Here is a 70,590-nt window from a genome sequence, read left to right on the forward strand (position 1 = left end):
AACAAAATGTTTTCCCTCTCTGTTGTGGAGGCCAGAAGTCTGAGATAAAGGTGTTGAGAGGGACTCATTCCCTCTGGGGCCTCTAGGGGACAACGTGACCTTCACTTTTTCCAGCATCTGGTGGTTGCACCATTCCAATCTCTCTCTCTGTAGTGACACGGCCTCCTCCTCTTTCGTCAATCCTCTTCCTTATCTCATTAGGATACACATGATTGCGTCTAGGGCCCACCTGGATAATCCAGAGAATGGACCTCCTCTCAAAATCCTTCCTCACATCTCTTGCCACTAAGATGATAGCCATTCTTTGTGCCATATGAGGCCACACTCATGGGTTCTGGGGACTAGGTCGTGGCCATGTTTGAGGCCCATACCCACCCCAGGGCAGAGCCAGGGTTGAGATCCTATTAAATGATGCCAACAACCCTTGTGCTCTGTGTCCTCTGGGTCCCGACAGGGTGTCTTCCTGAAGTCCTGGGTCTGTTTCTCTAAAGGACCCCTCTGCCTTCCATCCTCTATCAGCCCTGGCTGCTGCTGTCTCCTGGCTGATGTCACTTGCCACCTCCAAGTCCCCTGTCTCTTTACATTTAATTTAAGTCTCTCCAAACAAATGATGCTTATTGTAAAACAAAGAGAGAGGGAAAGGCAAAAATGGTCAGAGGCGGAACATGGGACGTGAAGAATTTAAAAGCAGCTCACACTCCGCCTTAATGGCGACACAGTTAACAAGAATGTTGGTCATCATCGCCTGCAGCTTAAGGATGATTTTCCAGATCTGATGAGCAAATCCATAGTCCAAAGAAAGAATGCTTGATGGATCTTCATGGAGACTGACTACCAGTATTATGGACGTGCATTCCCTGGGTGGTCTGGCAGGATAAGAAACTTCTAACGTGGGATCACCCCCTGGGGGGCTGGGAGCTGGCTCCTCTGCCTGTGTCTGCAATTTCAGACCAACAGATTTTTTCCCAGTGTAGCCAACGTGCTGTGCATAATCCATCCTGCCTCCTAAGAGGTCCCCAGGATTGCCCTTGGGCAGACTGTGTAGGGTAGTAACTCTCATGGGCCCCTTGCCACTGGGATTCTGGGTTGGTAGGTGGCCCTGGGACCCCACCCTTGGGGCCAGCAGGGCTGTGGCTGCTGGACATGTGTTTGGCATTTAACTGGTATGTTGGGACAAATACTTGTCTCAGCTTATTCTCAGCTTCCGCCGTTTCTCACTATTTGTGTGGCACATATCTGTCAGTTGTTTCCCTTGTAGAATACTGTTCACTGATCCTAGTTCACAATTTCCAAGAAAGGAGGTCTTGGTCAAATATGTTGTTGGAGTCTTGCCATGTCTTTCCAATATCTCTTCTTCTGGATCCTGGAATCGTCTGTGGAAGGTTATCCTGCCGTGTTGTGTGTTGTGTGTTGTGTGTTGTGTGTGTGTGTGTGTGTGTGTGTGAGACAGCTAATCCCAGTGGCACTGGGACACTGCCCTGCTCAGTCCTGAGTTCCTGTGCAGACCCACCTGTATCCACATGCCAGCCCCCTGAGTTGTTGCCTGGCTGGAGCCTTGTCCAGCAAAGGAAGGAGAGTCCAGCATTGACACAGAAGACCCTGAAGGCTCTGGGAGGTGGGGCCCAGCATGGCTTCCAGAATGTGAGCACAACACTAGAGTCCTGAGACGGCCAAGCTCACATACTCACCGTCTAGCTCTGCAGACGGGGTGGCAATGCTAACCACCCCAAACCAACACTCTTGGCACCTGTTTATCACTGCTTTGTATCTTTTTTTTTTAATCACAGAAGTAAGAAAAAAAAAAAAACCTTTATGGATAAACCAAACTTTCTTTTTGATATTCTTTACCTTCCTGCTATTTGCCGTATGTCCTCCTCATCCTTTCACAAACTACTTCCGTGTGTGTCTGCATGTCCCTCGGTGGGTTTTTATTGACATAACTAGGATCACACTGCACATCTCGTTCTGCAGTTTGCTCTTTTCCCTTGCTTGGTGTGTTTGATATCTAGCCATACTGGTGCACATCAGCTAGTTGGCCTTTTAATTGCCTGACCTCACGTCACCATAAGCATGCAGCATCCCTTTGCTGATGATTTCCCACTGATGGAGATTTCCTCTCTCGCAGGTCAGGTTCCTGGAGAAACAGAGTGAGCCAGGCTTGGCTGCAGGAGGCACACGGGTAGCAGCACTCCAGGAGCCGCGCCTGCCAGGGAGAGGAGTGTTGGACTGGACAGAGAGAGAAGTTGAATGTGATACAGGTCTCATGGGGAACTCAGCCAACTTCGACGGACTCTGGAGTGGGGATGGCCCTTTAAGAGTTACCCCAAATTGGGGATATCTGGGTGGCTCAGATGGTTGAGGGTCCAACTCTTGATCTAAGCTCGGGTTTTGATTTCAGGGCATTGAGTTCGAACTCCATGCTGGGTGTGGAACCTACTTAAAAAAAAATAAGTGTTGTCCCAAATTAAAGCCAGGGGCCAGGCCTTCATACCCCACACAATCAGTCATTGGATGAAGGTTGTCCCTGAGGAGGGAACATAATCTGGGTGAGTTATTCCTTGTAGGCAGCCAAGAACAAATCCTGGGAAGAAGTGACTTGTTGGCTGACGGTCCTGAAGGGGGGTCTGGTCAGCACCCAGCACCCAGCACCAGACCATCTGCAGTGACTTACGGTTACAGTGTGCAGCAATTATCTCTGAGCCTGCCTCTTTGCCCATGTGCACAGCTGTCACTAGAGTGGGTATAAAGAAAAGGAATTTCTGGATCTCTCCACTCTCAAGGATATAGCTGAACTGTCCTCCAAGGTGACAAACCACTGGCTATCCCTCCTGACTCCTGTGACAGTGCTCACCTCCCCCCCACCATGGCCTGAGTGCTCTCGAGTCACAGGGCTTCACTCTGGCAAGCCTAATGAGTATAGGATGGAATCTCATGATCATTTCCAAATGGAAATGTTTTGCTGTGATAATAAATGAGGCCAAACACAAAAACTTGCAGGTGGTTAATTCTCTCTTTGACATTGTACTTTGGCTCCGAGTAGAAGATGCACTACCCTGTCCTCATGCCTCTTTTCTGCTCCTCTGGACTTTTTCAGTTTGCCCAGGAAGAGGGGCCCTCCTCTGAGATTTCTTACAGTTCACAAGTTGCCAATGTGTCAGGAAGTCCTGGAGATTTTGCTGACCTTTGGGTCAAAGGCATGTGTGTGTGTGTGTGTGTGTGTGTGTGTGTGTGTGTGCATGACTGTACAAGGTGTACACATGTGTGGTATGTTATGTGTGGTGTGTATGTATGTGTGCATAGGGTATCCATTCGTGGGCACAGGGCAGGTGTGGGTGAGGCGGCTACCACTCCTGCTTTGACCCTTCTTGAATTCAAACCCTATGGTACGCCTGGGTGCCTCAGTCAGTTAAATGTCTGCCTTCAGCTCAGGTCATGATCTCAGGGTCCTGGGATCAAGCCCCACATTGGGGAGTCTACTTGTCCCTTTCTCTCTGCCTCTCCCCCTGCTCGTGCTCTCTGTATCTCTTACAAATAAATAAATAAAATCTTTAAAAACAAAACAAAACAAAACCCTGAGGGACACCTGGGTGTCTCAGTCACTGGTTAAGCATCTACCTTTGGCTCAGGTCATGGTCCCAGGGTCTTGGGATCATGTCCCACATCAGTCTCCTTGGTGGGTGGGGAGCCTGCTTCTCCTTCTGTCTCTCACCCGCTCATGCTCTCTCTTCTCTCTCTCAAATAAATAAATCAACAAAATCCTTCAAAAAAAAAAAAAAAACCTGAGTAATTTGGAGCATAACCAGAGACTGGCACTCAGGAGTGACCCGAGACTACACGGTCTGCAAAATCTTTCTTTCCAAGCTCAGCGGACAGGCAGATCTTCCGCTGGTTCTCAGTTGTTGCTCCAGTTACTTCTGGAGAAAAATCTGATGCTGCCTGAACCAGGTCCAGGAAGAAAGAGAAAGGGAACTAACCACAGTTTGTTACATTATTCTCCTATTGTTCATTTTAGATAGTTTCCTGTTTTTCACTGTGAAAAGCAATGTTCCACAAACATCAAGATTTCCCCATATTTAATATTTTTTAAGGTGTAAACTCAGAGCCGGGATTGCTATGTCAAAGAGTATCAGCATTGTGAGGCTCTTTAACAAAACTTTCTTGTTCTGATCTGAATTCTGCTGATTCAAAGTAACAGCCACCTTTCACTGGGATCTCAGAGAGTGCTAGTCGTGAGGCTAGACTCACTCCTGCTCCCTTTCCCCCTCTCTGCACCCCTGCCTTCTAGGATCCTACATTCTTCTGTCTGGTCCATTCTTTCTTCATGGTGCAACTTTGTGTCTTTTCCAGTGGAAACCAACCAGGCTTTCCCAGCTCCTTCCATTTTTTTAGCTCTACCCATTACATGCATTAGCACAGAGCAACCCAAACCAGCCTCAAGGACACTTTCTCCCCAAGAAAGTGGAGAAAGGAAGAAGACAGTGAACACTTAGGTGATTTGGGGTCCATTTTGGCACTGCAGTTGGCTCAGACAGACCTGCATGAGGAGGCCTAGAGACCCCAGGTTGGGGATTCAGGAACACAGCCATTTCTTGGGTTCCTTCTGGAGATGACCCCTTCAGTGCTTCTCAGGCTTCTCAGTCCTTCCCAGATGGGTATGTGTGTGCCTGCTATTTGCTAGGCTGGTCCTGGCTTCTGCATCTCATTGATGCGAGGTGCTTTCCGGGCAGGGAGTGAGATGGACTGTGAGTATGTGTCCAACAGACCAGGCAGAAGGCAGGGCATCACCAGTCATATGAGGAGACATAGAACATGATCCAAATCATATCTGAGAGTGAGGATCAGTGTCAAAATCAGAGAGGAATAAACATCCCCCGTGGGTCTGTGGTACATAGTTGCTAGAAGCTGGTGTACAAAGTCTAGAGTTTGCAAAGCAGGAAAGAGGAGGACCAGGGGAGGCACGATGGAGGCACCAGGGTGGTCTGCCCAGATTCTGGAGACCAAGGCTGCAACTGGGCCCGAGGTTGACAGGCCCCAAGTAGAGGCTGGCAAGGCTGGTTCCCCAAGGGGATCTGGGAAGGAAAGAATTTCTGGAAGTTTTATTCAGTCTGATCCAATGTAACCCACTTGTGTGTGGTGCTACTGTCTGTCTGTCTTGTGTAGTTTCCGGTCTCCACACGTTAACGCAAGTCTGGGAAAATTCAGACCCCTTCATGTCAAGCTACTCTAAACTTTCTTTCTTCTTCTTCTTCTTCTACTTCTTCTTCTTCTTCTTCTTCTTCTTCTTCTTCTTCTTCTTCTTCTTCTTTATTTCACTCAGCATAATCTCTTCCAGTCCCGTCCATGTTGATACAAAAGTTGGGTATTCATCCTTTCTGATGGAGGCATCATACTCCATAGTGTATACGAACCGTATCTTCTTTATCCATTTGTCTGTTGAAGGGCATCTTGGCTCTTTCCACAGTTTGACAACTGTGACCATTGCTGCTATGAACACTGGGATGGTAACTTTTAAGTTATCTGTAAATGTGTATTTTTTCTGTTTTTGTTTTTTTTTTTCTTAAAACAACTTAATTAATGTATGACTGACACCCATGGAACTGACCATATTTGAAGTGTACAGTCCGGTGAGTTTTGACATGTGTATTCTCCTATGGAACTATCACCCAGCTCAAGATCATGTATATTGCCCTCATCCTCAAATTTTTCTCATGCCTCATTGTTATGCAACCCCCCCTTACATCTCCATCTCCAAGCAGACACTGATCTGCCTTCTCTCACCACTGTGGATTCGTTCTCATTGTCCAAACCTTAAATGGAATTATAACATGTGTACTGTTTTTTTTTTTCCCTTCCTGTCTTTCTTCATTCAGCATCATGAGTTTGAGACACATCTATGTTGTTGAGGGCACCGTTAGTTTATTTATTTAATTGCTGAGTGGTATTCCACGGTATGGATCTATTGCCATCTGTTATCCACTCCTGGGCTGACTGACCTGCAGCTTGCTTCCACATGTAACTGTTACAAATGCAGCTGCTGTGCGTGTTTAAGTATAGGATATATGGTTTTATTTTCACCAGGGCAGGAATGCATGTTTAGCATTTTAAGAAATAACCGGTTTTTCAAAATTTAAGTTTATACAAGCAGTGTATGAGATTTCCAATTCCTCCACATCAATGCCAACAATTGGTATGTACGGTCCGACTTTAATTTTAGCTATTTTAATGGCTATGGAGTGACTTCCCATTATGATTTGAGTTAACATTTCCTTGATGACTAATAGTGTTGAGCATCTTTTAATATATTTATTGGCCATTTGTATATATTCCAAGATGAAGTATCTGTTTAGATCTTTTGCACATTTGTTGGGGCTGATGGGGATGTCTTGGAGTGGAATTGCTGGGTCATGCAGTAATCCTCTGTTTAACTTTTTGAGGAACCGCCAAACCATTTTCCCCTTGCAGCTGCACCATTTTGCGTTGCTGCCAGCACGTCTGAATGTTTGATTCCTCCACATCCTTGTCAACACTCATTATCCTCTGGCTTTTTGATATTAGCCATCCTAGAGAGTGTGAAGTAGCTTTGATTTGCATTTCCCTACTGACTCGCAATGCCAACAATTTTTTCATGTGCCTATTGGCTATTTGCATATCCTCCCTAGTGAACTGTCTATTCAGGTTCTTTGTCCCATTTTAAAATTAGGTCACTTTCCCCTTTATTACTAAGTTATAAGCATTCTGGTACAAGTCCCTTATCAGATACGTGATTTGCAAAAATCCCCTTCTATTCCATGGGTTATCTTCTCACTTTCTTGCTGGTGTCCTTTGAAGTCCACATTAAAAAAAATTTGGGGGGCGCCTGGGTGGCTCAGTGGGTTAAAGCCTCTGCCTTTGGCTTGGGTCATGATCCCAGAGTCCTGGGATCGAGCCCCACATCGGGCTTTCTGCTCAGCGGAGAGCCTGCCTCCTCCTCTCTCTCTGCCTGCCTCTCTACCTCCTTGTGATTTCTGTCTGTCAAATAAATAAATAAATAAATAAATCTTTAAAAAAATTTGGGGGTGTCTGGGTGGCAGTTAAGTGTCCAGTTCTTGGTTTCAGCTCAGGTCATGATCTCAGAATCATGAGATTGGGCCCCATGTCAAGCTCTGCACTAGGCATGGAACCTGCTTAAGATGATCCCTCAGCCCCTTCCTGCCTCCCTGCTCACACACGTGTACGATCTCTTAATTTTTTTTTAAATTTTGATGATCACCAGTTTATCTAGTTTTTCTTTTGTTGCTGTTGCTTTTGATGTCATACCTAAGACTCTTTTGCCAAATCCAAGGTCATGATGACTTATCTTTATATTTTCTTTTTTTAAAGACCTTTTTTTTTTTTAATTTGACAGAGAGAGAGAGAGAGAGAGAGAGAGAGATAACAAGTAGGCAGAGAGGCAGGCAGAGAGAGAGGGGGAAGCAGGCTTCCCGCTGAGTAGAGAGCCCCATGTGGGGCTCAATCCCAAGACCCTGGGATCATGACCCGAGCCGAAGGCAGAGGCTTAAACCACTGAGCCACCCAGGCTCCCCATCTTTATATTTTCTTTATATTTAAGAGTTATATTCTTTATATTTAAGAGTTTTATAGTTTTAGGTCCTATGTTTAGGTCTTTGATCCATTCTGAGTTGATCTTTGTATATGATGTGAGGTAGGGGTACAGTTTCATTCTTTTGCTTGTGAAAATCCAGTAGTCCCAGCACTTTCTCATTTGATCTTTAGTAGTAGACCCAAGGAACAAGATACAGAGATAGATGTATAGATAGATAGATAGATAGATAATAAATGATTTATTTTTAGGAAATTGGCTGGCTCATACAACTTGTGGGATCACAAGTTTGGAATTTATAGTGCCAGCCCCAGCAGACTGGAAACTCAGGCGTGATTTCTGTGTTTCAGTCTTGAGGAAGAATTTATTTCTCCTCAGAAAACCTCAGTCTTTCCTCTTAAGGCCTTCAACTTATTGGATGAGGCCCATTCACATTATAGAGGATAATCTGCTTCACCTTGAATCAACTGATAGTAAATGTTAGTCACATTCACAAGTACCTTCACAGCAACATCTAAACTACTGTTTGACCAAACAATGTGGCACCAAGCTTTCTTGACATAAAAATTAACCATCACAGGTGGTATTGTTCCCATTTTATAGGTGGAGAAACTGAGTCCTGGAGAGGTCAGAATTCTTCCCCAAATGCACAGTAAGTAGCCAGGTGAAAACTTGAACTGAAAACTAGCTCCAAAAAGATATTCAGTCCTTACACTCACATGAGGTGTTCTGATTGTTCCAAGAACAGTCTAAGCTCAGAGAACCCTTGAGTATTCTGCAAATGGGGTTCAGAAAAAATAGTTTCATTGGCCACAAATTCATGCTGCAAATGACTTGAATTTCTCTAAAGCATATATTCCTCATCCCATTGTCCCTGGATTTTTAGCCCCAATAGTGCCCTACGTCTCACCAAACATGAAGTTGGATATAGACTTTCTCAGCCCATGTTCTCCATATTTCCAGAATGGCTGGGGCTCACTCGTCCATCAGCTCTACCATGGCCTCCAAGAATTGTGCTTGGGATAGCACAGCCTCTCCTCTTCGGTGATTCTGTGAGAGTTTGAGAGTTTGCGTCATCATCTTCTATCCTCAGCTTTTAATAATGGACTGTGCTGTCCTCTTTCCCAGGACTCAGCAATTCAGGGGTTTGGCCCAGAGCATGGGCTTTGCTGACTAGTGGGGATGGCCCATCTCTGCTGGCATTGTGCATGTGTGTGTGTACATGAATACACATGTGTTTGCACACAGATATGTGTGTACAATTGTGTGTTCACATTTGTGTGCAGTTAGGATCAAACTGTGCTTTTGAGTCTATGCTCCATGCTTAAGAACATGCTCAGCTCTGCAGACTGCATGGCCGAGAAACAAACACAGAGCTGGTCCACACAAGTCCAGTCTCAAGGCCACCAGGACAGGGCCACGCACTATATTGGTTTTCTGTGGCTCCTGTCACAAATGACCACAAACTGGATGGCTTAAAACAAACAAAATGTTTTCCCTCTCTGTTGTGGAGGCCAGAAGTCTGAGATAAAGGTGTTGAGAGGGACTCATTCCCTCTGGGGCCTCTAGGGGACAACGTGACCTTCACTTTTTCCAGCATCTGGTGGTTGCACCATTCCAATCTCTCTCTCTGTAGTGACACGGCCTCCTCCTCTTTCGTCAATCCTCTTCCTTATCTCATTAGGATACACATGATTGCGTCTAGGGCCCACCTGGATAATCCAGAGAATGGACCTCCTCTCAAAATCCTTCCTCACATCTCTTGCCACTAAGATGATAGCCATTCTTTGTGCCATATGAGGCCACACTCATGGGTTCTGGGGACTAGGTCGTGGCCATGTTTGAGGCCCATACCCACCCCAGGGCAGAGCCAGGGTTGAGATCCTATTAAATGATGCCAACAACCCTTGTGCTCTGTGTCCTCTGGGTCCCGACAGGGTGTCTTCCTGAAGTCCTGGGTCTGTTTCTCTAAAGGACCCCTCTGCCTTCCATCCTCTATCAGCCCTGGCTGCTGCTGTCTCCTGGCTGATGTCACTTGCCACCTCCAAGTCCCCTGTCTCTTTACATTTAATTTAAGTCTCTCCAAACAAATGATGCTTATTGTAAAACAAAGAGAGAGGGAAAGGCAAAAATGGTCAGAGGCGGAACATGGGACGTGAAGAATTTAAAAGCAGCTCACACTCCGCCTTAATGGCGACACAGTTAACAAGAATGTTGGTCATCATCGCCTGCAGCTTAAGGATGATTTTCCAGATCTGATGAGCAAATCCATAGTCCAAAGAAAGAATGCTTGATGGATCTTCATGGAGACTGACTACCAGTATTATGGACGTGCATTCCCTGGGTGGTCTGGCAGGATAAGAAACTTCTAACGTGGGATCACCCCCTGGGGGGCTGGGAGCTGGCTCCTCTGCCTGTGTCTGCAATTTCAGACCAACAGATTTTTTCCCAGTGTAGCCAACGTGCTGTGCATAATCCATCCTGCCTCCTAAGAGGTCCCCAGGATTGCCCTTGGGCAGACTGTGTAGGGTAGTAACTCTCATGGGCCCCTTGCCACTGGGATTCTGGGTTGGTAGGTGGCCCTGGGACCCCACCCTTGGGGCCAGCAGGGCTGTGGCTGCTGGACATGTGTTTGGCATTTAACTGGTATGTTGGGACAAATACTTGTCTCAGCTTATTCTCAGCTTCCGCCGTTTCTCACTATTTGTGTGGCACATATCTGTCAGTTGTTTCCCTTGTAGAATACTGTTCACTGATCCTAGTTCACAATTTCCAAGAAAGGAGGTCTTGGTCAAATATGTTGTTGGAGTCTTGCCATGTCTTTCCAATATCTCTTCTTCTGGATCCTGGAATCGTCTGTGGAAGGTTATCCTGCCGTGTTGTGTGTTGTGTGTTGTGTGTTGTGTGTGTGTGTGTGTGTGTGTGTGAGACAGCTAATCCCAGTGGCACTGGGACACTGCCCTGCTCAGTCCTGAGTTCCTGTGCAGACCCACCTGTATCCACATGCCAGCCCCCTGAGTTGTTGCCTGGCTGGAGCCTTGTCCAGCAAAGGAAGGAGAGTCCAGCATTGACACAGAAGACCCTGAAGGCTCTGGGAGGTGGGGCCCAGCATGGCTTCCAGAATGTGAGCACAACACTAGAGTCCTGAGACGGCCAAGCTCACATACTCACCGTCTAGCTCTGCAGACGGGGTGGCAATGCTAACCACCCCAAACCAACACTCTTGGCACCTGTTTATCACTGCTTTGTATCTTTTTTTTTTAATCACAGAAGTAAGAAAAAAAAAAAAACCTTTATGGATAAACCAAACTTTCTTTTTGATATTCTTTACCTTCCTGCTATTTGCCGTATGTCCTCCTCATCCTTTCACAAACTACTTCCGTGTGTGTCTGCATGTCCCTCGGTGGGTTTTTATTGACATAACTAGGATCACACTGCACATCTCGTTCTGCAGTTTGCTCTTTTCCCTTGCTTGGTGTGTTTGATATCTAGCCATACTGGTGCACATCAGCTAGTTGGCCTTTTAATTGCCTGACCTCACGTCACCATAAGCATGCAGCATCCCTTTGCTGATGATTTCCCACTGATGGAGATTTCCTCTCTCGCAGGTCAGGTTCCTGGAGAAACAGAGTGAGCCAGGCTTGGCTGCAGGAGGCACACGGGTAGCAGCACTCCAGGAGCCGCGCCTGCCAGGGAGAGGAGTGTTGGACTGGACAGAGAGAGAAGTTGAATGTGATACAGGTCTCATGGGGAACTCAGCCAACTTCGACGGACTCTGGAGTGGGGATGGCCCTTTAAGAGTTACCCCAAATTGGGGATATCTGGGTGGCTCAGATGGTTGAGGGTCCAACTCTTGATCTAAGCTCGGGTTTTGATTTCAGGGCATTGAGTTCGAACTCCATGCTGGGTGTGGAACCTACTTAAAAAAAAATAAGTGTTGTCCCAAATTAAAGCCAGGGGCCAGGCCTTCATACCCCACACAATCAGTCATTGGATGAAGGTTGTCCCTGAGGAGGGAACATAATCTGGGTGAGTTATTCCTTGTAGGCAGCCAAGAACAAATCCTGGGAAGAAGTGACTTGTTGGCTGACGGTCCTGAAGGGGGGTCTGGTCAGCACCCAGCACCCAGCACCAGACCATCTGCAGTGACTTACGGTTACAGTGTGCAGCAATTATCTCTGAGCCTGCCTCTTTGCCCATGTGCACAGCTGTCACTAGAGTGGGTATAAAGAAAAGGAATTTCTGGATCTCTCCACTCTCAAGGATATAGCTGAACTGTCCTCCAAGGTGACAAACCACTGGCTATCCCTCCTGACTCCTGTGACAGTGCTCACCTCCCCCCCACCATGGCCTGAGTGCTCTCGAGTCACAGGGCTTCACTCTGGCAAGCCTAATGAGTATAGGATGGAATCTCATGATCATTTCCAAATGGAAATGTTTTGCTGTGATAATAAATGAGGCCAAACACAAAAACTTGCAGGTGGTTAATTCTCTCTTTGACATTGTACTTTGGCTCCGAGTAGAAGATGCACTACCCTGTCCTCATGCCTCTTTTCTGCTCCTCTGGACTTTTTCAGTTTGCCCAGGAAGAGGGGCCCTCCTCTGAGATTTCTTACAGTTCACAAGTTGCCAATGTGTCAGGAAGTCCTGGAGATTTTGCTGACCTTTGGGTCAAAGGCATGTGTGTGTGTGTGTGTGTGTGTGTGTGTGTGTGTGTGCATGACTGTACAAGGTGTACACATGTGTGGTATGTTATGTGTGGTGTGTATGTATGTGTGCATAGGGTATCCATTCGTGGGCACAGGGCAGGTGTGGGTGAGGCGGCTACCACTCCTGCTTTGACCCTTCTTGAATTCAAACCCTATGGTACGCCTGGGTGCCTCAGTCAGTTAAATGTCTGCCTTCAGCTCAGGTCATGATCTCAGGGTCCTGGGATCAAGCCCCACATTGGGGAGTCTACTTGTCCCTTTCTCTCTGCCTCTCCCCCTGCTCGTGCTCTCTGTATCTCTTACAAATAAATAAATAAAATCTTTAAAAACAAAACAAAACAAAACCCTGAGGGACACCTGGGTGTCTCAGTCACTGGTTAAGCATCTACCTTTGGCTCAGGTCATGGTCCCAGGGTCTTGGGATCATGTCCCACATCAGTCTCCTTGGTGGGTGGGGAGCCTGCTTCTCCTTCTGTCTCTCACCCGCTCATGCTCTCTCTTCTCTCTCTCAAATAAATAAATCAACAAAATCCTTCAAAAAAAAAAAAAAAACCTGAGTAATTTGGAGCATAACCAGAGACTGGCACTCAGGAGTGACCCGAGACTACACGGTCTGCAAAATCTTTCTTTCCAAGCTCAGCGGACAGGCAGATCTTCCGCTGGTTCTCAGTTGTTGCTCCAGTTACTTCTGGAGAAAAATCTGATGCTGCCTGAACCAGGTCCAGGAAGAAAGAGAAAGGGAACTAACCACAGTTTGTTACATTATTCTCCTATTGTTCATTTTAGATAGTTTCCTGTTTTTCACTGTGAAAAGCAATGTTCCACAAACATCAAGATTTCCCCATATTTAATATTTTTTAAGGTGTAAACTCAGAGCCGGGATTGCTATGTCAAAGAGTATCAGCATTGTGAGGCTCTTTAACAAAACTTTCTTGTTCTGATCTGAATTCTGCTGATTCAAAGTAACAGCCACCTTTCACTGGGATCTCAGAGAGTGCTAGTCGTGAGGCTAGACTCACTCCTGCTCCCTTTCCCCCTCTCTGCACCCCTGCCTTCTAGGATCCTACATTCTTCTGTCTGGTCCATTCTTTCTTCATGGTGCAACTTTGTGTCTTTTCCAGTGGAAACCAACCAGGCTTTCCCAGCTCCTTCCATTTTTTTAGCTCTACCCATTACATGCATTAGCACAGAGCAACCCAAACCAGCCTCAAGGACACTTTCTCCCCAAGAAAGTGGAGAAAGGAAGAAGACAGTGAACACTTAGGTGATTTGGGGTCCATTTTGGCACTGCAGTTGGCTCAGACAGACCTGCATGAGGAGGCCTAGAGACCCCAGGTTGGGGATTCAGGAACACAGCCATTTCTTGGGTTCCTTCTGGAGATGACCCCTTCAGTGCTTCTCAGGCTTCTCAGTCCTTCCCAGATGGGTATGTGTGTGCCTGCTATTTGCTAGGCTGGTCCTGGCTTCTGCATCTCATTGATGCGAGGTGCTTTCCGGGCAGGGAGTGAGATGGACTGTGAGTATGTGTCCAACAGACCAGGCAGAAGGCAGGGCATCACCAGTCATATGAGGAGACATAGAACATGATCCAAATCATATCTGAGAGTGAGGATCAGTGTCAAAATCAGAGAGGAATAAACATCCCCCGTGGGTCTGTGGTACATAGTTGCTAGAAGCTGGTGTACAAAGTCTAGAGTTTGCAAAGCAGGAAAGAGGAGGACCAGGGGAGGCACGATGGAGGCACCAGGGTGGTCTGCCCAGATTCTGGAGACCAAGGCTGCAACTGGGCCCGAGGTTGACAGGCCCCAAGTAGAGGCTGGCAAGGCTGGTTCCCCAAGGGGATCTGGGAAGGAAAGAATTTCTGGAAGTTTTATTCAGTCTGATCCAATGTAACCCACTTGTGTGTGGTGCTACTGTCTGTCTGTCTTGTGTAGTTTCCGGTCTCCACACGTTAACGCAAGTCTGGGAAAATTCAGACCCCTTCATGTCAAGCTACTCTAAACTTTCTTTCTTCTTCTTCTTCTTCTACTTCTTCTTCTTCTTCTTCTTCTTCTTCTTCTTCTTCTTCTTCTTCTTCTTTTTTTTAGATTTTATTTATTTTATTTATTTATTTTACAGAGAAAGACACAGCGAGAGAGGGAACACAAGTGGGGGTACTGGGAGAGGGAGAAGCGGGCTTCCCAGCGAGCAGGGACCCCGATGCGGAGCTCGATCCAGGACCCTGGAATCATGACCTGATCCGAAGGCAGACACTTAATGACTGAGCCACCCAGGCACCCCATGCTCCAAACTTTCTCAGCAACCTCAGCTCCCCCAGGAGCTGCCATACGGATATAACAGGCTTTGGTCACATGCTGGAGAAGCCTCTGGGCCTCCTCAGCATGCACGTGGGAGAAGGGGGCAAGGCCGGCCCTTTCACTCAGACCCCATGGCAAAGCTCAGACTCCTTGGCTCATAGGGATCACGTCGATGTTGAGGCCTGCAGTAGCCTCCAGGGTGTCCCTGGGACTTGGGAAACCAAGATGCTGACTGCACAATGCATTGTGCCAGCTACACTGATGTGTGAGGCCAAATGCAGAATAAAAATATGAGACCCTTGATCAAAAGTGACTATGGATTTCAAGATGGCGACAGCAGATCATGAAACCAAGAAGGCCCCATGCTACCACCCAGGACACACCGTGCGCTGGTGTGCCTTCTAGAGTGTGAACAGTGTGGGTTCCCTGTGGAGAAGAGGCCAGCAGGGGCCTATGCTCATGTGGCTCAGTGCCATCATAGCTACAGGCTGGAGTCCACTGAGGGCAGCACCCACAGGGGCGGGCTCGCGCCAGACTCCTCACTACACCGTGGGGAGGAACTGATGTCCGGGACAGAGGGCACAGGTCAGATGAGCTAGATGGAATCACAGCCTTTGAACATGGGCGAGGAAGAGTTTCTGAGTTCAGAGAGATGTGACCTCCCACACCTGCCTGTATTGGCCCTACCAATTCAGGTGGGCTTGGAAAGAGCAAGCTGCAAGGAAGGATTGACCCAGGCATTCCTGCTTTCTCCCAATTTTGATAGAATTTTGGAAGAGGTAGAAGCCACAGTGTTTCTCTTACCAGTAGGAAGGTCTGTGTTGTGTGAATGGAGGTCTCAGTTCTTGGATTCGCCAAGAAAGATTTACGTGAGGATCCGCACTCCAGTAAGCACAGCCAGAAGGAAAGGAGCATGCACGAAAGAGTTAATTAAGGGCGGTACACTCTCAAAGTGGGACAGTGGGCAGGCCCAGAGGTGGTGACTGCCCTGGCTGCAGGGGTCCTTCCTTTTTATGTGAGCTGGGTCTTGCGTCATGGACAGACAGGGTGGTCTCTTATAGAGGCTGCTTCTAATCATTTGCGAAACTTCTCCCACAGGATGGGAGTGGCTGTTTTTGACCCTACGAAGTTTGTACCCAAACTATCATGGCGGCCTTCCCCCATGGTGGGAGAGAGCAAAACTGCAATGCAAATGCATAATAATGAGTCTAGGGGTTACCCTATAGCAGAGATGGAAGAGAAGAGCGCGTATTTTGCACCTGTGGCTCTCGGTCTGTTAGCCCCGGGGTCCTGGGAGCCACAATGTCAGGATGTTGAGGGGTCTTGGAGGCCACAAAGTCAGGATGTTGTGTGTGCAGGCATCTAACGCATAAACTATCACTGTCCTTGCCTCCAGCTCGGGTCTAACTAGCTGCCTGCTCTGTCACTTCGTGACCACGCCAGCCGAACGTTAATCAAAGGCAAAAGGGTGTACTTCTGTACCTTCTCCCCGAATGGATGCCTGGATGACTATGGAAGCCTACACAAGTGAGGCAAGAGAGGCAGTGACCAAGGAGGGCCCAGCCCACAGGAAGGCAGCACTTGCCCAAAAGAACACAGGCTTTGTCTTTGATTCTTCCTGCTCATGAGACCATGACCTTTACCTTGAAGAAGGTCATCAGGAGAGAGGCCAGTGCAACAGAGAGAACTTGGGGTTAGCATCACAACCAGGGTTCAAATCCTGACTCCAGCAATTCCTGACTGTGGCTCTGAGCAAAGTGCGAAGCCTCCAAAAGCCTCCATCTCTGCTTCATTTGCAAAAGTCAGGATAAAAAGGTCTTTTATTCTGTGGTTGTTGTTTGAGCTACCAAGTGCAAGTTCCCAGCATGGCCCGCTGCACAGGGAATCCCCCAGGCCTCATCCCTGGCTCTTCTCATGATCTATCCACACCACCCCTCAACTCAGTGTGTCTGCCTGTGGCTTTCTGCTTGGCAGAACAGGGGAAAGCCCGTCAGCCCTACCAACTGGTCACTTTGCTGGGCTTCAGCTTCTTCATGGTAGTGATAATATCACACACCACCCCCCCACGATATGACAAAAATGAACAGACTTTAGGAAATGTTACGCGTGTAGCAGTAAAAGCAGACATTAGGCAGAGGGCTAAATAGCCATGTAACAGAATGTCCAGAGGATGGCGCTGTTGCATTTCATTCTCTGGCTGGGGGTGAAAACCCTTTGGGGAATCCAGTGGGAAGAATAACCCGTGAAAGGGAAGCCAGAAAGCATTTCTTGGGGGCGCTCCTTGGAAGTTCTCTTCCCAGCACATCCGTCCAAATCAGTCTGCCTTGAGTCACAGCCCATGACAGTCTTCTGAGAGAGACCCAGGCCAGAGGCTCTCAGGCCTTGTCCCCAGCAGACATTGAGCCATAGCCGGCTTAGGACAAGAGGTGAGCAGGTCCCCATGCCCAGCCCATAACAGCCACAAGACAGAAGCATTGTAGTGCTCCTCAGAGTAGGAATATCAGAGCCAAGGCATAGGGAGAGGGGCCAGAGGGGGTTCCACTAGAGTTGGGTCTTGACAGACGGTGACTTGGGCTGTGCAACTGGGAGTGGGATGACCAGGGCAGTTGCCTCCGAGACTGAGGGTGTGGCCCTGAGGGAGTGTGGCTGGAGCTGGGCGTTGAGCAGGGATATAGTAGGAGCTGGTGCTGGAAGAGTGGGGCAGGTCGCAGGCCACTGGGCAGGGGAGGACTCATGGCCCAGACCTCCCTCCCCTGGCATGGGGGAGATCGGGAAAACATGGGGCTAACTGTTGCCCACTTGCAAATGTCTACTCTCTCACAGAACCACATACATGCCCTTATATGGGCATTTCCACTCTCCCAGCCTACAGAGACACTGTCCCCATGAGTCCGCCCACTGCTATGGCAACACTTTCTCCCTGCCCCCCAGGGAAAGAAGGGCCTATGGGAAGGGGTGGGCAGGGGACAGCATGGAGAGACCATCCTGCCCAGGTCTCACATTCAGGAAAGTCCACAGTTTAGACATTTGATTTTATTTCGAAATGAAACTTTGATGCAGGCACAGAAGTACACCACCAGGACTAAAAGACATTCCTCGTCTGTCTTTATGATTCAGCAACATTGTCGTACCAGGAATTAGTATTTTCTACAATTCCAGTAATTAATTGTATTTAAATTAATTAATTTGTATTAATTGTGTTAAAGCTCTTCATTGGTTCCACGTAAACATTTAACACAAACTTTTTTTTTTAAAAATACACTGGGAGCTTCAACCAGTGGGAAAGGCCTGGGTCTCTTCAGGCCTCTTACAGGCTTTGCTCTGGCCAGTGGCCAGAAAGGCCATGGACTGGAATCTTCACCACTTCCAGACTCTTCCTCACTCCACCCCATTCCATGCGTGACCTCTAGAGTCAGAGGAGAGAATGGAACTCAAAGGAAACGGAAACTGTCTTTTCTCGGGATCACTGGGTGCTGAGTCCAGTCCTGGGGCCCAAGCCAGGACACACAGCTCAAGAAAGCCACAGGTGCAGGCAGAGCTGGCCATGGCTAATAAGGACCTGAGTTCCCCAGTGGCTAGGAGCCCTCACCTAGGAAGGCTGGATGTCATCACTTGAGCACCTGTCACCAAGAAATAAAAATAGGGACATCGCAAATACCAAAGCAAGGACACATTTATTCCAGCAAATTCAAATCCAGGTTCGGTCTCCCACAGAGTCCTGGTGGGAGGGAAGCCCACAGTTGTGTTATGCTGGTGAGCCAGCTATGCTGAGTAAATTAACAGCAGCCACCCGAGCTGTAGGCTGCCCTGTCCCTCAGGGTAGATCATACCTGCTCCTTCCAAACCATCTCAAAGTTCGAAGCCACGGGCAGCTGGTGGTCGCATGTGAGATGCTGGTGGGAAAGGGCCCATGTCCCTCCAACCCCAGTGCATACTGCAACCCAAGGGCCCTGGCACGCATTCTCTCCATCCTGCAGTTGGTTTGGGGAGTGTTCCTCAGTGGCTTGAGGGTCATCTTAAAAATCATTGCGCCATTGAAACAGCATAGGCACCGAGCAGTTGGAATGGGCCCTGGGTGCTCCAAACAGCCCAGTCATACTGGTGGTACTGGCCAGGGCTGAATCCAGCTTGCCTCACGCTCCCTGCCTCCCAGAATCTAATTATTCTTTCGCTGCAAGGTGACCCGATAAACTTGGATGGGGTATTTGAGAAGCCCCAGGGCTTTAGTGGTGGACAGACCTATGCAGACCTACGGGTTGAAATCACAGCGTTGACCAGTGTTACTTCAACTGCCTGCATTTCGGTTCCTGCATGTGTAAGTTGGGACTCATAACACCCATCTCACTGGGTTCTGGGAATCCATAAAATGATGGGTGTCGAGCACATGCTGTCCCTGTCCCCTTCACCCCCTGGGGTTATTGGAATGTGCCCTACCCTTCTCGCCTCCTTTAATCCCCGTAAATCTCTGTACCTCAACTGTCTATACTCCCCTGCCTCATTTGTGCTATTTTCTGCTGACTCCGGATTATTTTTCTCTTGTCCTCTTTCCATTGTCACCTCTTGCCCCCCAACAATCCTTCTAGGCTTTCCTCTTCTCCCCAATCCCCACCCTTTATCCCTGGCCATTGCCTTCCCCTGCGGTTAGACCCAGTGGTGTATGCTTGGTGTGGGCCGGCATTTACCTTCAGGACATGGCAGCTCCCTTTCCTCCCTCAGGCTGCCATGCAGGCAGACTTAGTCCCCATGATACCCAGAGGGACTCAGGAGCCCTCCACCCTGTTTCCCCCCTGCCCCTCAGGCCAGCACTACCTGCACCCACACTCTGCCACGCTCATTCCTTCGTAATGGTACTTGAGGGTGGGGACTCCCATGTCATCCTTGTAGAGGATGGAGATGGGGCTCAGTTTGGTGGGCACACAGCAGGCCTTGCCCACCTTCATGGGGAACTTGAGATGCACCAGGGTCTGCACAATGGCATGCTTTGTCGGTGTGACGTCATCGGCTAGGGGGAAGAAGCAGCCACCTTTACATTCGTAAGCATCATACTCCTTGGGTGCGATGATCCAGCTGTCCCAGCCAATGTCCTCGAAGTTCACCCGCAGGGAGGTCTTCTGACAGTGGTTGTTGGCACCGGCACTCCTCTTCCGTCGGGCTAAAGAGGACGCTGCAGCCGTGTGACCTTCCCCGTCCTCCTCATCCCTGTGGTCACCTGCCTCTGCCAGACCATTCTTGGACAACTTCTTGAACATACTGTCCTGTTCATGGCCAATCATCTCCCGGAGCTCCAGCCTGGTCTCCTTGGTCCCATTGCTGCGGTCATTGGAGAAGACAACGAAGAAGGGCAGGTTTTTGGAGCCTGGGGGGACACTGATATCCAGCTTGTCACAGCCCTTCCTGTGACTCTCCACAGTCACTTCCAGTTTATTTTTGCTCTTGGTGGAGTCTGCTCTGACCCACCGCTTCACAGCACTGGAGACCTCAAAGGTCTCCCAGCCCTCATCCAAAATGTCCTGGGACACAAGGAATGTCTTGGTGTCTGCAGAAGCTTCCCAAGCATCTGCTCCATCCAGAACATCATAAATGGCCATGTTGCCTCTCAGCTCATGAGAAGTGTCTGCATGACTTTGACAGGAGACATAGAGTCGGAGCTCGGCTCTGGTGATCTGCTCATGCCTAGGAATGGAGATATTGAAGAGCAAGATGTGCTTCTGGAAGGGGAAGTCTTCTGTGGCTGTGATAGAGACAGCATCTGAAAGGCAAGTACACAGGGATGGTCATCTTCCATGACACCAAAACTGAGACTCATGACTTGGGTCAGAGGGCATCCAGGATGACACTGACTGACTCTTGTCAAGTCTTCATTTGGTTTCACTCAAGCTCTTAATGTAGAAGAGAATTTCAAAAGGTACATGTGGGACCCTCCAAAGCAAAACAGAGACAAGAGAAACCTTGCATTGGAGTGGTCAGATCCAACTTTTTAGTAAGCATCTACTCTGGCCAGCATTGCACTGGGCACTTTGCATTCTATAATGCTCTATACTTTGCATTCTATACTCTTCACAGTGGCCCTGGGAGGATCTAATTAGTATTCCACTTTCACAGTTGTGGAGACTGGATTTAGGCTGTTTAACTGCCAAGTGCACACATCCTGTAAAGCTCTTCACATAGAAAATAAAAAAGTCAAATAAACGACATAGCAAAGCATATTGTCAGCCTCAGAGTGCAAATCCCGAGTGTGCGATGTTAAAGCAGATACCCTGAGAGGGGATGGTGAATTTCCAACATTAAGACAATGTGAAAAATCTCAGCAACTTAATGGCATAGAAACAGAATTGTTATTCTGAGCAAAGTAAAAGTGGATTTTTTAAACGTTTGACAAGAATAAAGAAAGAAAACAAATCAGCCTTGATTGCTTTGTCATGTTAGGTAAAAATGAGGTTTAGCTTTGAGCTATACAATTGTCTCAGTTTCCAACTTCTCCTGGCTGGCACACAGTCGTCAGGACATCTTTATTGTGCCATGGCTCGGTCACCAATATGAAGTCATGAGGGGAGTCCGTGTGGTGCTATGAAATCCAGCAGTGTCTGACAGACTGCCTTGCTAATCTGGACTCAACCCCTTCCTAGGCTTATGACCTTGAAGAAGTCCTGAGTCTCTCTGTGCCTCAGTCTCCTCATCTGTAGAAAGGGGCTCATCCTAATGGTCTTTCAGGGTTGGTGTGAGGCTTCCACAAGATGGCACACAGTCACTTTCCCTGGCTCATAGCAGATGCTTAGTCAATATTTCTGTGTCCTTCCCAGGCCCTCCTCCCCAACATGCATGTCCACCTCAAAGCACATGGCCCCTCACCCAGTCTTGATGTGCCCAACATTCTGGCTCCTGCAGAACATTTGTGAATAGTGAATGGTGTGTATGAGCATTAATGGCCTACTGTGCTCTTACTGTGCCATGCTTTGAAATCACTATGGGACCATATCACACATCTAGAAAACAAACAGCCTCTCTACCTGAGCTTCCTTTGGACCATCCATGGAGGAAAGCATAATTGGCCTTCACAGGAGAGCTGGCCATAGGCACAGCTGGGACTGAGTCAGAAAACTCGTTTTGGGTACATGGAAAATGCTGGACATGGGAGGGGCTGATCATCGAGATGGTGCCAAACGCTGGACTCTGAGACTATGGGATTTGGTGATTAGGTCCAGCCAATGAAACTCAGCCTTTTCCTAAAGCACAGGCAACAGACATGCCCCAGGGGCATGGTGAGATGCTGGCAGCCGCTGAGTGATCTGCGGGTTGTAGCATCCTTCAGACATGGCATGTGCTCTGCAGGCTGGGTGACCTGCCGTGGCACCAAGCCAGGCCTTTTAGGGGTTTGCAGGTGTCAAACCTGGGAGGAGAGAGGCCCCATGTGCATGGGTGTTCAGAGAGACAGCAGCAGCAGGAAAAGCCCAAGATTTGTAGGCACATGGGGCCTGTGTCGGAATCCAGCTGCCGGACCACTACGTGACCTGGTCAAGTTCCCCCAGCATCTGCAAGCCTTGGCTTCCATGCTCACAAAATCATTTCACTTACATTGGGTGAGTTAGTGGGGGCAGGGTGAAACAAGGGTTTGTTACCTTTCAGCCCTTTCAAATCAGGTAAATCATTTTCTATTTAGAAAATAAGTTGTCCTCTCAAAAAAATTCATTGGACTTGTAGATACCTTTTGGTGGAAGAGAAACAGACATTCTTTCAAAGTTAAAAAATAGGGGCGCCTGGGTGGCTCAGTGGGTTAAGCCGCTGCTCAGGTCATGATCTTGGGGTCCTGAGATGGAGTCCTGCATCGGGCTCACTGCTCGGCAGGGAGCCTGCTTCCCTCTCTCTCTCTCTCTGCCTGCTTCTCTGCCTACTTGTGATCTCTCTCTGTCAAATAAATAAATAAAATCTTAAAAAAAAAAAAAACAAAGTTAAAAAATACACCCATTGGTTGAAGGCTAAATAGGTTGTCTGTTTCAAAGCAGGGAAGGGGAAGAAGAGAAGGAATGGATGGAAGAAAGGGAGCTGGCATTCCCGTAGGCACCGAATGTGTAAAATTGGCCCTGGGCCCAGAGAAGAACCTTCTACAGCAGAGCTGTCCAGTAGAACTTGCTGCCAGGGTGGGAATGTGCTATACTCTGCCTTATCCTATAAGGTACCCATTAACCACACATGACTAAGGAGCGACAGATCCCAAACCAGTGAACTAAGTTATTAATTTTATCTCATTTTAGTTCATTTAAATTTAAAACTTAAAGAGCCTCCTATGTCCAGTGGCTACCGGACCGGGCAGTGCAGCCCTGATCCCTGCGTGCCCCCCAACCAGGGGGAGGGCCCCGGCGGAGCCGACTCTACCTTCCACGCTGAAGCTGCGCACGATGTTGGACGCGGGGGTGGTGGACTTGTCGGTGGTGTATCTGTTGTACAGGTCGATCATGTACTGGGGTGGTTCCGCTCGGGTTCTGTCCTGGGAAGGGATGCCGCTGAGGTTGAGGCTGCGCAGGAAGTCCACCTTCATGTTCTCCAGAAACATCCTCAGGTCGAAGGCGCCCCCCTCCCGCTCCCCTCCAGGCCCCGGGAGCAAGCGGTGGGCATCACCCCCGGCTGACGCCCTTCCCCGGCTCTCCAGGGGTTTCCCGGGCGCACAGCCCGCCAGCAGGGAGAGCACAGGCAGGGCCACCCAGAGCGCCCCGCAGCACATCTTGGGACGGCGCTGTCGCCCTTAACGGGAGACTGCGGGCGGTGGCCGCGGGTGTGTTAGCGGGCGCAGGGAGAGGCCCGGAAGGAGTGGGCCGGCATTTTCCTGCCCACGGCTCAGCACCGAGCCCCGGGGCCAGTTCACAGGCTCTCACCCGCAGTTCCCCAGAGTGGCCTCCACTTGCTCTTATCTGGCCCTCGATGCCGTGCTCCCACCTCTTATCTAAGGGAGCTCTCTGTTAATGAAGGCTCTATAAACATCTGACAAACACGCAGGGCTTGTGGGAAGGACATGGCCTGCTGCAGAGAGCCCGAATTTCTCCGTGGGGTTATCACCCCCTAATTAGGATCCTCTCTCATTTCCTTGCCAGCTCTGGTCCGAAGAATCTTGAGACAGGGTGACACATGCTCCATCTCCTGGGCCACACAGAGAATCCAGGAAACAGACAGGACCAGAAAGTCCTCCAAATATAGAACCGACCCAGAACTCTCAGAAGACCTTGGCAAACGGTGGGTAGGGTCGATGCCGGGTAGGGTCTCTCTGGGTGAACAGGAGGCCTGCTCCCTGGGGAGCACACTGTTTTGCCTGTGTGTGTGGTTGGAGAGCAACCTGCATGCTTTCTCATCTGTGGAGGGAGTCCTGAACCTAGGGATCATGGAGGTATGCAGCACCAGGTGAGGGAGGCTTTGGAGTCCCCAAGAGGAGGGTTCAAATCCTGGCTCCCTTACTGACTGCCCACAAGTGTCACTTGACCTCCCTGAGCCTCGGGTTTAGAAAAGACATGTGAGAAATCAAAGATGATCGCATACAAAACTTCACAGCAGTGTCTGCAAGCTCGGGTCAGCTGGGTGGGCACATTCTGGCTGCCGCTTCCCTGCACCTCCCCAGCCTGCTCTCCAGAGGACACCATACCCATCCTGAGACTTGCTGCCCAGCCCTCAGAAGAGCTCTGTCCCTGGCTTGGGGCTGGGGGCGGTCCTCGCTTGTGTCAGCTGGGTGATTGCTTGGGCCACACTTGTCAGCCAGGAGAAGCAAGCAGTCTGGGGAAAGGAAGCAAAGGGAACAGGGAAACCCTGAGGACAGCATGTGCCCAGGGACTGTCCCGCTGGCCCCAGGAGGCCAACAAGCTGCAGCCCAGTAGGGGTCTGTGAGGTCCTGGGGTCTGCGTTATGGTAAAACCATCATGCCCATGAGTAGACTGTCCATTCCCATTATGTGTGGGTTTGACTGAGCTAAAAAAAAAAAAAAAAAAAAAAAAAAATAGGAGTAGTTGCACATCTCAGGGATCTACTCAGAGGGGGATTTGAACATGAAGTCTTTCTGTGCTGGCAGGCCTCCTGGGGAGAGGGGACACTGAGCTGAGCAGCTTCAGGAAGATGGAGGAGGGGCGACGCCGGCCAGCGGGCGGAGGTCAAGGATCCCAGTGTGTGCCCAGCATTATTCTTTCCACCCTTAGTGGGGGCAGGGTGAAACCAGGGGCCCCAGACTTGCTGGGCCTGGACAGAACTTGCTGTCCCCATCCTTTGGGAACACTGTCAAGGGAGGGTGGACGGGAAAGGGTGCAGCTTGAGAAGTGCTGCTTGGAGTGGCGGCAGGAAGCACACTGGGCCTTGAGCCAGCTCAGTGCAAGAATTCGCTAGGGCAGGGGAAGGAGGAAGGGGTGCAGAGCCTGGAAATGGAGCTGAAGTGTGCAGCAAGGAGGGTCTGGGAGGAGCTGGAGAGCCAGGCAGGCATACCCTATGGTGCTCCAGTTCCTGGGGGCAGCCCAGAAACAGGCCACATTCAAGAGGCAGAGCCAAGGGACACATGGGAGTGGCCTGAATGTGGTCAGGGGAGCATAAGGGGCTGCTACCTGATGTTTTCTTAAAAACATGGTAGATCTTATTTTCTGGTTGTAACAGTAGTATATAGTGCAGATGATTTGGGAAATGCAAAACATTGTGAAGAAGGAAATAAAAACAACCTACAGTCTCACTCACCAGTGATGCCCATAGTTAATATTTTGAAATCCAGGATATGAGCTCCACAATCCCCAATTTACAACCCTTTGGGCCAGGAGTGTTTTGAGATTCAGAAATGTTCAGATCTTGGAAATTTGGTATGGCATAAAAACTGTAATATTCCCAATGGGGGTGGGGTCAATACCTTATAATCAAGTACATTAGCGTTTCTGCAGTGAAACAAATAAAAACACACATACCCATTCAGATCAGGTTTTGCCACAAAAGGAGTCAAAAGGAACTTCAGGTTTTCTGATAGTTTTGGGTTTGGGATCTCAAATAAAGGACTGTGGACCTGTTTACATGTGGGGTCACCACATCTGGCCATGGAGGCTGCTCAGGAGCCCTGCTTGTAATGTGGGTGATGCCCCCAGAGCCGTGTACTTCTGGAATTATCTGCCCAGTGAGCTCAGGGTATCGCTACGTCCATGGGTCCTTCCTTTACTGTTTTCAACTAATGGCATCAGGCCTCTTGATCCGTATCACCAGGAAGTCTGATCCATTTCTTAAACTGTCCAAGTGCCCTACAGGTTTGTTTAGTCCAAAGAGGTAGAGGTGGGATGGTAACAGTCCAGCTTCTTAGTGCTAGAAGTGACGAGGGAGAAAGGGGTTCTAGCAGGTCCCACCTGCTGTCATTTTCAATGACACCTAGTTTTGCTGCTGGAGATGGGTCCCACATACCTAACAGGGGCTTGAGCACAGGTGCTGGGATGCCCTGACTGGTTCAGGTTTCTTCCCAGGTCTCCATAATGTCCCCACTTTGGGCACTGAGATAACTGATGTCTTACGCACACTCCCAGGCTTACCCTTCTTCAAATGCAGATATCTGGACCAAGAGAAGAAGCCATCTATGGCCATATTGTGATCCCATTCTGCCCTCTCTCACAAACCTCTAGGTTCTTGTAGGGAGCCTGCGCTGCTAGCTCAGACTCCCAGTCTCCTCAAGGTGGTGTGATTTCAGAGACCCTATTAGGAGGGGGAGTGGGAACAGAGTTCTAGGTTTGCAGGATGAAAGGATTCTGCAGAGGGACGGCAGTGGTGGTTACAGAACAATGTCAGTGTACCCAATGCCACTGAGCTGCTGATGGTAAATTTTATGATATGTATATTTTACCACAATTTAAAAAAGAATTTTTAAAAAGTATATCACTTAGAGCTCTTTTTGTGATAGACTGCAGAAAGGCAGAATCCAAACAGTTGTAAGCAAAGAGGATTACAGCTAACTAATGAAAGTTGCGAAGTCCAGGGACGGTTTGGCTGTAGCCCAGCCTTGTCCAGAGTACAGACCAAGTTGTAGTGGTGTTTTCTTCGCGCCCAGAGCGGCCTTCCACTGTGTGGTCTTCACCTTCTGCCTCCCTGTTTTAGCGAGATGGCTGCAGCAGGTCCACACTGCATCCAGTGCGCCCTGGGGTGGGGGTAGAGTGAGGGCAAAAGTCTCTTGTCTAGGAAGTCCCCGTTAGTCTCAGTGTGGCTTCTCGGTCCTGTTTGGGTCATCTGTCCGTGCCCTAGCCAATCACAGTGAACAAGGGGAAAGTAATGCGCTGATTGGCTTAGATGGGGGTGATGCTGCTGAGAGCGAGGAATGAGAATCGGATTGGGATAATCCCTGAGACATCTAGATCTGGTCCCCGGAGGAAGCCACTACTAAAAGATGGTAAGATGGTGTCAGTATCTTTGCATGCCATGAAAAATTTTCATATACTTCACTTTTAGTGACTGAATAATATCCAACAGTGTGGACCTATCCTAATGTATCCAACATTCTCCAGCCGTAGGACAATTGGGGTATTTATTAAAGATAATGTTGCAAGGCACATTGTTATAGGCTAGATTTTATATTACTTTCTGGAGACAGTTCATCGTAAGAGGGATTTCCAAGTCAAAGTGTATGCAAACGACTTCAAAGCTCTTGGTAAACATCGCAAGTTGCTTTCCAGAAATGTTCTTTTACTATTCACTTTCATTAACAGAGCCTAAGGACCCGTCTTACCACCCCTCAGAGGTAGCTCTTTCTAGTCTTTAGTAATTTGATGAAAAAATGTGTTAACTTGCCTTGCTAGCTAACAGGACCCTATTTTCTCTATGTTTTGATAAGCCACTCCACAGGGTCTGGACTTAACTTTCTAGAAGGTACAGTGGTAGCTGCCCCATACCCACACCTGGTCCAGGGCTGTGCTCAGGAATCTTGTTTGGTTCCATGTTGTGTGTCCAGGGAGAGGACTGGAGTGATCCACAGAGGCCTGCGTGCTCCTAAGGAACACTGAGTGCCATGAGTACAGAACCTGGCACATGGTAAACATTCAGCAAGTACTTGTTCTAGCTCTTGTCTGTACAATGTCCGATCTTTCTGTCCCTGTTTTGGTTACCCGTGGAGCGGCTCTGCCCTTCCCTTCCTCAAAGCCCCTGCCTTAGCTGTGCTTTCAGTTTAGAATGCCTCATACTCTTCCTCACTGCCCTCCACTTGGGCCAGTACCCCCTGCCTTTTAGTGCCTGCTCAGGACTGCCCTCCACTGCTTAGCCTCTGTGTTCTGAGTGACAGCACTCAGACATCTGCATTCATCTGACAACCACTGTGACAGACCCTAGGACCACGTTCTGCTGTTGGCTTGAGGTGGCACATCCTTCCGGCAATTTGACATGGTCAGAGAGTGGGCCCTGTGTTCATGGTGGATCGGACACCTCCTCTGGGCAGGCCTCCATGCTTGTCTCTGCACATGTCCTTGAACACTTCTGGGTACTCCTGGCCCTGTGTAGGTCAGGCTGGCTCTGCCCTGGTGGGTGCTGACACAGCCTTGTCCCCCTGTCTGTACTTGATGCCCAGATAGTTTGGCATTACTATGCTTTGGTGGTATTTAACCAAAGCCTGTGTAGTACCATCCCTCCCAGGACTTGTGAATTACAGAAATAGAGTCAGCACATGCAATTGCTATGGGAGAAGTACAATTTAATGAATAAGAGAGGCATATCTGACTCAGCTATTTATTTCAAGGACCGTTGAAGTTCATGTCTCTAACAAACAGACTTCAGCCTTCATTTATGGAGGTGGGACAAGATCTGCCTGTATTTCTGTGACACAGCTGCCTCCAAGGGGTCAGGAACCCCTCTGTCCCAGGAAGTATGCCATGAAGACACCTATCTCTGTGAGCTTCTCATACTCTACATTTACCCACACATCGCCCAGCGAATGAAAACTGGACCCACCCTGAGGCTGTGAGGAGAGAGAATGAGTCCGGTTGAGCAGAGCCTATGCCTCTTCCCAGCTCTGGGCCTAGCCTCTGTGAGACCCTGCTGGCATCTGGCACATGGTAAGTACTCAACCAATGTGAACAGCCTGTCCCAGGACTGTGCTCAGCTGGTCATTGCATTTTTTGGAAGAGTAGTTCTTGAAGTGTGGTTCCTGGACCTCCAACAGCAGCACCTGAAAACTGGTTAGAAATGCAAAATCTTGCCTTGGGTCTGCAACTCTAGAGGTAGGACCCAGCAATCTAGTCAAGCCTCCATCTGATTTTGATGCACATTCAAATCTACACATTGGGTTTGATAAAAGAGGAAATTGGTACGAGCCTTCCAAGAGATAAAGCATGTCAATATTGCCTACTATGGGATTGGGCACACAGTAGCAGCTAAATAATTGAACAAACAGTTGCATTCCTCTGCTCATCCCTACTCATACAGACAGGACTGCTGGCACAGACTGAGGGATTTAGGGTGGGATTAGAATGGAGAGGGAAGAAAAATATTGCAAGGCTGGAACGAGCATCATTCTCTTCGAGAGTAGAAAAGAGGAGGGAATAAAAATCTCAGGCGCATCAGTTTATCAGTGAAGGGTTTTATGTTTCCAGCTTTTGGTAGAAGGAAATAACCTTGAAGAGACAGGGCTGGCAAGCTGGTCCTGCCCTGCTGGTCTTTCCCCCAGAGTCCCGTCCCGCCCCTAAATGCATTTTGCACAATGCACTATGCCCCAGCCAATCCAGCTCTTCCATCCTGGTGGAATCAACTCCATTCTTCTCCCTTGGGATCCCCCTCCTCAGACCTTCCCACCCCTACCCTAGACTTCTGCAGACTCTTCCAGCCTGGCCCTGCATATGTCCTGGCCACAGAAGCATTAGCGATAGGCCACAGAACATGTGGCATTTTATAAGTGACTGACTGAGACATACAGAGGCACCTGTTGGTGCTAAACCAAGGCTAAACACTTGGTGGCACCTGGACTCAGTTTCCCCATTTGTTAGGAAAAAAGGTTACATCAGAAGTTTTCCAAAGTCTCCCCCCACCACCCCGGCTGCCTTAAAGTTTCTACCTTTCAGTTGTACTGTCTCTACTTGCCACATGAATTAATCTATGAGGCCCCACTCTTTCAGAGGATATAAGCCTTCAGGAACAGGGCTCAGTGGCAGGCCACCACACTGCTCCCTCCAAGCTGACACCGATGAAGATATGTGACCTCAGGGATCCATGCATATTTAGGTTGTGTGCTGGAGCCTTTTACTTTTGTGACAATGTGATGCTGACATTTGGCTTTTAAGAGGGAGAAAAAATTGTTTCATACAAACATTTCTTTTTAAACCTTGCTTTACTGTAAGGTCTCTCAGTGCCATTGGGAAAACCCTAATCAGCTTGTGGGGGGGGATCACTCTCTGGGAAGCTGGGGAGCAGCACCAGCCACAGAGGCCTTAAATCAGGCAGCCTTGGGTGTGAAAGCCGACATTGTCCATGGTCTAGTTAAGACGTAGTTGGTGGCCGTATTATTTATCTGTCCTGGACCTGTTTTTCTGTTCCACCAATTAGGAAGTTAAGTTGCTGTGAACCTGCAAGACGCTGTATCTGAACCGTGTCATCTTTATAAAGGTTAGCAGCCACCAAAGACACCAGTTCCTTCCAGCACACTCCAAAGTCATCACCGCTGGGGAACATCCATCCTGGCACAAGCGTGGATCCCCTGCATGGCTGGACACAGGGGCAATCCTCCCAGCCTGCCCCCCAGCCTTGCAAACTGGACATTAAGGTTCGCAGAAGCTGTAGGGCTTTGGAGTGACCCAGATCTCCCAGGAACTGTGAAGGCCAGAAAGCACAAGACAGAACTCTTACAGGACACCCCAACTCGGTCATGAAATAGAAGGGGAGGAGTATATGAGAAAAAACTGAGGGGCACAAGGAATAAGCAAGAATCTATATTGAGAAGAAGGGCCTTGGGAGCCTTATTAAGTTGCAATATTTTTACTCATTTTGCTATTAATGTATATCCTGTTCTGTTCCGAAAAGGATTAGATCTGGCGAGCCAGACGCTCCATGTGCAGATCAGCTTGAGACAGCCCAGCACCCAGGGCACGGGTCCTGTGGGCCCAGCGCAGTCCCTGCAGGAATCAGGCAGCGTGTGTGCTAAGGACCACTTGATCTCTGCCTGCGGGGCTGGGGGGTGGTGGTTGCTGCGTGTCCAGGGCTGCTGTCCCCCCATGACCAGTTGGAATGCTTCAGAGGAGACCCTAGGCAGACTCTGCTGGGCTCTGCTGGGGGCCCGCAACCCCTCCCTCCCCCACCTACCTGTTCTGGGCTCTCCTTCCAGGGTCTGTTGCTCTGCCCTCAGCTGCAGCCACCACAGCCTTCTTCAGAGGCCACATGGGCTTCTAGAGCTACCACGAAGAGGGCCAGAGAACTGGAAGCTTCCATCTCCCCACTGTGCGCCGCCTGGAGAAGAGGTCTGAATGTTCAGCTCCCTTGCTTCAAGGCTGGGCGAACCCTGAGTTATAATTAAGCTCCAGAGCTTCCCACAAGAGCCAGGATCTGGGATGCTTGGTTTCTTGGCCTCCTGACCAGCTTCCCCCCATCCTTGCCTGTTTCTCTTGGGAGCATTTCTTCATCTATCCCTTGCCCAGCCACGCTCAGATCAGGAGCCTGACTTAAGATAGATACCATGGGATTCCTTTTTGCTCCTAAGTGTCCCCTGAGGGCACTGCTCATGGCTTCTCAGATTCCTCCGAGTAACACTTGGGGCTGCATCACCGTCTCAGGTCCCACCTGAAGGGCTATTATACACCTGCCCCAAGTCGGACCCAGATTCTCCTTCAGAAATGCTGGTCAGTCAGCTTTGGGCACTAGAGTTGATGTCTGCTTGGGGTGCTGTCAGCTCGGGGGTAAGAAAACCATTTATGGGAAGCTGTTTTGGGATGGGGCCACTGATGGGGAAGCAGGAGCCCCTGGACCTTAGGAGATACTCCTGACTGCTTCCGATTGAATCTCTTGCTTGAACTACCCCAAGTAAGAATTCTCTACCCAGGACACCTCAGATTTTCCTTTAAATGTCTTAGACATCTTTCCATTGCTCAGTGTCCCCTCTGAAATTAAGGAGGTGAGGAAGCTCTGTGGGGCCACTGTGCCTGCCTGGGGCCCTGTCCTGCCTGGATGAGTCCAGGATGACATCTGTGCAGCAAAGTGGGCGGGTAGGATGCTGGAAGGCATGGGGCAGCTGGTTTCCAGAGCTTAGGATAGAGACAAGAAGGTGTAGAGAGGCCTAGGGGTTCTCCGCTCCTAACCAAGGCCCAGCGGCCACCAAGATGGCATATTTGTAGGTGGGGATCTATCCATATTCTGAAATGGGTGACATTCAGTTTTTCAAGATACCACTGTACCTTCAATTTATTAGCTTTCCATAAAACACATGACATACACAATCTACAGTATAGAAAGTATAACTTACAAAAATATAAAAATCTTGGTTATTTTTTAGTATTCCAACATATTACTGCACGTGTTATTTCAATAAACAGATTTAAACAATGTACACTTAACCAGCCTGATTACCTCTGTGGGGAATGGTGTCCACTCCCTTCTCTTTATTTTAAAATAAAATATATATTAAGAAAAAAAACCACAATGGGTTATACGTGCATACTATATGTGTGAAAGCTTTTGTAGTAGAGTTTCCAAAGTTCATATCATTATTGAGGCGCTGCGTCTCAGTATCAGTATGTGGCCCAAAGTGTTTTCAACTGACTGTCTGAACAGAGGTTCATTCCTTGTGACGAGAGCAGGTGTCCTCGCATTTGCAGCCTTCTTCCCTGGTTATGAGATGATGGTCACAAAAGCCAACACGGTGGCCACATTTGACTTTCGGGTCTTCAGAGCAGAGGGGATGAACCATGAGCAGCCTTCAGGCAAGGGCTAATTCCCTTCAGGGGATTCAGACTGGCATGTGGAGGGCTAAGTCATCAGCAATGAGAGACTCCAGAATGGGCCCTGGGGGACAGATCTTTCTGGAACCCGGTGAGGGTGCCTGTGAGCTCTGCCCCGTATATGCAGCTGTATCCCTCATGAAGCCCTTACCCTGGAAGGCCCTGAGGATGCTGCCCTGCTGGAAGTGGGGCAGGGCGGTTTCCTTCCACCCCAGAGTGGCTGGTCTTACCGACAGGCACAGGTCTCCACAGACATGTTGGGGTACACCTTCAGAACCATGTTCCGGTTCTCATCCAGGAAGAGGACCCCAAGAGAGTTCATCTTGTCAGGAACACAGCAAGGCTCTGGGATGCCCGGGACGATGCCCACAGCCCTGACGATGCTCTGGATGGTGGCGTGGTTGGACGGGCGGACAATCTGCCAGGCAGGAAAGGAGCACAGTTACCTAGGCGCTCAGCCCTCACCCACCCGCTCTGCCACCGGCACGTCCCCGATAGAGGCCACAGAAAAGGTGTCCACCTAGAAGAAAAGGTAAGATTCCAGGGGCACACATTTCCTCTGAAGTCAGCCACAGACTGAGTCCCAGGGAGGTGTGCCAAAGCCTCAGGCCTTCCTGCCCCTTGGGTCTCCGGGAGGGAAGTCACATCCCTACATGAATGACCACTTGGGGGCACCTGCGTATCGCACATCCCCAAGGAGCCCTTGGACGCTTCCCGTGGGAGCGTGTTCTTAGTCCTGGAGGGGAAGGCCCACAGGCATGTGTGCACCAGCACAAGTGGGCTGAAGTGCACATTTCCCAGATGGGTCTAACTGTGGGGTGTCAGCGGCTGCCCCACCTCACCACCCCATCTTGTCATAGTATCCACTCTATGGGGTGGCATTACCTTAATTTTGCCTGTGAATAAGGGGAGGTTTAAAATGTCTAAGTAGAAGGGGCGCCTGGGTGGCTCAGTGGGTTAAAGCCTCTGCCTTCAGCTCAGGTCGTGATCTCAGGATCCTGGGATCGAGCCCTGCATCGGGCGCTCTGCTCAGCGGGGAGCCTGCTTCCCTTCCTCTCTCTCTCTACCTGCCTCTTTGCCTACTTGTGATCTCTGTCAAATAAATAAAATCTTTAAAAAAAGAAATGTCTAAGTAGCTTGACCAAGACCCCTCAGCTAGGAAGCATCCAAAAGTCATAGAAAATTGGAACCCATGCTTGCATGTGCCGTGCAGGCTTTCTTTCCCTCCCCGGGCAGCCTCGCACACCCAGAGGAGTCGGGGGTCCAGCCACAAACACAGAGAAGGCTGTTCTCAAGCACTTCCAACAAGAGAAACAGGACCAAGTCATGGGAGTTTCAGCTCACTGCAGGCCAAAGGAAGTTTTATATGTAGCGCGTTGATGAGAAAGGCCCCTTGCGGGGAGGACAGCAAGGTAGGGATGTCTGAGTTGTGGGCTCTGGCTGCTGTCAGGGAAGGCGGGAGGCAGCCAGCCAGACTGATAAGGTGAGTGCCGGGTCAGCCAGCTGGAGCCTGCTCACTGCTCATCCGGCAGCTGCCCAGGCCTGTGCTAGGTTTTGCCAGCCCACACCTGCCTCTCTGTCCATCACCTCCCTTCCTCTCCCTTGCACATGCAAGAAAAGCCCCTTAATTCCCAAGCAGGTTAATGCTGCCCCATGTCTGCGGCTGGAAATCCCAGCGACTGATTTATTTACATTCAAATTGGGATTTATGCACGGACTTCCTTTCTGGAAGGGGAAAGAATGACCTGGAACTCAGCAGAGGAGCTAAGCAGGAGGAAAGTGTGCACTCCGTGGGGAGGGCCGACCTCAGCTGGCAGCCAGCCCACCCAGCTCTGGCTGTGGGGAGATGGATGGACAGAGCCGCAATCCAGCCTGCAGGGAAGGGGAGACTCTGCAAACCCAGGGCCAGCACGGTGGATGAAACAGCCGCGTGCCGTGTTGCCTGCAGACTCGTGTGCAGTGAGAGCTAGTTGCCCCCTGGGTCTCCATTCCTCTGAGGGAGGCAGGGGTGGGTGGGGGTGGGGAGGAGTCCCTAGGAAGCCACTGAGGCCAACTCTGCTGGTCACAGACCCCAACGCCCTGAGGTCCAGGCCAGGAACAGAAATGAGAGCCTTGCGGAGGAAGGGGCTTCAGAGGCCTGTCTTGCCTACGGTGTAGGGAGTGTGGGTTGAGCAGCATGTAATCAAACTCTGTAAGGCCATTGCTATGTGGGAACACACACCTGTGGGGATGGATTCTCTGCTTTTCGAAAGAAGACATGTTCAGATTTAAAATTCAAACTGAGTAAGTCAGCCCTTTCAAAAGCCCAGCCAAACTTCATCCATCTGTGGGCTGTATTCCCCTGACAGGCTGACTCCCGAGGACCTCTGCCTACCCACTCCCACCTTGAATAGAGATGGGAGGTCTTCTAATGCCCAGTTCACAGCTGGGAAATAGGTCACAAGGCAGCGAGACTTGCCAGGAGGGGCAGAGCTTGGGAGGCACAGCCAGGCAAGGGGCTGGACGCAGCGGTGTTGCTCAGACAGCCTACCTTGGGCATGGGGAACTCGCACACCCCCGCACAGTAGTAGGCATCGAAGGATTTGGGCAGGACGATCCATTCATTCCACCCGATGTCTGCGAAGTCCACCTTCAGATACCTGCGGGAGCAGACCCTCGGCTCGGCCCACTGCTTCCTCCGGGCTTTCTGCATCGTCTTCTCGTCGAAGTCCAGCTCCCGTGAGGATGCCATGAACACATCCTGGACCTTCTTCCTTCGGTCCTTGCGCCCTGGCCGTGGCTTCAGGGCCCTGAAAGGGCCGGGCCACAGTTCGTGCCTATGGTAGTGCTGGGCGTGGGGGGCAGGCGCCGGCCTCTCATCCAGCCCTGGCAGCTCATTGTCCTGGAGGGGCCCAGTGGCCTGAGTGGCCCGGCGCACGCGGGGGTCCGCCAAGCTGTTGGGGGCCGTGCCAGGCTCTGGGTCTCCAGCCTGGAAGGGGTCATATCTCTGCAGTGTGACTGCCACACTGTTGGGCTCTGAGATAGCCAGGTCGTCAGCGTAGATGAGGATGTAAGGTGCATGGGGGCTTGGCCTGGACACCCCTGGGGCCTTCTCCCCAGAATCCAGCTGGGCAGAAAGGAGCAGCTCGCCATCCTGGCGGGCTGCCTTGACAATCGGGGAGATGTCCTTGGCCTGCCACAGGCCCCGTGGCGGGGGCGCCAGGGCCATGGCCCCGCGGAGCAGCCCCTGTGTGGCCGTGTTCCGAGAGAGACTGCGGAAGACCAGGTGCTGGCGTGCGGGCAGGCCCGGGGGCAGGAGGCGGCATGACACGTTCTTGGCCCGCTGCTTGCAGGGTACCTCTCGTGCCCGGGGCCACTGAGGTTCCGAGTAGAAATGGAATGTGGCTGAAAGGATCATTTCTGATTCCTGCAAGGAAGTCAGGTTGAAGAAATACACAGCCTTCTGGTCGACCATTTCTGTGAGGGCAGGATAGACCACAACAGGTTAGGTTCCTTCTTAGATAGGTCCGTCCCAGTGTTCACGGGGTCTCCCACCCAGGGCTGGGATGGAGGAAGTGTGTCCATTTAGGGAGCCCCTCCAGGCCAGCCAGGCCTTCCTATCTCAGGTCATCCTCACAGTAAACTGAGGAGGGCGCCCTTACTGATCCTCAAGGAACAGATGAGGAATTGAGGTCAGAGGGGTTGGGGTTTACTACTATCCTATTACAAAAAGGAAAAGGTAGCAGATGGGGGGTGGTCAGACACCTCTGTGTGTCCTCTTCCCGCACTCAAGCACCCTCAACGCACAAATGCATAAATGCCACTGATGCCTCTGGGGAGGAGAGAAGGTGGCGCCAGGTTTTTGGGGTGCTCTGAGTCAGGTGCAAACCCTGTGAGAGCGCCCCCTCGCCCACCGTATGTACCCAGCCCTCTAGTTCACAAATATTAAATGCGGTCATTCTTCCAAACGAGGTGAGTGAGACTGAGCACCCCTGACTCCGCCATGTGCTGAGTGCCTTCTGAGGGAAACTGGACTTGAGGGCGCAGTGGTCTGGGCTTCTGCTACATGGTCTGCCCAAGGGCTTGTCAAGCTTGTTTGACAAAGGAAGAGCAATTTCAGGGTTGCACAAGGCCACTTGACAAAGTCTACAAAGACCAGCTTTGCCCTCAAGAGGCCCATATCATGAGAAGGCCTGGCATTCCTCAAACATCCAGTCTGCAGCTTGAGAAAACTCCAGGTCCGACATCCCTGGGGCTGTCAAGCACCTTTTCCTTCTAGGCTGGTTCTCCAAGGTGTACCCCAGGGCCAGGAGGCACAGCACCCTCATCTGTGGCCCCAGGAAGCTGTGCTGAGCCACAGCTGCATGAGTTCTCTGAATGGCCATGTCCTCTGGGGGGTTCAGGTAGGAGGGAGGAGTTGTTCCCAGGCCTCGCTGTGATCCTGCAGGCTGGCGGGAGACCAGAGCTGCCAGGGTAGCTGCCTCCCCCACTGCTCTACTTCCTGCTGCCAGGTGTCTGTCCGCGGGTACAGACTGCTGGGTAAAGCTGCCCCATGTACAGAGCTCCGAAGCACAGGACTGTGTATGTGTGCAGGGACACCAGCCTCAAAGGGCCTGGTTTCCGGACACCTGCACCCACAGAATCAGCTGAGATTTGTTTTTTGTTTTGGGGTTTGTTTGTTTTTTTAATCAAAATCTTCCTTTTAAGGTTGTTTCCTTCTATTGCGATTAGCAACTGCCATGTACTCTTGAGGGACCATGAAAGAGAGGAAGGAAGGAAATAGCATATCCACGGAGGACCTGATAAATGTTAGTCAAGATTCAGATGACACTCTAAAGACCCTGCCTAACCTGACCCTCGGAGCAAACCCACGGGACAAGAGTGGCAGCCCCTCACCGTGCTCCACACATAAGGAGCAGCGCAGGGCTTTGACGGCTGATTAAATTTGGCCTTTCCAGACGCTGCAACCTTCGGTGTCTCGGGCTCCAGATCTGCGCTTTCCCCAACATTCTGCTCTCTGCCTTCCTCCCCTGGAGATGCTGATTCAGAGGGTCTGGGACAATGGGGCCAAGGGATTTGTGTTTTAGCCAGCATCCCAGAGGACTCTAACCATCAGGCAAGGTCATGTATCTACAGTTGATGTGTGGGTGGGGTGAAAGGTCACCAAGAGTGCAACCCCCTCATCCTCCAAGCTAGACAGGGCCCTAGGAACCAGGTCTCTAGGCCACATCAGGACCACACCAAGTTCATCTGCCTCAGATGGATAGTGGGATCTCTGTGTCACATGATTGTTTGTGGGATTAAGTAAATAGCATAGATAGTATGCTGGGCACCAAGGAGGAGCCCCTAAGTATGGTTCCCTGCCACTTTCATCTAAAGGACCAAGGCTGGCAGAACAAGCAAGCTCTCCCTCCACCAACTTGGTATCCCTCCAGTGATCCAAATTATCTGAGTTGTAACCCAGCTAACAAGGCAGATAAAGTGTTTTTTGTCTTTCATCTAGTTGAAGTCTATTGTCTGCTACAGATTCCTTGCTAGGAAATGCGTTAGGAGGCTCTAGGACAGACATTTTGGACACTTTCCGAAGAGCTGGCCCATTGCAGCTGGCGGCAAGCATCTCTGGCCTAGGAACTTCCAGCCTTTGGTGAGGAAGGACACAGCAGACTGGGGCAACAGGGATCGGCCTCCACAGTGGAAAGGCAGTTCAGCCACCCTCCCAGTGATGAGCTAACGGACTGGAAGGTCTATGAAGAAGGTCGACTGTGACCACCATACCAGGAACAGCAGCTTTGGCCTGAGGCAGGTGTAGCCTAAGGACGGTGCTAGGAGGCCTGCCCCTGAGGAGCAAGAAGTGCCTGAAGGGGGACTGGCCTTCCCTGACGGTTATTCCTGCACAGGATGTGGGGGAGGGGCAGCAGATACAGCTCCTTTTCAGCCAGAGAACCATGGAGAGTGTGCTCTGAGATTGATGGGGGAGGGACCTTTGAGGTCACCCAGCCTGATCAATCCTACTCAGGACAGGTGTCCTTCTCCTGTGTGGCTTGAACACCTTTTGCCATAGGGAGCTTGTCCCTCATGAGGGACAGTGTGCTGCCTGGAAACCCTCTCTGTGGGAAGGAGGAGGAGATGGGTCATGTCCATTCCCCAGCATGTGAAGGGACAGAGACTGGCTCTGCTTTCTGTGTCTGCATGCCCGCCATGCAGGGGTCTCTGGGCTGTGACGAGAGAAGAGGAACCTACATGAAGTCTCCAGCTTGCATAAGCCCAGGCCTCAAAGGAGAAGCCCCTAAGAGCTGTCCCTATTTCCTGTGAAGTGTGCTGGTGCCATGTCTCATGGTCAGCAAGAAAAGGTCCTCCCTTCCCCCGCCCTCCCTTCTGTCCTTTTCCTTCTCTTTTTCTTCCTTCTCTCTCAGCCTCCTCCTTTCTCGCTAAACACTTAGGAAACTCCTACTTTGGGTTCAGTGTTGCACAGACTGGGGTCCTGGAAAAGTTGACCAGAGGGGCTCAGCCCAAGGATGAGACAGATGGACCATCGTGATGATGCCCTTCTGCTGTCGTGTCACAGCTTTACAGAGCACTATCCAAGTGAGGCCCCAGGAATGCTGGATGCATTCACTCACAGGCCACTGCCCTGCTCACAGTCCTCCATTGCCCCGAAAGCAAAATGGAACCCCTTGCCTAGGCCCTGCTTGACCTGGCCTTCCTCCTTCCCCACCCCCATCTCTGCCTCAGTCACTCTGGCTCCTGGTCCCTCCAACAGAAAGCTACCCCACTAGGGGCTCTGCCTAGGTTGTTCCTTCTGCCATCGTCCCACCCCTCCTCCTCTGAGCCCACTACCTTGCCTTCAGCTCTCCACTCAAAGGGCATCTCTATTAAAGGGCACCCTTGGCTCCTGTGGCCCGAAGAGAAACCCATCACTCTGTTCCCTGCTTCATTTGTCTTCATGTCACTTCTCAGCATCCTGATACGTATCTCTTTGTTGTTATTTCTCTTCCCCCATGGAACACAGTCTCCAAGGGAGTGGAGCTTTGCCAGCTCTGTGCGCGGCTGCATCCCCAGATCCTAGCCCCAAGACTGAGTGAGTGAGAGGCAGGGCCCACAAGTGAGTGGTGAATGGCGGGGAAGCATGGAGCCTTTGCTAGATCTGCTTCAGTTAACAAAGGGGAATCCCTGGCCTGCTGCCCTCAGGCTCAGCAAACGCGTTCTGAAAGAAGTCCAGAAAGCCTCATTCTATGGGAAGATGGAGCTAATGATACAAAATCAACTGGAGACATTGGGCAGCAGGATCTTTGTCCAGTGACTTCCGCTTAAGCCTCAGTTTTCTTGTCTTTAAAATGGGAATAATATCGTTTACCAGTTATAGAGGTCCAAGTGTGTATGCATGCTTGATCCCCATTTTCACTAAGAGGAGAGCAGCTGGGTCATTTATTCTCTGGAAAAACATGGAGCTTCAGGAAGGATATCTAACTTGCTGAAAGTCACCCAGCTGCAAAGGGGCAGGCCAGGGCGTGTCTGATCCCAAGGCCATGCTCCCCTGTTTACTCAGGTCAAAATGGTGATCTACCTAACAGCGAATGTAACAAAGACCAGGTGTTGTGAAGTACAAAACATTTTGCAAACACAAGTCATTATGTGGATGTTTTGGAGTTCTAACTCTCTGAGAAAGAAAGGACTAACTTTATTTAGATGAGCTATTCTCTCTTTGGACTTTTAGAAATCCTAGAATCCTAACTGGGCCCACTCTGTGGGCATGCAGTCTTCTTCCTAAGAGTAGCAGGGAATCTGAGGTGGGAAGAGGTGGCTCCAATCCATGGGTCGCTCCAGGCAACCTCCTGGCAAACCTGCAGGCCAAGAGGACTCTCCGTCTGCTCTGTCTTACAGGAATAGAATCTAAGCCATGTGGAGATTTGTCCCTTCATCCACTGTCCTGGAAACAGCCATCAGGGTGACCAGAGTGGGAATGTGGGGCTAAAGATTCAATCACTAATGTAAGCTGGAAGAAGGGAGCCACGGGTCACCAGGGGTGCTGCACAGAAGGGAAGAGAATGACAAAGTATCAAGTGTCTATTTTCAGGCAGGCCTCAGAAGAAATCCTGCTTACATCACTTACTAGCTGCGGAGCCTTAGGCAAATCATGGAGCTTCTTTGGGTCTCAGTTTCCACATCTGTAAACTGGGCAGAGGGTTTGTAGGCATTTCCTAAAGTTGTAAGATCATCTTTGCTGAGCTCACACCATGGTGCCTGGTACCCAACACATGCTCAGAGCATACTGGCCGTGTGGTGTCACCAGCTGCTACTGCTCTCAAGGCACCACGTCCTTGCTCCCTGTCCTCATGCCCAGCGGGAGGCATTGCCACCCGTCCACCCCTCCAGCAGGAGCTAGAGTCCCACGGGCTCTCTCTTCTTGCATCTAACCAATCTCAGCTCCTGCTGGCTTGGCGTCCTATTTCTCCACAACTATCCTGAACTCTGCGTCCCTCCACCACTGTCTTCACCCGTGGCCCTACCTCCACTGCCACCGCAACCCCAGATCCCTGTCACCACTCATGTCACCCACATGCTTCACAAGGAAATCATCTATTATAGATGAAGAGTCAGCATCCTTACTATACAAAAAACTCTCTATTTGTCAGTAAGAAAAAGTCAAGACCACAGGAGGAAGCCATTTCCATAGGAATAATTACATGGAATTACATAGGAATAATTACATAGGAATAATTACATAGGAAAGGCATGAAAAACAGTTCAGGATGACCAGTAATGGAAAAAAAGAAGTGACTTTAAATGAGGATATAGCGGGATGCCTAGGTGGTTCAGTTGGTTAAACATCAGCCTTGGGCTCAGGTCATGATCCCAGCGTTCTGGGATCAAGTCCCGCATCGGGTTCCCTGCTCAGTGGGAAGCCTGCTGCTCTCCCTTGTTTGTGCGGTTTCGCTCTCTCTCTGACAAATAAGTAAGTAAAATCTTTAAAAAAAAAAAAAGTAAATTAGGATATAGCAAGTTTTACCTACATGTTAAAGATACAATCCTACTAAGGTAAAATAGGATGCATATATAATATGTAATGTATAGAATATGGTAATATATTTATGTCACATATAATATTTATTATTTATATTCCACTAAACTATTAACTCTGGTCATATTTGGGTTTGTGATTAGGAATGACTTCTTTTCTTTACAGTGATTTTCTATGGTTTCCAGGTAAGTGTGAATTGATTTCATACTCTTCTCTTACCACCTCCTGCATCTCTCTTTCCCTCTTTCTCTCCCCTTCCTCTTCCCCTTCCCTGCCCTTCTTCTCCCACCACTGTTTCCACACCGTACACCGTCCCAGTGCTGCAGCCAAACTCAGGCCCATCAAGACTCTTAATGGCCTGTTTGGGCCTGCTGGTCCACCTCCAGCTCCTGCTTCTCTGCTCTCACTGTTTCTTCACGGAAACGGAATTCCTCACGGTCCCCAGCACACAGTAGGCTGCTTCACTTCTACACCCGGCCAAGCACCACCTGCCCTTCAGAGTCTATCTGGAGCCCTACAAGCTCTGCGAAGGCTTTGCTGGCCCCTCCCCGCCAGCCCTCCCCCCTGCTGGGCCAGTGTCCTCCCTTGGCTCCCAAGCAGACCGACAGCCCCTCCCCAAGGCATTGTGTCCCCTGTTCTGCCGCTGATACTCTCCCGCTTACTTCTGACTTCCCCCCAGCTCGTGCACTTTTCTGGACAAGGCCAAGGGTCTGTGCATCTTTGTGTCCTCTGAGCTCACAGCACCTGCCACCTAATGAGATGCTCAGGAAATACTTGGGGAACTGAACAAACGTGACATTTGGCATTGTGGGTAGATAGGTATGTATTATTATTCTCATTTAAAAATGAAGACATCAAGCTCAGAGAGGTTAAGTAAATTGCCCAATTTCACACAGGTCAGTGGAAAAGCTTAGCGTTAAACACAGTTGTTTAGGACAGGGGGGAAGGTCTAACCTTAAGCCTTAGGGTCAGGCTCCGAAGCGCTCTCCACTGCTGTAGGCTTAATAGGGAACAAGACACATTTTAGGGAGCAATGGAAGGGAGGGAGGAAGGGGTAGCTAAAGTAATAGTAATAGCATCTAATAAATTTACTGAACCCACACCCAAGGCACTGTCTTAAGCACTTGACATACCTCAGTTCATTTTAAAAACCCTATAAGGAAGGAGCATTGCTAGCCCCATTTTAGAAGTGAAAAAACACAAAACACAAAACACAAAGAACAACTGAGTCATGGCCAAGTTTAGCCCCTTGCCCTAGTCCAGCTCCTGCTGGACTCAACATCTGGAGCTCAACATCTGGAGACTCAACATCTGGAGCTCCGCAGTCCAGCTCACAGCCCAGCTCACGGCCAGCACTCTGAACTTGAGCCATGCTGCCTGGTGGCCGGCGAGCAACTGGCTCCATTGCCTCCAGGGCCGCAGGGCCTACCGCACCGAGGCTGCAGAGGCCACTGTCATGCCACAGGATGGTGCTGGAATGTTCCAGGACCGGAGCGAAAGCCCCCCCCGCCGACATTGGTGCCTCATCCAGAAGATGAGGGGTCCCTGCCCAGGCTCACTGTTCCTCACAGCCCCCGGGGGAGTGGCTCACAAAGCAGGCATCTCTGAGGGGGGCGGGGTGTGAACCACTTGATGATATGAATCAAGGGAGGAGGTGAGAAACCAAACTGCCTGCCTCTATGCTGTGAGGCACAAATCCCCCTCATCCTACTGACCCTTCCCCTCTGCACTGTGTGCACAGAAACCCACACTCAGAGGGAGAAAGCTGGTAGAGCTGGGACTTGTACCCATGGCTGTCAGATGGTTCCAGATAAGCATGCTGGATTTGTCAGACAGTCGCAGACTGGTCCACAATACTCCTGATCTCCCAGAGAATAGTCTGCTGTACCCTCTGTGTCCTAAGTCCTGGGCTGAGTTCTGATGGAGGTGGGAAGAGGAGGCTAGCAGCGGGAATGGCATTCGCTTGGCACATGGGAGATGCCAGCCCCTGCTGCTGTGGATGGCCCCCTAGCCCAGCCTCAGTTTTCTTATCTGTAAAATGGGAGGGTTGGATGTAAAGCACTGTCCTCAGGTCCTTTTCAGGGTTAACGTCTATGTGTCAGTGTTACTTGTGTTACCCCTGTTCTGTGCAAACAGAAAGACAAGATCGAGCACCTCCATGCGGGGGCAGGGGGGCGGGGGGCTGCAGCAGTGAATGTGCTCAGAGCACATGCTCACCCCTGTCGCAGGACGGACCTCGCTGACCTTGCTTTCCTCAACTACAAGGCTCTGAGGACTGAGTAATGGATGCAGGGTCAGGTGTACACCTATATGAACACAAATGCTTTGTAATTCCATAGGAACAACATGCACGGACACCTAATTGGGCCAGTGCTAAGCTCTGGGCAACCCCACAGGAAAGACACTGGCATGACTTGCCTATTTTGTTGATGAGTACAGTAAAGTCCACAGAGGTTTAATGATTTGCCCAAGGTCATATTCATGCTAGATGATTCTTGAGTGGCTTAATTTAATAATGATGCTCTGGAAATGGACCCCATGTGATGAAGAAAAAGTACCAGGGAGGATGGAGTCCAGGAACCGTACCCAGTGGTCTGCTCAGTGGAGGACGGGGGCATAGGCCTCTCTGTGGCAGGCATTCCCCAGCACACCATCATGCAAGGCCAAGCTTCCCAGGCAACAGGTGTCACCTTGAGTCCCACAACCAGCAGTCGAGAGGTGGCCGACCTGATCCCAGACTGTCTGGCCCCAATGTTGGGCTTGCTCCTCTCCACCTCAAGAGGGATTGGTCCCTAGAGACAAACAGTTTTTTTTTTTTTTTTTCTCCCGATGAGTGGCCTTTTCCCCCACAAGGGCTGCTGCGGACCCCTACCTGCACTTTCTGGAATGGCTTTCTGTGACCATGGGTGGTCTCTATGGTAACCAGGGTTTTCCAGCCACCCTTGCCATCAGGCTGCACCTCCTCTTTGCTTGCCCAGGGCCTGCAGACGTAGGCCAGCTGGGCTGGCAGACGACTGAGGCCGCAGGCTGGAAGTGCTCTTGGAGCAGGGCAGGGAGGACTCTGTAAGTGACCTCTGTCCAGCTCCATCCAAGGTGTGAGGACAGGGGAAAGGATCTGCCCAGGTGGAGCAAGGGTGGGAGGAGAGTGCACCCCCCCCCCCACTGCCCAAGCTTCTGGACCCTTCCTCAAACCCCCGTGGTCTGAACATTTCATGTTAGTGTCTTGCAGGCCTCAATGTGTGTACCCAAGACCAGACCCCAAGGCCCTTCTCCATTCACTTTGTGTGCCCAGCCCCAGAACCTATTAAGTGCCCCCAGCTAGAGTTGCACGCTCCCTGCCTGAGCCCGGGTCAGGTACTTTCATGCCAGCTGCCTTATGCCCACCTGACTGGTCCCACTCTGCGCCCTTCTCATGCACCAAGTGCCGATACAACTGAGCCCTATGAGCTTCCCCAGCCCAGAACCATCTCCACACTGTGCTTAAAGTCTTGTGTATGGGGTATTCTACACCAGCAAGGGGGACATCCTCCCAGTCTTGGCAGCACCCTAGGAGCAGGAATGTGTCACTGCCACTCTGGTGTCACCACTGGAGGCTCAGGGCCTGACACAGAGTGCTTGGTGAATGATGAATGAATGAAGGATGAATGAATGAATCTATGAAAAGAAGGAAGAGAAGTGGCTGTAGTGGTGGGGAAGATGAACAAGTGAGGAAGGGGGAGAAGGAGAGGATGGGGTGTCTGGGACCCCCTCTACTTACCAAGCCGGGACCGGAAGCTTCGAACCGTGTTGCCCCCTCCCGGCTTCGCGCCCCTCCGACTGTATTTCTCATAAAGCCGGAGCATGTGGACAGCGACCATGTCTTGGGCGCCAGGGCCCAGAGTGGTGGCGGCGTCCCCCGGGGACCGCCAGGGGTCCTTGACTCCAGCCTGGCCATCAGCGGCTGCAGGCGGGGCGGACCAGGCGGGTGCCTGGTGGCTTCCTCCCGCGTCCCGGAGCAGCAGCAGAAGCAGAGGCAGTAGCGGCAGCAGTTGGGTCTTCTGAGCAGGGCCACGGGCCATGGTGGGTGGCGGCGGCGAAGGGTCGAAGCCGGGGAGGAGGAGAGAACGCGCGGGCGCACGGGAGGCTGCGGACCGACCCTGTGGCGAGAGGGCGCGAGGGGCGCTGGGTGCCGAGATCCGCGCAGGGCGCGGAGTGGAGCGGGGTGGGAGCCGAGCGCTCAGGTCTGTCCGAGCCGCGCTAGCCCCGGGCCAGCGGTCACGGCCGTCTGGAGCCCCGTGGAGCCGAGCCAAGCTCGAGCCGACGCGACGCCCCTGCGGACTAGCGCCGCGAAACTTTGCACTCCACAGCACGCCCGGCTTGGCGGGTTCGAGGGGCGGGGCGGGGCGGGGCGGCCGGCGGCGCCCTCGGGGGGACCGGCTGTGCGCCCCAGACCACGCGGGGCCGCCGCCGACAAGGTAGTCCCTGGGCTGGCTGCGGTGTGCGTGCGCCCGTGTGTGGCGGCGTGCGCGCGCAGGGGTGTGCGCCCGAGTGTGCGCCCAGGAGTGTGGGGGGCGTGGGCGTGGGCGATCGCGCTCCCCGCTCCCCTGCGAAGAGACAGAGACCCAGGACCCGGCCGGCTCCTGTGTGTTGGCGCCGCAGCCTGGGCAGGGTTGCGCGGGGGCTGGGGCGGCCTTGGGAGGGGGGCCCGCCTGCCGGGTTGCCCCTGTAATGGCATGTGATGACTATGTGGTTGCAAGATGACAGGTCCCCTGTGAGGACCCGAAAGGGGATGTGAGTGCCCCCCCCCCCCCCCCCCCCCGGCTGGCTCTGAGCAGGGTATCCAAAATGCATGAGTGAGGGGAACACGGACCCTCTCTGGGCAGCTTCTGAAAAGAGAAATCTTTTCAAAACCCCAAAATTCAGCCAACCCAGGGCAACTGGAAGAAGATCCACATTAAAATTCGGAATTAGTCCATTAACTGACTCTGGTTTTAGCAACGATGATTCCAGTTGCTGAAGAAGCACATCAAAGGTCTTTATTAATCTTTGGACATGTAGTCATCAGGATTGTCCTGGAAAAGGACGTGGTTTTTCAAATTGCCTTTCAAAACGTTTCCATAGCATCAGGATAGGAGAAGAGAAAGCAGTAGCTTTTCCAAGGTTTCACAATAAAGTGAGGGTACAGTGAATCCCTGCCCCACATCTCCTCCTCTTAGCCCTGGGGCAGGAGGTCCTGAACTTCATCATGTTTTCAGTGCGGTTTCTTGTCCATGGATAGAATTTCAGGGGGCCGGCAAACTTGGATGGGGAAAATTTACATTTTTATTTTCAATAACCTGTAACTGAAACTTAGCATTTCCTAATATTAGAAATGCAAGCAACCAACCACAATGGTATTAACTATGTTTGTGACTTCCATGAATTAATAAAAAGGCAGATATATTGCTATGTTGCAAAGTTATTTTTCATAATATTTGGGTAAGTATATTTTAATGTAATTGGCTTCCATGGTAATATTGTATATTAAAAATGTTCTTTTGAAAAGGGGTCCACAGGTTTAATCAGACTGAGAAAGGGGTCCAAGGGTTACACAAAATATTTACAAATTCTTGTGAGGGAAGGAAAAGACCTCTTCAAACCCATGTTCTTTCAGAACTATCTAGGATACTGCCTATGCTACATTTCAAAGGACTGTTTGCAAACTTGTGAACACCCTGTTCCCTTTACTTGGTAACTTTGGGCTCTGTGAGCCAGAATCGTTACTTTTCTTGGAGGGCTCACAATGCAATAATTGAAAAATTGCTGGAAAAAGCTTCTGTTGGTGTGTGAAATACAACCTATTTGTAATTCTTTTTAAATCTCGCAGTGTCCAATTAGAGGCTATCCTATTGAAATCCTCTGAACCTCAAGCCTGTAGCTTTTGGAAAACTATAGAGAAGCATTTTATTTATTTTGATAATTATCTCACATGGCATTCAACTTCCCGTCAATGTAGCTCCCGTTTGTTCTGTGAAACAGCTTTCCAAAATTGCTTGCATGGAGGTGAGATGATCAGAGTCACAGTCTTAGACCTGATGAATCTGTCCTTACAAATGATCTGCACCGACTTTCAGTTCTCCCTTTCCCCCATTCCCACCCCCACTCCCCTCCTTCTTCGTGTGCCCCTCACTTCCCCTCTCCCCTCCTCTCCCGTTCTCCCCCAGAATGCCTCTGACCTGTACCGGCTGGGGGTAACCTCTGCTCATGGGTAGTTTTGTCTCTGCTGGGGCCATACACAATCGAGGCCTGTGAAAAGGAGGGTTAGTCTGCAGGAGGCCGGGACAAGCTGGGCTATTCGGGATCTGTGTCCATTAAAGCCTTCTTGCTCTCCTTAACTCATTCCCCCTCCATTCAAGCTAGCCTGAGGGTCAGGCTTTAGCCAGCCCTAAAACCTGTAGGGTACAGATACTCTGAATTGTTAGGAAAGAATTAAGGCATCAGCCAGGGACGGCTAATATTTCTTGCCTCATTTTATTGCTGAACAGCAGGACTGTAAAGTCTTGAACACTGGAGCACTATGGCTCCCTTTCATGTAGCCGAGATGATGGGATAAAAATGTGTTTGGTGAAGCAATTCAGATTACCACCGGGTCACATCCTCGCTGGCTCTCAGCACGGCCTGCAAACAGCATCACTGAGACAAGAAACAATCGCTGTGCAATTCAGCTCATGCAGAACAGGGTTTCTAGCGTGGAAATGAGGCTAATTGTGGAGTTGCCAATGAGAATGTTTTGTTTTTAATAGCTCAGGCTGTAGCTCAAAATAAGAGTTGAGATGGCGGACTGTGGATTCAAGTCCCAAGAGCTGTGATTTCTGACAGCTTCTTCCTAAAAGGATCAGGGTCTTGGGAGTATCATACACTATTCTTACCAAGAGCACTGAGGCCTTGGACTTGCCTGCTGGGACAGAAAGGGCTCTCCCAGAGAGATAAGAGGTTGCTTGGGGGCCCTTAGTCTCCCAGATCTGTCTGACAAATTCTCTGGGTTCCTTACACTCAGAAAACCCCGAGGAAGAAGTGAAGAAACTCAATGGTTAGGAAGCCCCATGCCTGGGACAGTTCTAAGAAGCAAGCTCATTTGTTTTCCTCTGAATCTCTCCCCAAATAAACACCCCATGAAATGTTTCTGAGCAACTGTTTCTTGATATTGTCCAGTTAACATGGGGTGGAGTCAGTTTTCAGCTCTTGCTAGCTCTGCCACTAGCCCCATTGCCTCTTTGGAACCCTAGAGGTTCCCGTTTATGTGAGAAGCCTGAGCCCTGAGCTCTGTTTCAGCTCCAGTGCTGTATTCCTGGGTCTGTGGCCTCATGCCAACCCTTTCTTGGAAGTGAGAGAGTCAACGTGACTAGATCTGTGTGCCTGTTTTCACCACCACCTAGCAGTATGGCCCTCAGCAAGTTGCTTGAGCTCTCCAGGCCTCAGTTTCTCCAGCTCTAAAATGGGACAGGAGCAAGGTATTCCGAGGATCATTAGTAAGGGTTTAGCACAAGATAGAACTAAGTAACATTAATCCTGTTATTACTCTTTGTATTTCTTGTGCATTCAAAAGAGATTGTAGCCTATTTGAAGCGGACCCAGACTCCGGGAGATTTGGTGAGAGGTTCAGCCCAGGCTTGCTCTGCAGAGGAAATGCATTTCTTAGTACACAGTGCCAAGAGCTAAAAAGAAAAGGAAAAGAAGGAGAATGTTTCCACGATTAGGAAGTCACAGACCTCTACCGGTGGTATCTGTGGGTCCCGGTCCAGCAGTTGGGGGGGATGACTGATGGCTCTTCATCTAGACTTCCAAAGCTCTTGGCCCTCCAGGACAAAAGAGTTGTGAGTCCCTGTTCCCTTTTGGGGTATGAGCTGTGAAAAAGCAGCTGAAGAGTTTGCAGGGGCGCTGGAGACAAGAATCCCAGGGCCTCCCCAGGCTGCCAGGCCCGAGTGTAATAAATCTGTGAAATAACAAGCACAAAGGACTTTATAATCAATGACAGATTTTATTTTTGCTCTGGCAAAATCCATCCGTGGAGCTAAGGTTTTATAGGGAAATAACTACCCACTTTGTGACTCCTCCTCGGCCCATTTTCTCTTTCTTAAAGTCGGGAAAAGCTCAGAGAATCAAAGTCAGCTCCTCGGAGAACTGCGGCAGGAGAAAGCATGACTTCCCCTGGGCGGGAACCCAACCCTCCCGTTACTTCCTAGGGTGGCTTGGGCCATTCATTTCTGTTTTGCTAAAATAGCCGTGACATGTGAATAAAGCAGGATTACAGAACATTGTCTCAGTCAGTAATCTGAGCCGGCATGGGCTCTGGTTCGATGAAATATGGTGCTCTCTGAGCAAACATGAGAATTGGTATGACTTCTCGTTAAGGCTGAACAGTGGGACTATTTAGAACTGACGCATGAATGCTGCACTGTGGGGAGTGACAATCTGAAGGCAGCCGATTTGGGGGAGGGGGTGGTGGGGTGTGTGAGGGGGCCAGAGTGAGGCTGCGGAAGACGCAGCCAAAGAGACACTTGGGAGTTAGCTCCCCCTTCAAGGCTGGCTGTGCTCCTGACAACCCCAGAATAATCCTTCTTAGAACCTTCGCAGGAGGGACAGAGCCTTATGTCCTTATCCTGGCATTTGAGCCCTTCTGGTCTGGCCTGCATGCCCCCTCTGTCTTGGTACATGTCTCTCTAGTCTCTCTTCCCAAAGGTTGTCTTATGTCCTGGGTTCAGAAGGACACGCATCCTCTTGATACAACTGCTAGCCTTCTCTGCCAGTGCTTTCCTGGTGTGCTAACCACCCAACACCCCTTCCACGGCCCGGGTGCTCGTTGCCCAGGCTGCCAGGGTGGTGGTCTGCTGCTGGCCCACTGCTGAAAACCTCCCAAGGGACTGTCTCACCCAAACCTGTCCCCTTACTCCCGACAGCCCCAGTGCAACTCCTGGGCACAGATGGGTGTGAAGACCCGACCTGCTAGCCCTGAAGCAGGTCAGCTCTGAAGGCTTCTTGGCTCCAGGATTTGCCCTGGGCTCTGCCAGGACCCCTGTCCTAGCCATATCACATTCACCTTCCCAGTGTGATGAATCCCGGTTTCCACGAGCACATTCCCATGAACTTCTGCATATACAGTTCCATCTCAGAGTCTGTTTCCCAAGACACCTGACCCATGGTCGTTGGTGCCAGGAGAGATCTGAAGAAGTGGGCTCTAACATGGGACCTGGGGACAGGGTCATCTACTCTGATGATGGCAAAGAGGACTCTCTCTGACTGGTGTGGCTAGAGTCCAGATAGCCCTTGGTGTGTGTAGTAGTGAACCTGAGGGTTTGGGGGCTCAGATATGAAAGGTTCAGGGAAAGTGATCATTATAAAGACAATGGAGAGGGTTGGTTCTTGCTGAGTGAGAAGGGTTCCTGGGAGATAGATCATGAACGGTTGAGGGTGACCAATCATTAATTTAAACCTAGGTGTGTAAATCTGAGAGCTTTTCCAACAGCACATAAAGAGCCCCTTACAGCTGGTGTGGCTGAGGATCAGGCTCAGGACTTCAATATGATGGTAGCAGAGCTCAAGAGACAGTCGAGTTTTCAACCCCAGCAAGTCTGTTATGCTAAAGTCAAGGTACTAATTGGGAAGGGGTGGGACCCTGAGATTTCGGATGGGGGCATCTTGGTTAATGCTCTCAAGAACCTTAAAACTCTACCCCCGCTTGCATGCTCCAGGCCTGAAGAAGTAGCTCACACTCCCCTTGCTTGGAGAAGAGGCAGATATAACATGTGTCCCTCTTGCAATCTACCCATACCTCCCTTCCTGGCTGCCGGATGAATACAGGGATCATGTCACCACGTAACTCAGCCAGGAGAGTGCTGGGAGCACCAATAGGGAAAGGTACTATAGATTGGAGTGTTTTACTACAGAGTCAACATGCATGAGCAGAACATGATTGGGACTGGATCCTGGGGCTGCTGGATCAAGGGGGAATTTAGAGGTGGATGGGGGAGTGTTTCTCACTGTAGAAGTACTGTCCTGGATTTACACCATGGCAAGGGCCCCAGTAGTTGGGGCCAACATGCTTCTGGGTTGGCTCTTGGTTGCTTGGGCAAAGCGATGGCTTGCACTAAGGGAAGTACCAGTGACGAATTGCCATGGTTAATGATGGAGGAACAGATTAAAGGCTCAAAGAAATCGACATGTCGCAGTAGAGTAGTATATAAGGCCAGAAAACCTCAAGCCTATGTGTCCCGTAGAAGTGCTCAGAGGACTCTCCATTTCCTGAAGTGACAAGGAATTCAGTGGTGAGAGGAATACCAAAGCTTAAAAAGCTCGGTGATGGCTATTCTCCATGGACTAGGGCTTAGGGCAGGAGATGCTATTAACGAACTGCGAACTCTAGCAGAAGTTGGACCAAAGGATCCGCAAATAACAGAGTGCTTAACTGTCCAAATCAAAGTGAACACAATTTTCAAAACAGAAGGCATGGTTGGCGTGTTGTTGGAGTGCTTAACTCACCCAGAGCTATGAAGTGCTTATGAGAACACGGAGGCCCTGGGGGACAGACAGATGGACAGCCAATTGCAGTATTGCTTACTTGTTCAATTAATGTGTACAATCAAAACTAAACTGAGGATGGAAGAACAAGGCTGAGGGCAGCTACCCCCATAAATTCAATCTTCCTTGCCTGATTTCTGAATGTAGACCAATTTTTAGGCCACTTTGACAAGAAAGACTGGGTCTCCAGGAGGAAGGAGCCTACAACAGCACAGTGAGGATGAATGGTGATGATTTCTCATCCTTCCCCAAAGGGACCTGCGGCCATTTACTCAGGGAACAACTGTACATGGGGGGAGGGGAGCATCAAGACACTTCAAGGATGGATGGACACAGGGTCCAAGTTGACATTGATACTGGGTACCCAAAGCATCATTGGCCCTCTGTTAGAGTAGAGTTTTGTGGGGCCTAGGCGGGAAACGGATCCTGGTCCAGCCCAGCTCACTGGGCCCAGAGTCTTATATAATAGTTCCCTACTCCTCAAATGCATAGCTGGAATGAACATCCTTGGTAGCCACCAGAACTTCCACATTGGTTTCTTAGTCTGTAGTGCAAACGGCACGGTAGTGGGGAGGCAAGCAGAAGCTTCCAGTAGGGAAGTCCCACTGGAGGCCTCTGAAATTGTTCCCCCACTCCCACCCTGGCCAAATTAAAAAAATCAAAATCAGTATTGTATCCCAAAGTTTAGTATCCTCCTTAAAAACATCAAGGATGATGCTTCAGCAGACTGGTCCATACAGAAACCAGACAGACGCTGGAGAATGGACAGTGGATGGCCACAAAGTCAATCAAGTTCAGGGTTAAATACTCCAACTGCAGCAATGGTGCCTCAGCCATATCTCAGTTAGTATGTGGCCTTGGACAAGGTGTGCAGCCTTTGGTCTGGTGAGTTTTCTCCTTTCCATCTCTTTCAAGAGGGACTTAGATTCAGTTTGTGTTTATGTAGGAAGGCACCAGTATACATTTACTGGTGTGTGTATTTCTTTCTCTAGGGCCATGTTAACTCTACTGTCTCTGTAACAATAGATCACATGGGCCTGTATTATCTGGATATTCCATGAGTGTCCCATTGGTCCTTTGTATTGATGACACAGTATTAATCAGATTGAATTAGTGAGAAGTGGCAAGTACTTTGGAGTCCTGTGCTCCAAGGGTAGTAGATAAACCCCATGAATATTTAGGGGTCTACCACATTAATGAGACTATTAGGTAACTAGTGGTTTGAGTATGCTGGGACAGCCCCTCTAAAGTAGATGAAAGTAGACGAAACATTATTGTACCTTGCACTGCCTATCTCTGAAAAGGCAGTTCAACTCCTGGTTAGACTTTTGGGTTCTGAAGGCTATAAATTCAACTGCTTTGACCCAGAGGTTCACAGAAAGCTTCCATCCTTGAGCGGGACCCAGAGCGGAAAAAGTTTCCATAGCCCTACTGCTTAGACCATATGACCTGTCTAATGCCTATGGCATTAGAGGGAACTGGAGGGAAAACACCGTGTGGAATTGAGGGCAAAACCCAATAAAAGCAAGGTTTGGGAGCACGTGCCAGCCATCTGCAGCCAAGAATTACGGGCCATTTGAAAAGCAGCTCCTGATTTGTGGCTGGGCACTAGTAAGGATAGAAAGCCTAGCCATGCCACGTCTGATGATCATGCAACTAGAAGTGTCCATCCTGAGCAATGTTCTCTTACCCCCATCAAGCCATGTGTTTGAGTGGGTGCAGGAGTAATTCTTCAAAGATGGACACTTCCATCTGAGATTGGGCCCAAGTGCTGAGTAGTGCCAAGGGTGCGACGAAGCTGTGTGAGCAAGTGGCTCAGACCTCTGTGCCACCCACCACTGTTGCACCTGTCTCTCTCCATCAGTGCACACCTGTAACCATTTGGAGTGATCAACCGATGGAGAAGGAAAATGCCTGGGCATTGTCCTTGGCCATGTAAGGTTTGGTATGTGGGTACCAACTGAAAATGGACTGGCACAGCCTTGCTCGGGGCTGGTCCTGAAGGCCAGTAATGAGAGGAAGTCTTCCTTATGGGCAGGGCTTTAGGGGGCACAGCTGGTCACCACCTTGTGCAGAAGGAAAACCACCTAAGGTATGAGTGTAGGTAGACATGTGGCTTGGTTGGTCCAATGGGGACCTGAACAAAACAGGCTGAAATAGCAGGCATAAAGAGGCCTGAGGAAGAGACACACAGATAACATACAGGAGGGGGCAGGAAGTGAAAAGACCTTTGCTGTGTTTGTCAGCATCTGTCAGAGAACTCTCACGGCAGAAGAGGCAGAAGAGGCATGGAACAGCCAAGGAGATAGAACACTTTGGTCCGTTGATGTCACCAGCCTCTGTCCTCCATCACCCCAGGGCCGGCAATGGGGTTCGTGGACAGCAGCAGTGGAAGCCACACATACTGCGAGAGCTTGAGTGCCCACTGGCCACAGCTAAGCCACCAACCGCCACTCTCACCATGCAGCTTACCAACAGGGAGACTGATGCTGGTCCTCCACTCTGGCACCATCCCCAGATGAGCTTAAGGTATTTGGTGGATGGATAATTAAGTGCAATTCTTTTCACCCTGCCTTCAGAGACTCAGCCAGCTCTTCCAGACTTACAGAGAGTTTGGTCCATGGAGACAAGGTCCTATGGAATGTAGCATTGCACTGATGGACTAATTCTGTAGCAGAAGAGGCACAACAGTGGATATGGGCCAGTGGGCCCTGTGGTTCTGTCACAAGTCATCTGCTGGCAGCCTGGTAGAGCACTGGCAAGCATGGCTGAGCTACCAGCTTGAGATGATACTCGGAGAGGATGGGGTGCCATCCTCCAGAGTGTAATACATACCCTAGATCAATGACCGATATGTAATGCTGGGCCTTCAGCTGGTGGAATTCATAGGTCCAGGATCCAGGGCGTAGAAGAGGAAAGGCATGGTCATGGTCACTGGCCTTGGCACAGTAGGGTACACTGTGCTCCTGAACCCTTATCTCTGGATGTCCTGGCACTAATGGGAGGATCTCTTCTTCCAGGCCACAGAACAGCATTCCCTTTCCGCAGTCAACAATAGGTGCTACCCAGCCCCTCCCAGCTTCTGTGTTTAGAGGCCAGTGGGGAAGGACAGGAGTCAATGTTCTGCACAGGTAATTGGTCCTGTGCTGTCACACACTGGGGCAGAGAGGCTCCATTCAGCACCCAGGGACCCAGTGGGGTATCTCCTGCGACTCTCTCCCCAATTCCAATGGCAAATAGACACAGGCAGGAGCCACAGCTTGAGAAGGACATGATGGTCTCCAAGGGTGAACATCTGGGTCACCCCACCAGGCCAGACCTAGTCTAGCAGAGGTGCTAGCCGGGGTGGAGAATCATCCGGAATGTGTATTAGGGGAGGAAGATGATGAGTACCAGGGGTCTTAAGCCCAGCTAACCTGCCTTATTCCTCTAACCTTCCTCTTCTAAGGTTTCCCAGGACAAGAGACCAAGCGAAATCCTGGGAGCAGTTCCCAGATAGGGTAGAATTATGCTAAGAGGCAAATGGACACAAGTTCCTAAGAAGGCAGATGGTAGATGCCATCCTCAGGTGTGCCCAGTGACACCGTGGGTCCCCACACATAACAACGGCTCGCTTCGCATTCCCTTTCAGCCCTCAGAGGAAAAATATTTTTCCTCTCTTTTTCTGCTGATCAGAGAGCCTGATTCAGGGCTCGATCCCAGGATCCCAAGATCTGACTTGAGCCAAAGGCAGAGGCTTAACCCACTGAGCCACCCAGGCTATGCTTGCAAATTCCTCTTTTTAACAGAGAAGAGCAGGCCACAGTTTCATACCTGGGAACTCATAAGCCCAGGAATCTTTTATTTATTTTTATGGTTTACCTCTATTCATAACAAGGAATGCCCACTTTCTATTTATCCTCAAGACGGAAAAGTTCTGTTTAAAGTCAATTTAAGTCAAAAGGCGTTGAGTTGGTTTGAAGAAAAAAATATTAAGGAAATGGTAGTTGGGGCGGGAGGAGGAAAGATGGTTTCTCGAAGGTGGAAATGTGGGAAACACCTGCTCTGTGATGTCTTGTGCGTGGAGGGCCACCCCTCTGCATCAGGGGAGTAAGGACCCTGTAAGAGCCAGCTCCACAACTCCATTCTTTGGAAAGTCCTAGAGCCCTGCAGTGTCCTTTATAATCTCACTCTTTGAGTGGGGGTAGGGCCTTTGGAGGATGCATGGAATTCCTATAATTAGCCTTCATTATATGGCAAAGCTAAAGGGATTTTGCCTATGTAGCAAAGGTACCAAATCATTTGATTTTGAGATAATTGAGAAGGAGATTATCCCAGGTGGGCCTGCCTTAATCAGGCAAAAGCCCTTTTCAAAAAGGCCTGAGTCCAAGGGATCTTGGTGGCTCAGTTAAGTGTCTGACTCTTGATTTTGGCTCAGGTCATGATCTCAGGATCTTGAGATGGAGCCCCAAGTTGGGCTCCATGCCTAGTGTGGAGCCCACTTAAGATTGTCTCTTTCCCTCTCCTTCTGCCCCTCCTGCTACCCCTTCCCCACATGGCTCCTGTGCTCTCTCTCCCTCTCTTTCAAATTAAAAACACAAAATAAAACAAAACCCTTTAAATTCAATTTAAAAGGCCTGGGCCCCTCACACACACACACAGAGAGCGCCTTCTGCTGGCCTTGAAGAAGCAAGATGCACTGTTGTGAGGAGGGCTTTGAGGGAACCAAGGGGAGCCTCAAGGAGAGAGGTGCTCACAGCCAGCAAGAGAGCGGGGAGCTCAGTCTCCCACCAGAGGAGGCTGGGAAGAGGACTTCAAGCTCCAGAAAGGGCTGCAGCCTGGCCAGCAGCTATGTGGACCTCTGTAAGACCCTGCTGGGAGGACCCAGAGGAGCCATGCCAGACTCTGGACCCCTGCTAAGGCCATGCGATCAGATACGTGAGTTACTTTAAGCCACTGCATTTGTGGAAATGCAGCCATAGCAGACAGCAGGGCAGGCATCCTCGGTCAACAGTGGCTGCATGAGCAGAGGAACTGGGCAGGTCTCTGCTCACCGGCGTCCTGTCAGTCATTGGACTGGTGGGCTTTTCCCACCACAGGAAATGGGGTAAGCGAGAGGGGGAAGGTTAGCATCTGCAGAATCCTGTGACTTGCCCCCTGAGCTTGCTTGGTGTCGATGAGGAACAGGCCTGAGCATTGCTCTCCATCATTTCAGAAGGGGCCCTCTTAGCCCTACCCTTGGACACTGTCCTGTGTGCCCACTCCATGGCTCATTCTGGAAAACATTCCAATCCCCTCTCTCCCCCCGGCCCGCCCCCCCCCCCCCCCTCAAGATCTGAGCTGGGAATTGAATGTGGCCACGACCGCTCTTGTGGGCCCTCTGAGGATGGAGAACCTCTTCCTCACCGCCCCACCTAGACCTTCATCCTTGACCTTCAGTTTGAGCACCCAGGATGGCCTGGCCTCTCTCGGATGGTCCAAGCTTCCACCATCTACCTGGCCTTCAGCCAGAAGCACTGGATCTCCCCCAGGCCCCCTGCCTGTCCCCACCCTGGGTTTCTCGGAGCCCCACACCAGGCCCAGGCCACTGGCTCCTAAGCCCGCCAGCCCCACCCCAGCACCTCCTCTCTGCTCGTCCCAACAGGTCTCACCCCTTCTGCAGGTCCTCCAGCTCCTCAGCTGCCCAGCCTCCCATTCCTGAATGGAGAACCCAACATCTACACCCCCAAGTACACTGAGGTCCCTGTAGGGCTTCTCCCTTTCCTGTCGACAGAGCCCCCTGCTTCCTGTGGAGGAGGGCTGCCCCCAAAGCCCACATGTGGCTCAGTGGGGCTGTGTGTCTGAGAGACCACCCTCTGGCTGTATCAGTGGGTCCAGTTTGTGACGAGCCAGTCCGATACCTGTCCAGGGCACCGTGAATCCCAGGGAGGAATCCCAAGCTGGGTCAATCATTGTTGATAGCATGTTTCCAAACGGACTTGATGGGATAAGCCCCATTTATCGCGTTGTTCAGGTAGAATGACATTAAGACCAGACCTAGCTGTTGTTGTCACATTCTCTGTAACAGAGAGACGCCCGTCTCTACCAGAAGAGACCTCTGCCAGCTGAGGGAGGCGGAGGTGGAGAGGGCAGAGATGAAGATAGGAGGGGAGGACAGGATAGTTATCTACTGCTGTGTGACAAATTACCCCCAAACTTACAGTGACATAAAAGAGTACATACCTCAGAGTTTCTGTGTGTCGGTCATCTGAATGTGGCTTAGTTCAGAGGTCTTTCTCAAGGCTGCAGTCAGGCTGTTGGCTGTGTCCAGTCATCCTGAGGTTCAAGTAAGGCAAGATCTGCTTTAAAACTCCCTCTATGAGGCCTTTGGCAGCACTCAGTTCCTTGTGGGCTGTTGAGCTGAGTGTCTCTGGTTCCTGCTAGATGCCAAGCGCATGCTTCTCTGGCATTCCTCTACTTCTCTTTCCATCCCCAGTCTTGCATGTCAACCCAGACCTAGGTCTGGATCACAGGCCAGTATGTTCCATCAGCTTCTGGGCATTGGACCCCTTTCTTGGGTCTGAGGTTTTCCCTTCCACACCTGCTGCTTCTCCTGTGATGGGCAGTACCAAGTATGTAGACCTGAAGCTTCAGGGTCACTGCTGGGTCCTCCCTTCTTTAATCACCAAGCTCAACCATGCACATGGCCATCTTCTTCTCCAAGCCTTTGTCAGCTCTTGCTTCTTGTCCCCATCATGGCTTTATCCCTTTCATTCCCCTCCTCCTGGACAACACAGTAATCCTCCTCATGTCAGAGTTGACCCTGTCACTCTCCTATTTATAAAGCATTACTTGTTCCCCTCACCCCTGGCACAACAGACCCTTTCAGGCTAGTCCTGAAACCCCCTGACTTGCCTCCACACCCTCTCCCATTAGCACCTTGGTTTTGTTTCTCACTCCTGCCTATGCCCTTCATTCTCCCAAGCAAGACTTCCCTTAGCCTAAAACATCTCCCTATCCCAGACCTACCTGTGCAGTCTTCTCCACCTTCAAGGTTCAGGGTCATTCCATGTTGCCCCAGAAGCCCTCCCAGAGCCTCCCAAGCTTCTAAAGCCCCTTCTCTACCCTCAGAATAGGAATTGGTCCAGATGGCTCTGTAAAGAGGGGTTCCTGTGTGTGACCCTTCCCTGTACACTGGGGCTTCCTGGGGAGACAGTGGTTGCCGAGAGTCTGTCCTACGGAGGTACCCAGGGGGCAAAGATGGGTTTGCTCTAGGGCTATGGAAGGAGAGAGGGAGACTCAGAGGCCTGGGCGTGATGCTTCTCCAGTCACTCACTGCTCTTTGCTCCTGGTTCCCTCTTGCCTCCCCTCTTAGCCCTTGAATACAAACTAGAAAGGAGGAAGAATAAGGGAACAGAGCTTCTCAGCTCTGAGCACGTTGGTACTTTCCTCTGATTCTAGAAGGGGCGCTAGGCCTCCATGATTTACTGAAGATCGATAGAATCCTAAGTTAAGCTAGCACTGCTGAGAAAGAGGGACTGATCAGCTCAGATAAACAGACTGTCCAGGGTGAGCTGTGCAGCCAGCCCTGGGGAAAACTCAAACACCAGACTTCTATGTTGCTAGCACCCTCCCCCTGCTTCCTTCCTTCCTTCCTTTCTTCTGCTCTAAAATGAAAACAGCTTTCATGTTAACTGGTTATATGATTACTATTTGGTTATTTAAAAAATGAGAATAATTTATAAGGTAACCCTATTAACATTCTGGCTACCATCTAAACAAAGGGTAGGCAATTTTTTTTCTATAAACATCCAGATAGTAAATATTTTAGGCTTTGTGGGCCTTATGATCTACTCTGCCCACAAAAGCAGTCACGTAGACAATATATAAATGAATGGGCATGGCTGTGTGCCGATAAAACTTTATTTACAGAAATAAGTGATGGGCCGAACTTGGTCTGTAAGCTGTAGTTTGCCAGCTCCTGGTGTGGACATTTTCTTTCTGCCTCAGATATCAGCTCATTCTCTCCTATACCAGAATAATGGCGAGCGAGGAGTGGAGGGGTCATGGGTCCAGCGGCATAGCTTATGGCCTTTCTCCTCCATAGCTCACAGCCAATGGGGAAAGGCATATGGCTCCCTACCAGCCCAGTTTGAAAATCTTGGTGGAGTACTTTGGCTTGACTTGTCCGTTGCCCAGCTCTGGAGCAATCTCAAGAGAGACCTGTAGGAGGGGTTATCTGACTGCTTCCTGGTGGTAGAGTGACATACCGTGCCTTAGGTCAAAGTATATAAAATGTTGTTTGAGATATATAAGATCATCAATGCTCAGTATATTCTCTATCCCTTGAACATAGGTCAGCTTCTGTGAGACCAGTCTTGATTATTACCATGACATGATTTTAAAAACCCAGATTTTTTCACCTATCATGTCCCATCATCTATGCTTTCCTCCTAAGAGTTTAGTTGGTCCCCTGACCACTTTCTACCTTTGTAAATACACTTCGAGCTAGAGTCTGTTTCTCCCAGTTGGTATTTTTTTCATCCAGATGGACTCATATTTTTGGTCTCCTGGGCCTACTTGGTCTCTTACTGACCTTTCTTCCTTTCCCCATAGCCCTTCTCCAAGTCCCACTTCCTGTCTCTAATAGGTCGGCTTCTAGGGGGCACAAGCGAGCTCCTGTCCAGTTAGTCCCTACGATGGCCAAAGACTCTGTGACCTTCCTGTTTCTGACCCTGATGGTAGTACTCCCCACGCCCACCCCCACCTGTGGACCTAGTGCAGCCCAGTGCAGATGTGGGCATCTGTCCTGGCCCAGGCTAGCAGTACTGTGGATTGAGACTATTGAGACCTTGGTGCCCTAGTGTCCCAGGAGGAGTCCCTGCCCTCTGTCTCCTTCCCTGGCTGCCTGAGGTCCCCATGCCCAGTTTACCTCTTGGGTCAGCCTGCCTCTCTGGTATGGTTGCCTGCTCTCCCTTCTCTGGCTTCCATGCACGTCTGGCCTCAGCTTAGGCCTCAGCGTGTTTTACTTAAATTTTGGTCCCTGGAAAGCACCATGGCCCATAAGACAGAGATCACGTTGGGATCAGTGGACAGGGGTCGGGCCCCTGGTTTCATACCGGAACAGGTGTGGGACCTTGGCAAGCCCTGTTTCTTTCCTCTTCTGTTAAGTATAGATAATAATGAACTTTCCTCACAGGGTGATTGTGAAGAGATAACAATTGAGATAATATGCACTATTCTGGGCTCATCACAGGACAAGGGCGCCATGTTGATTGACTGGGACCTTCCCTGTCTTAGCACTAAAAGTCTTGCCCCCCCAGGGAACTTTCAGCCCCAGACAAATGGACACTGCAGTATATGCCACAGAGTCATCCTTTCTGGTTTCCTTCTCTCCCAGTGCAGCCCTTTCATAGGGACCGATGTCCTCACCCACCCCCATTCCCAGCTTCGAGACTTTCCCAGGCCATCCCAGGGCTCCCTGGCTGCTGAGTTAAGATCCTAGAGACCCCATGGTCTGGTAGCCTCTGTGTGCTAGACTCAGCCTTGGCTTTCCCTCCAGTCTGGCCTGTCCCAGGAGGATTCAGACCCTGCTGGAAGGGCTGAGGCCATGCCTGCTGCCACTAAGCCTAAGTCCAGGGTCCCCTGTGTTCATGTCGGCGCTCACTCAGGCCTGCCTGCCGGAGACAGGGTGAATGTGCCATTGGAAACCACAGCCTCCCAGCCACCCCTCCTTCCTCCCCAGCATCCCACTGTATTACCAGGCATCGTGCAACCCGTCTGCCCAGCCAAGCTCCGTCTGCACCCTTGCCTCCCCTGCAGGTGCTGCCTCCCAGGATTCCCTCTGTTCTTGGTAACACCCATTTGGGTTCTTCTGTGATGCCTGACTATTTTCAGGGAAGAGGAGATGGCTTGGTGGGCTTGACATGGGGAGCCCTGGGTGAAACAGGTTGGGAAGGACTGGACTGACAAGGCAGCTCGAGTCCAGGCCGCAGCTTCTGTGGACGTGGGAGCCATGGGAGGCTTGTGAGCAGGGACGGGCTGACTAGGAGGGGCTTGGGGGACTGACTGCGGACAGCCTGGGCCTCAGGGGTTCCAGGAGGGAGATCATGAGGAACTGCCCCTCACCACCACTGCCTGCTCCCCGGAAAGGATTCACACTGTAGGCCTTCTGTCCTCCCCTGTTCACAGCACCTGGCAAGGGCTGTGGATTCCACACATTATACCAGTTTACAAGACCCTCAATTTCTCCCACTGTCTCTATTGCCAGGGCTGAGTGTGACAGAGTGAAAGCCAGTCCCCCTTGGAGCAAACTGGACTCACAGGCCGTCCTGGTGCTGGTGTGCCCAGAGGTGCCCTCACCTCAAATTCAAATTAGTCAAGTTAACATTTGGTACGGGAGAGAATCACCTCCCACAAGATTGGTGGTAATGTCTTGGGAGTTTTTCCCTGATGTCTGCTTTGTGAACATTTGTTTCTACCCAACCTAGAACCCCAGTATTTATTACATTCGTCTACTTCAGGTAAAATCCACCAGATGTAGGATTTCTCAATATGTATTCCTTTGTGTGGTTTAATGCCCACTCGTTCTCGCTTTTGTGTACGATGCAAATCTGTGTGTCTGTCCCTGCTTGTAGAGGCACCTTTGTGACCAAGGTCCCTGAGCCCATGGCTGTATTGGTCCCAGCTCAGCACAGCATCAGACTGTCAAGCAGAAATGCTGACTTGGGCAGAATCCTTTTAGCTTGGCTGAGAAAAGGTGTTTGCTTGTTTATTATAGATACACTTAAAACTCACTGAAGACCACACAAAAAATATAAAAAGCAGAGATAAAAGAAATGCCCTTTTTTGAACCCCCAAAGTCATTGTGGGAAGGTTGTTTAATTCTCTTCCGTCCTTACTCTGTGAATGTTTTCCTTTTCACACAGCTGAGACCCTTCTACGTTCATGTCTTTGGATTTTGCTTTGTCACTAAACATTCTTTATATCACAAGAAACTTTTCAAAAGCATACTTCACTAGTTAGCTTTATCACTGTTCAGCGGACCAATCTTCCCTTATTGATTACTGCAGGTTTTTTTTATTATAAACAATACCGAAAGGAACATCTTTATGCAATAAATTTTTCCCCACATTTAGAATCGTGGCTTCAGCAAGTAATTTGCTCAATAATGCCAAATAACAGATTTATGGAAGTAGAATTACTTGATCAAAGAGTAAATTATTTACAGATCTTATACATATTTTAAACTGTTTCCCCCCCAAAAGTGACATTGCTAGGATTTGTTTTTTTTTTAAGGTACCACATTTTACGTTTTTTATAAAATTAGGTCTGGTTCTTTTGGTACCATTGATGCTTCTAAGCCTGTCACATTCTTTCACCCCCATAGTGGTTAATTATTGAATTACACTTTCTTCCTGTGTGGTGTATTTTATTTCATTTGTATTATTATATATTGTTTCACTTGCTGTTCGGTCTGGGTAGGATTTCTCATGTGAGGTATGGTGGTGGGCTGGGATCATTGCCTTATCTCTTACCTGGGGCACGGAGGTCAGGCAGAAACAGACATCCTGAGCCACATTTCCTCCTCTGAGCCCATAATTCAGCCTTTGAATGTCCTCCCTGGTGACACAGAGGCCTTCCTATCAGGGTTGTGAGGAAGGACGAGATGCAGCCATGCTCCATGGAGCCCTCCAGCAGAGCTCTGCCGTGGAAGGGGCAGCCCACACACCCCTGTGGCAGAGGAGACCTCCCCCCGTGTGGTCAGCCTGTCTTCTCTGCCTCCTTCCACCCCGCCTCATCCTGGGGGGCCCAAAGCTCCCTGAGGAGTCAGGCTGTCCCCTTACCCCCCAATCCTGGGCAGCCACTCTCCAGTGTGGGTTCTGGGGGGAAGAACCAGCTCTGGTCCCATAAGCAGACAAAAGGAGATTGGTGCACCGGTGCCAGAATGCCCCTCACGAGCAGCTCAGGTTGGTGCTGGCCCTACCCTCACCCCAGCTGGCCCTTTGGAGTCCTGCTTCTGGACTCTCACTGCACTCAATGGGATTTAGAGGTTTTTCCTTCTTAACATCCATTTGACAATGTTTTCCAAAGTTCTACAATCTGCTGAACTCCAGGGCAGGCAGTTCTAGGGGTGCAGAAACAAAGAACAGGGAGCTCAAGGCTCTTGGCAGGGGGGGCACAGGTGGGGATACAAAGGTGGGTGTGGAGTAAGGAGCAAGCATAGATATCTCACTGGGAGACCCTAACTGAGCCAGGGTGAAGTCTGGGAGGACTTTCTGGAGGAGGTGGTGGCTGGGCTGAGAAGGAAGCAACATAGGGAAAGAGGAAGAGAAAGCATTCCATGTCAAGGGTTCAGAATACAGGGAGACGGAGGAGGGAATAGACATAGTCTTCCCAGGAGAGGCAAATAACTGGGTCAGATGAGAGGCAAGAGTACCCTTGACTTTGCAGACCTTTCAAACAATCACAGCCACCAGGACCACAAAGTTGGACCACTGGGAGAGGAGGAGGAGGCGTGCGGCATTTGCTGAAGCAGAGAGCTGCTTTGCAGTACATCTCAGAGGAACACAAGGACTGTTTGTGGGTGAAGGCATGGGGCTGGGGTCCTCCCGCAGGGCAGGGAACTGAGGGGGGCATGAAGCAGGACTCGGGTCCGGTCTTGCCATCCATCCACTCTCCCAACAGCTTTATCAGGGACTGGGATTCTAGAGCTTTCTGCTGGCCTCTCACAGACCCTCAGAAGGTTCTCTGATGCCTGGTCCAAGGTGGGGAGCAGGCAGGGAGAATGGCCATCCCTATGAGACAGCCAGGGTTAGAGGACAAACCTCTGCTTGCTGCCTGTGTGACTTTGGACAACCTTGAACTTCCCAAGCACAGTGTGTGTGTGTCTGGTGAGCTCTGTGTCTTGCTGGTGCATGCCAAGCTTGCCACATAATTCCTGAAATCACTTGTGGTGGTGCCAGGTCTCTTCTGCCTCCAGGACAGAGGGCAGCCGGGTGGTATTCCCGAAAACTGCCCCCACAGCCTTATCTTGGCAGCCTTCTCTGCCAAGGTGCCAGGTGTCTGGGGATCCCACAGAGCTGGGTGCCACTGTGTCCCAGACCCTCACCACCTGTCTCCAGGGCTGGTCAGAGCCTCTGCAGCCCGCAAAGGCATCCAGCAGTGGGCTGGCAGGCAAGCGGCTCTTATGTGCCTAGTTAGGGTTTTATGGTGGGGCCAGGCAGATCTGTGTCTGACAAGGCATACGGGTGGCTGCAGGCATCTGTTGGAACTCCTGGCTGGGCCTGCACGGAGAGCAGAGGGCCTGGGGCAATGCCAGCAGGCCCAGCCCAGTGTGTCCCAGCCACAGAATAAGGGCACCAGGCTTTCCCAAACCTCCCAGGCTATGGCTTTCCTCTCCTGAGATCCTTGTTTCCATTTGTTCATGAAAGGGCTAGCCTGAGCCAGGACCAGGAGTGGAGAAGGCAGGGTGGGCAGATCCGGAGCTGGGAACTTGCTCTGTCTTCTTATGCAGGCAGAGGGCAGGCTTCTGGGGGTCTGGGGCCGATGGGGAGCTTCAGGGCTGCAAACATCTTAGTGCAGGAGGGTATCTGGCCATTCAACCAGATTTCTCCAACCCCCCTGGCCATGGCCAATGCTGGGCCTTGGAAACTTGGGACAAGCAGAAGGTCCCATCCCATGACCTTGTATTCCAGTGGAGATAAGCAGACAAAGTACAAGATCTTTTTCAGCAGGGTGGGCTCTAGGAAATGCTGGAATCAGGGCCATCTGTTGGAGCATGACGGTGGCTGGGTGGTCTGGGGCCCTCTGGGGAAGAGAGACCTACAGAGACTGGGTGAAACATAGAAATTATATTAAACATATCAGAACGGCTGTTATGAGGGGATGGGATAGGGGAAAGAGACTGTGGATTATGGATGCAGGTAAAACAGACTGACACAAAGAGGGGCATGCATGGGCCCGTAGTGGGCTCTTGACTGGTGAATTTGATGTACTCAACTTTGTCTTTCTAAAATCAGAACCAAACATGAAATTAACACCCAGACTGAGGCACCAAAATGGATCAGAAACTCTGGGTACAAGGTGTGTGTGGGGGGGTGAGGATTGGAGCTGGTCGGTGAAGGGCCTTCCAAGTGGTGTGATCACATAGAGACTTGGCTGTTACCCCGGGGGACCCAGAAAGTCCATTCGCTTTCTCGTGAGCAGATGAGGAAGGCCCTCATCTCCTCTCTGGGGATGGGCACAGGTGGTCGCCAAGGCTGAGCAAGTGGAGGGGGGAAGGGCTGAGGATGAAAAGCTTCACCTCTAGAAGTCTCCTCCCTTTCACTCAGGGGCCTCCCCCAAGTCCGTGGCCGTGGCTGCTGTCCCTGAATTCAGAGCTGCTTCCCCTCCATTTCCCCAGAGAGGACATGGCATGGGTTCTGAGGGAGGGCCTCTGGCTGTGCTGGGTGGGGCAAGGATGGGACAAGATAACCTTCTGGGTTTTCACAGTACCCCGTCCTCAAGCCCCACTCCTCATCCCCAGCTTCACTGTTCCAGGACCTCCAGTTCCAGAGCTTTCCCCATGTTTTATTGTGGGATAAATCAGCGGATTTCTTATTTTTCCACTTTTCTAACTTTCCCAGTTATATTGACATCTCTAACCTATCGTCATCCCTTTTTCTTTTTTCCATTATAGGTGGATGGCTTTCATTCCTTTTGGCCATTTTTTTTTTTTTTTTGGAATTTTGGGGAGTAAGTGGACACAAGGCCATATCTACCCACCATGTTCGATTGAAGTGGACTGCTCATCATTTTCTCCCTAACGTGGAGATGACGAGCTCCTGGAGAAAGCTGGTTGTGGGGAGGCAGGATGGGATTGAAGGCCAACGTTCCCGGGTTTGGGTCTGGCCCTACCACACGCGAACTAGGTAGTTTGACCAAGTCCTCTACCCTTTCTGAGCCTGAGTTCTCCCAGTTATAAAAAGGAAATGGCAACACTGCCCCTTCCCAAGCCAGGGGGGCAGATGGTAGGTGCTCACACGATGCTCTTTCCCTTCCATTAAGGACACATAACCCAGCTTCTCAGCACCATCCTGGAGAGGTCCGTGACATGCCCAAGTCCTGGCACTGTGACCCACTGCAGGGCAGCATCTGCTGGGGTTGCATCTAGGGGTGTCTCTCCCAGCAGTTCTACCCCCTTACTCAGGGGCAGATGCAGATTCCAGACCCACTGTTGGAACTCTCTCACCTTCAGATTTCAAGCAGAAGGTGGGCTTTTTTCCACACAGGAACTCATGGGTCTGAGCATTATGGAGAAGGATGGAGGAATAAGGAATGTCTTTCCTTTATGTGTCCTTACATGGAGGGAAGAAAGGTGTAAGTGGACCACTGGCTGGTAACCAATGATAGACCTTCCAGGGTGAAAGCTGGAACTCTTTGAGCTCTGAAAAGCCTATGATTCTGGAAGGACTTCACCATCCAGAAGTGATACATGAAGTTCTAGGTATCTGTTCCCTGGGTTCCTGCGGGACTACATGCAAGTGAACAGTGGCCCTTCAGTCCTCAGGATGCCAAGGGTAGGATACGTCTTAGACCCTGCCCTACTTCTCTAAGACATTTGAGCCAGCCACTACCCTCTTCCCAAGCCTCGGTTTCCCACCTGTAAGAGAAGCAAGTTCACAGCCTAAAGATGCCCCAAGTAGGCAGCTCTAATGATCTCTGGCCCAAAGGGCCCCACACTCGCTCAGATCTCCAGCTGTCCTAGTTGGAAATGAGTCTTTGCATTGATCAGTAGGAGATTTTGTAGCTAATGGCTTTGCTGATGGTTCTTAATCCCTTAAGAGACAGATCCTCTTTTGGGGACTATAATATTATTTTTTTACAAGTCTGCAGGGTCTGGAAGCACACCCAACTGAAGGACAAAACATCCTCTCTTGGTGGAGATAACAGGAAAATAACAGTGGTGATGAAGAAACCAAAGAAGTGTGCCAAGTCCTGCCACACATGAGTCATCTTGTCACTCCTCTCGAACAATGGTCAGGGTCTCTGGGGATGGTAAATGGGACAATGTGGCAATAGTGTATCTCTGATCCATGGGAAGAGTGAGGGAGTTTTTCATTCTGTGGCCATCAACATGAAGACAGAGAGGTGATATCAGGTGGATTAAGAACACACATCAGTTCACTGTCTGGGTCTGTCCAGCAGGGGCTGTTTCCAGAGGCACCCAGGAGGGCAGCCAATGGGGGCCAAGCATCACCCCTGGAGAATGGTCAGGTTTCTCTGGGGCCTTATGGGGACTCCTGTCAGGAAGACAAGCTGAAGCTCTTACCAATGGCCATATTGTGGAACTAGCACTTTTGTCCTCAGGAAACTTTCTATGGATTATGAGTCTTCAGGTTCCATCAAACTCTATCAACGTGCAAAATTCCTGCATTGAAAAGCTTCTCTATTACCAGCTCCTCCTCCACGGGGCCATTTACAGAGGCATGGAAAGGCTGCTGACTTGCTTTAAGCCTAAAGTTACTTGCAAAACAACAAAAAACTATCAGACATATCCATTCATTGGAGGCAGTTTGGAAAAAACCAAAAAGAAAAAAAATATAATCATCATTCCTATCACACAGTGTTGATGACATTTTGACAGCATTCCATCCTTGACTTTTCTTGTTTGTGTTTTTGTCTCTTTATACAGTTATGATTACGCAATTGTGCACTTTCATATCATGATGTTGTATTTTTTTATTTTACAAATGTTCCCTAAATATCACAGGCAATGGCTGGGGACATGTAGTAGTTTAGCCAATCCTGATTGTTGGTTCACTAATCCATTTCAAGCTTTGGCTGCTATAAATAATAATGCAGTGACCATCTTTGGGCATTTTAATTTCTTTTTAATTTTTTAATAAACCTATATGTATTATTAGCCCCAGGGGTACAGGTCTGTGAATAGCCAGGTTTATTCACTTCATAGCACTCACCCCCAATGTCCATAACCCCACCACCCTTTCCCCACCCCCCCTGCCCCCAGAAACCCTCAGTTTGTTTTGTGAGATTAAGAGTCTCTTATGGGGGGGCACCTGGGTGACTCAGTCGTTAAGCGTCTGCCTTCAGCTCAGGTCATGATCCTGGGGTCCTGGGATCAAGCCCCACATTGGGCTTCCTGCTTGGCAGGAAGCCTGCTTCTCCCTCTCCCACTCCTCCTGCTGTGTTCCCTCTCTTGCTGTGTCTCTTTCTGTCAAATAAATAAATACAATCTTAAAAAAAAAAAAAGAGTCTCTTATGGTTTGTCTCCCTCCCGATCCCATCTTGTTTCATTTATTCTTTTCCTACCCCCAAACCCCCCACGTTGCATCTCCACTTCCTTATATCAGGGAGATCATATGATAGTTGTCTTTCTCCGATTGACTTGTTTCGCTAAGCAAAATACCCTCTAGTTCCATCCACGTTGTCACAAATGGCAAGATTTCATTTCTTTTGATGGCTGCATAGTATTCCATTGTATATATATATACCACATCTTCTTTATCCATTCATCTGTTAACGGACATCTAGGTTCTTTCCATACTTTGGCTATTGTGGACATTGCTTCTATAAACATTTGGGTGTACGTGCCCCCTTGGATCACTATGTTTGTATCTTTAGGGTAATTACCCAGTAGTGCAATTGCTGGGTCATAGGGTAGCTCTATTTTCAACTTTTTGAGAAACCTCCATGCTGTTTTCCAGAGTGGTTGCACCAGCTTGCATTCCCACCAACAGTGTAGGAGGGTTCCCCTTTCTCCGCATCCTCGCCAGCATCTGTCATTGTTAATTTAATTAACTTGTTAATTTTAGCCATTCTGACTGGTGTGAGGTGGTATCTCATTGTGGTTTTGATTTGTATTTTTCCGATGCTGAGTGATGTGGAGCATTTTTTTATGTGTTTGTTGGCCATCTGGATGTCTTCTTTGCAGAAATGTCTATTCATGTTCTCTGCCCATTTCTTGATTGGATTATTTGTTCTTTGGGTGTTGAGTTTGCTAAGCTCTTTATAGATTTTGGATACTAGCCCTTTATCTGATATGTTGTTTGCAAATATCTTCTCCCATTCTGCCAGTTGTCTTTTGGTTTTGTTAACTGTTTCCTTTGCTGTGAAAAAGCTTTTGATCTTGATGAAATCCCAATAGTTCATTTTTGCCCTTGCTTCCCTTGTCTTTGGCGATGTTCCTAGGAGGAAATTGCTGCGGCTGAGGTCAGAGAGGTTGCTGCCTGTGTTCTCCTCAAGGATTTTGATGGATTCCTTTCTCACATTGAGGTCCTTCATCCATTTTGAGTCTATTTTCATGTGTGGTGTAAGGAAATGGTCCAATTTCATTTTTCTGCATGTGGCTGTCCAATTTTCCCAACACCATTTTTTGAAGAGGCTGTCTTTTTTCCATTGGACATTCTTTCCTGCTTTGTCAAAGATTAGTTGACCATAGAGTTGAGGGTCTATTTCTGGGCTCTCTATTCTGTTCCATTGATCTATGTGTCTGTTTTTGTGCCAGTACCATACTGTCTTGATGATGATAGCTTTGTAACAGAGCTTGAAGTCCAGAATTGTGATGCCACCAACTTTGGCTTTCTTTTTCAATATTCCTTTGGCTATTCAAGGTCTTTTCTGGTTCCATATA

At 50.1% G+C, this 70,590-nt stretch overlaps 2 protein-coding genes across 2 annotated transcripts; both read right to left on the bottom strand.

Moving 5' to 3' along the window:
• Positions 1-19,390: 19,390 nt before the first annotated feature.
• Positions 19,391-23,301, bottom strand: LOC111144681 (growth differentiation factor 2). Its single transcript, XM_022499086.1, has 2 exons — positions 22,956-23,301; positions 19,391-20,334 (listed from the first exon to the last, which is right to left on the bottom strand). The coding sequence occupies exons 1-2, from the start codon at positions 23,299-23,301 to the stop codon at positions 19,391-19,393; spliced, it is 1,290 nt and encodes a 429-aa protein (XP_022354794.1).
• An 8,602-nt stretch (positions 23,302-31,903) lies between these two features.
• LOC111145418 (growth differentiation factor 10) lies at positions 31,904-45,523 on the bottom strand. The gene is made up of 3 exons (XM_022500293.1): positions 45,223-45,523; positions 34,998-35,923; positions 31,904-32,885 (listed from the first exon to the last, which is right to left on the bottom strand). Exons 1-3 carry the CDS (start codon positions 45,521-45,523, stop codon positions 32,694-32,696), a joined length of 1,419 nt encoding a protein of 472 aa, XP_022356001.1. The 3' UTR covers positions 31,904-32,693.
• Positions 45,524-70,590: the final 25,067 nt, after the last annotated feature.

Source organism: Enhydra lutris, unplaced genomic scaffold (genome assembly GCF_002288905.1).
Source record: "Enhydra lutris kenyoni isolate GAN:26980312 unplaced genomic scaffold, ASM228890v2 scaffoldscaffold12, whole genome shotgun sequence".
NCBI lineage: Eukaryota > Metazoa > Chordata > Mammalia > Carnivora > Mustelidae > Enhydra > Enhydra lutris.

Bases quoted from the DNA above. Each gene is read 5' to 3' on its own strand.
- LOC111144681 (XM_022499086.1), bottom strand. From the start codon at position 23,301: ATGTGCTGCGGGGCGCTCTGGGTGGCCCTGCCTGTGCTCTCCCTGCTG. The intron at 20,335-22,955 runs GTAGAGTCGGCT...CTTGCCTTTCAG, and splicing joins GCGCAGCTTCAGCGTGGAAG to ATGCTGTCTCTATCACAGCC.
- LOC111145418 (XM_022500293.1), bottom strand. From the start codon at position 45,523: ATGGCCCGTGGCCCTGCTCAGAAGACCCAACTGCTGCCGCTACTGCCT. The intron at 35,924-45,222 runs GTAAGTAGAGGG...CTGCCCTCACAG, and splicing joins AAGCTTCCGGTCCCGGCTTG to AAATGGTCGACCAGAAGGCT. The intron at 32,886-34,997 runs GTAGGCTGTCTG...CCTGCCTGGCAG, and splicing joins GCGAGTTCCCCATGCCCAAG to ATTGTCCGCCCGTCCAACCA.